Raw genomic sequence first — 72,089 nt, 5'->3', positions numbered from 1 at the left:
ATGGTACAGTAAAGATACTACTGTGATGCCAATCTGACATCTGCTGCGACTAGCTTGCTTCCCTCCTGTGTGTGTGTGTTCCTCCTGGTTAGCCCTGCCCTTCACCTGCCTGCTCTGATGGGATCTTTAGGCAGAAGCAGTACCTTCGGAGGCTTGGTGTGAACCATGTGCAGCATGAATTATCTGCTACTTTGGGTTTGTATAGCATCTACCAAGAGAACAACTCACTTTTCAACTGGCTCATAGGTGCAGCCAGAATACATATAAGCCATAATTAAACAAGCCCCAAACTGAATAAGCAAGTGAAAAGGAGTCAGGATATTTTAACACTTCTGGAAGGCAAGGCTGCACAGCAATGGCGCTCTTCCATAATTTGTCATCACCCTTAATCAAGGTGTTTCCAAAGGGCTGGCCAAACTTCATTTATTCTTTTAAGTTTAGTTAGCACAGAGGAAGATGGTAATAAGCATGCCTTGTGACTGTGACTGTTGCTTTGTGTCCTCCTGTCTTGGGGAGAAAAATCGGAAGTAGAGAAGCAGACCAAAGGGAAAACACTCTGAGATATTAGGGCTGCCCAGTGCATAAACCTAGCTGCTGTTTGTGAAATCCCATGGCTGCTATCCTAGAGATGTGGCAATCATTCTTGTTGTCCTAGCTGAGCCACAGTAACTCCCTGTCTTCCCTCAGCTCCAGACAAAGCGCCCTTGCTGAGCCTTTGCACGCAGAGGTCTGAGCATTGCTTGGTGCTCTCTGGATTGCTGCCAGTCCCGTGTGCCGTCGGGCAGCTGCTGGTGACCCTGAGCAGGCACACTCTTGCCCTGGAAAGGGGCCTTTGCTGCTCACCTCGAACAAACAGTTTGTACTTGAGATGGAGAAAAGCATAGGCTTCTGGCAGTCATTAGGAAAGCACTGAGGCATATAAGCTGTTGGGTTGTTGGTCATTTGGGCAGTCCCCAAGAGACATTCGTGTGGATGGGAGAGTGAGAAATGTGCCTTACACAACGTATGTAAATGGCAACCAATTTTTCTTGGGTTTTTTTTTCTTCTCCTGAGTGCAAAAGGCCTATAAAACAATTAGAGCTTAAAATTGGACTCCTGGCAGAGAACTAGAGAGAGAGTTTATGCCTTGTTAAGTGTAATCAGTCTGGTGATAAGGGGACAATTTCAGCTGTGTGAGATATAATTACATCATAAACTCCACATTACAAACAGGGCAAGCAGAGGTGAAAAGGTAAAGAGGGAATAAGTGATGATGCCCTTTGGGGGACGTGGCAGAGGAGACTTTTCTGGACTCTGTTTCCCAGAGAAACTTTCCCTCTGGAATGGGAGTTGTGAATGTGCAAGAATGACACACTGGCACTTCAGGAAGGCTGGATGGGGTGCCATGCCACAGCCGCACTGAGGGGTCACATCTGCCAGCTGAAGTGGAATGTTAGTTTGGGCAAGTTAAATGTTAATCACGTTTCAGAAAACAGACAAACCTTTCTCTGTGGCCTGAAGCTGGAGGAGAGGGTCTGCAGCCATGCTGCCAGCCGCAAAGACAAAGGAGGCACAAATAACCCTCCCGGGTGCTGGTGGTACACCTGGGGCTGGGGATGCACAACCTGTCTGCAGGGGCAGGGCAGCACCATGCTGCAGAAGACGTGCATGCCTGCACACATGTGGAATGCTGCTCTGGAGCTGACTGCACACGGGTCCTAAACCTCAAACAGGACCCTAAGGATGTCCCACCAAAGTGGTGGTGGTGCAGAGCTAAGCCACTCTTCCAGGCTACCTGTGGTCACAGTGAGAAAGGGTCTTCTCCCTTCATACAGGACACCCCTCCATACACGTGAATGGGGCTGGCTTGCCCCGAGGCACACTTCTAGGGACACATCTCAGAAATGCTGCTTAGAGTACATGTGGCTTCTTGGGTTTTACCAGGAAAAATGAGAAACAAATATCTGAGGAGGGGCGGTCTGTGTTTGCTACTTTAGGTAAATATTTTTAGACATGATATTTGAAATGAGGGAAACTGAGGGAAGAAAGAGAAGCAGCACACTGAGGAGCACTTTTTTTTTTTGTTTGAGAACAGTTTTTGGAAATCCAAGATTTCTCAGCTCAGGGACTTGAATTGTTGACAAAAGTTTAAAATAATCTTGGGAAATGAATTTATAGTTTTCTGTAAAAAATAGACGGGCATTTTTTAAATAGTTGTTTCAGAAATTCCAGTCCCCATTTCTGCTTTCGCTGCTAAACCCCTGCCTTACAGAACTGTGTCTGGTTCTGAGATCAAGAGTTCTAGTCTTTCCTTGTCACTGACATGCTGCATGGTATTAGATAAATCACTTAACCTTTCTGTGACATACTTCCCCATCTGTAAAATGAGTTTGATAATCATATTTGCTTACTTCACAAAAGTGTTAGAAGAATGAATTATCGCTGGTTTTATAACAATTTATATCTCTCTCTGGGGCAAAGACTGCCTTTTTTTTTTTTTTCTGTGCTCATGCAACAGCATGGAAGTTCTGCTCTGTAATGGATGTTCTGAAGTGCTGTTATGATACAGAAAGATAAAAATTAAATGTAGCCTTTGACAGTGCAGCAAACAGGGTTTGCAAGTATGGCAAATACAGTGAGTTATATTAAAAGAGTAGGGACATCATCTATTGGGGTGCTGAAGAAAGGATCAATTAAGTATAGTGATAACATCCTGAGATATAACCCTGCTCCAAAGTGGGCAGTGTAACCCTCCTTTGGCAACCACTCTTCTGTAAAGGACAGAGAAGAAAGATTAATATTTATACAGCTCCGTGAATGGATTATTAGATTAGAGTGCTTGGAGGCTTTGGACAAGATCAAGTTGCATTAAAAGCTTTACAAGCCTAAAGCTGGAGATGGACCTCTGAAGAACCTGCTGTCAAGGGAAGTAGAGATACATCTATCTAAGGACACCCAACAGGTCGCTGCCAGAGATGGGAATTCCCAGGCTGATGTTATTTCAAGTCATTCATGTCAGTCACTGCCTCCGCATGACAGTTGCTCATCTGCTGTTCTTGTACTGCAGGTCACCTTCATTCATACAGGCTTGGTGTTTTCATTAGGAACAGGCATGAAAATTCAGACTGGCCAACCTGGAGACTAGGTGACTATGCAGGCAACTGAGGAAGGAGGGAGTTGGGGAAGCTTGAAGTGGCTTGTGGAGCAGGGACCATCACCAGCAATAGTCAGTGCAACCTTGGGTGCAACCTTGATGATGCTTTCATGGGAGTGACTTCCATGCATCTCTCAGGACCAATTCAGTCATGAGTAAGGAGCTCAGCACTCGCTGACATATTACATTTTAAAGACTAATTAGTCTCTGGTGTTGCCTGCAAGGAGAGACTTAAGCTGCAAGTAGCTTAATGCAGCTTCACAGGATGGCAATGAAGCAGCCTGGATTGAACCCTGCTGTGAATAATTACTGCCACAGCTGCAGCATCATATAGGACTGATCACAAATACTCTGCATGCAGTCTGGGGCTGACATCATTAGGCATCTACTTGAGGCAACCCCCCCATGACTGACTTAGTCTTTCATATTTATGCATGTCTTTTTAGCCCAGCAGAGAGGGAAGAAGAAATGTGCATAGTTTATGGACAGAAAACTGCAGCAGGGGTAGGTTGTGGTTCTGCCTGTGCTTTGGGGTGTAGAAGTGGTTCCCAGCTCCTGCCTGTAGTTTGGGGTGAGACCCTAAATATATACACAGCCTCCCCACTGCAGTTGGTTCCCAGTGGTGGGGAGCCCTGAACAGGAAAGAAGCCGTAGGTCTCCTGACTGGATTCCCGCAGGGCCATGGCTCTAAGGAAGGGCACTCACCCCCATATCTGAATGTGACCTTGGAGGATTCCCCGAAGACTTATTAGGAACACACAGCTGTGCTACTGTGGTGTCTAGGCCACCTTTGTCACCCTCCCTTGCCTTAAGGAGGATAGGTTTTGTCATTTCCCTGAAACAGCAGGGCTGTGATTTCCAGGAGCTTTAGGGACCCTTCTCAGTATGACTTTCCAGAGTGTTTAAGGAAGATTAACACCCCGGAGAATAGGCCTCCTGCCAAAATCACCAGGGATGGTAGGGAAGGGATGGAGATGAACAGCTGAGGTTGTGAGGAGAAACACTAACCAGACAGGACCTCATGAAGCACTGGGCAAGCCTTTTCCAGTCTGAATGCTACCACCTCTGGCCTGTAAGCTGTAGTGAGACCTGAAGGAAATTCCTTGGTGCTTGTTTGACAGACAGCCAAACTCCCTCAGCCAGCCTTGCAGTAATCTGCTACCCACCATCAGCATTTCATGGCTAGAGAAATGAAAGAAGAGAGCAGGCTCAGAGGTCAATAACAAGCACCGTTAGGGCTGCCTGGTTTGGTGATCCAGCTTGGTGATCTCCATGGGACCACGCTTGCATCGGGACTGGAGACCCCTGCTGCCCTTGTCCTTTTAAACAGAAATCTGTTTGAAAAACAAAAAAGCTGGAGAATCGCCCAAAAAGTTGAAATCCACCATCACCATGGGAAAGGAACAAAGAGAAATTGTGGCATGCAGTCCTGACACGGCTGTTTCTTGGCAGGAGATGAGTGCCTGTGTGTCTCAGATAACTTCCCAGAGAAAGTAAGCACTATCAGAACTCAATGGAGAGGAGCAAGGAGGTTGGAGACAAAGGACCCCATCCTTCTGCTGATCCCTGAGGGAAAACTGATGTCTTTGTCACCCAGGCTGGCACGTCTGACCAGAATTCCAAACTTTCCCAGCAGTGGATGGAGAGCTCTATCTTTCCACCCTGCTGTCTAAGACAAAATCAGTGGCTGCAGGAAGCAATGACTCCAGGATCAGAACTGATTTTGACAGTAATGCCATCACTTTGCTCCCTGCGCTGCTATGTGATGTTGAGAATTCACAGGCCGGTATGATCAATCCCAGGAGGACTTGCAGCCCTACAGCTGGCTTTTCCTGATTTCTAAGTGCTTAGTAACATTATCTGAGCATACTTAGCGATGTGCCCAGGCCTTTTTCATCCTTGGGCAAGGAAAAAGCTGATCTATTGCTTTGACTGTAACTGTTAAAAGGAGTCTGCCTTTGGGCTGAAACAAAACCTCAGGAAATCCTTAAAAAATACTTACAGCAGTACCAGAAAAGTGGTAAGAGGCTGAAACAAGGGCTTTATAATGGAGTGACGATTCCAATCAATTGGGGTGGGTTAATTAATTAATTGCTGCAGTTGCAATGACATTCCCTCTGGCTGAGTAATCAGGAAATCAGCCACCTGAGGCTCTTAGGGAGTTAATTGCCTTAAACTTTGCTAAAAGAGTGATAATACCATTAAAAAAAAATGCTATTGATGCACATTTCTTGTCTTTTGGGATCTTGCAAACCAATTCTTCATTTTGCAGAGCAAAACCTTTAAAGTTTTACTTGAACAACTGAGTAATGGAGACAGATGAGGTGGATAAGCAGGGAGCAAACTGTGAAATACAAGTTCTGTATCATCTGAAAGAGATTTGAAATATGCCGAAGCACTCCAAACTTTGTGTCCATCCAGACTCCTGTCCTTTCTTAAGTGTTGTTTGTCCATCAGGGAGTGGAGTTTACCTACATTTGAGTTACTCTTTTATGCCTCATATGGAAACCCTTTTCTTTTGTTCAACCTGATTTTCTCTTAAAGAAGTGTTGCCTGAAATGAGAGAACTATTCTGGGAAGAGCAGAAAGCTTTCTTCCTTCCCTTTCACAGCTACCTATTTCTCAGGCTGAAGCTGAGCTTCTCTGTGCTTTAGACCTCCCTCCCAAATGAGCTCTTTGAGACCTTTGGAGGACACTTGGTCCTCAGTGGAAGTAGGTATTTTTCACTAGAGCCCCCGCAGGCATCCTTTAAAGGAGGCAAAGCAGAGGTCTTTGAAAGATGTCAAGCCATCGTGAGCAAAGCTAGCTTTGTCCCAGCAGTGGCAAAATCACTGTCAGATGAGCAAAGGCTAAATCTGTTGTGCATCTGTCTGGCTGTCTCTCACGCTGTCCATTTCTTGTGCTTTCCCTGCACACCCTTGCTTGTTTGTCTGCAGCTGCAACACCACAGTTTGCTCCAGGCAGGCACCTTCGCTTCTTCTACCCAGGGCTTCCATCTGTACCCTGCAAGGTTTTGACTCCCTGCCAAGTGACAGAGTGGTGGTGGGGGGAAAATTCCCGCTTGGACTTCAGAAGCACTCTGATGACTCCCTAGCCAGAGCTTGCTAGAAAACTTCACCTTTTCTTGACATTTTTAATTGAAACAACGTACAAAAAATAAGCTGGAATAAAGAAACCAAATGAAGGAGGGAGATTTGTACCTCCAAGGTTCATCATATGAGAGACAGTGAGTGCATATAAAGAAAAAGAAAAAAAAGAAATGGGCATTGAGGACCCGATGATATTGATTTACATCATTTTATCACAGTTGTTTTAAAGCCTTAGCCCTTTGAGTCCTGCAATTATAGCATAATCTCAGGGTTTGTTAAAAATGAAAAGAGGCTCTAGCCCTTCAGATGATGGAGGATAGCTTGCAGTTGTTAGCCCTACAGCCTCAGTTAAGAGAATAAAGCCAAAAGACTAATGTTTTAAATGAAACCTTTAAACATTCCAGAGATTTTATAGGTCCAGATTCATAATTTTCTTATTACTTGAGGGTGGCAAAACTGGTATTTCCTTTCTTTACCAGCATGAAGTGTTCCTAGACTCCAAGGGCCTTTTGGGGAGGTGACATGGGGTTGGGAGTCTCAGATCTCCCCGCTGCAACCCTGCCATGGGCTCCCACGAAGGATGCCGCAGTTCTCAGATGCAAACCGCCGTTTGTCCCTTCTATCTTATCTATCATTCACTTCGTGTGCGAGTGCATACACATATTATTAAATATAAATACAAACCCCAGGCACACATTTTTATCCTTAAGTAATAAAATCTAATGGAAGAATTTACAGTCATGGGTTATAAAGCAATAATAGTTGTAAAATCATTTAGCAGGGTTCAAATACAGGTGAAGGGAGAAGTTCAGAAGTTCAGCATTTGAATATGCTTCCTGGCAGTTTCCTATGACAAACAGCAAATCCCCTATTGACATGGTACCAGTAACAAAAGCCCAGAACTGTTCTGAGCCGCTCCATTTCTATTTTCGAGTTCATGGTTTGTTTAGTTTTATTGCTTTTTAAGAGCACTTTCTACAGGTCTGGTTATTCAGAGGGGTAGTAGTGAGGCCGGACTGAAAAAGAGCGCATAAACAACAAAAATTCAAATTTTTGTATAGTGCCCCTGCAGCCCCATGGAGAGGGAATTAACTTTCTGCTTACAGCATAACGTACAGAGTACATCATAGATGGAGACCACTGGCATTACCTGGAGGGAAATGGTTGGTGGAAGCAGGCCGTAGCAGTATTTTTTTTGGCAACTAGTGTCCTTCCAAGAAGACTTAGATGACGTTACCATGAAAATGCTTATGTGCATATTGCTTATATTGCAGTGACTTCCATTTCTAGCAAGTAGCACTTTCTAGCAAATACTGCTTACTACATGTAGCCATTCATAGCTAGGCAACAGCTTTGCTAAAAGTCTTCACCATGCCAAAGCATAAAATACCTGCTCTGTCATTAAGAGATTGAGCCTGTTTTCTTGTTCGTCTGTTGCTTATCGGCTTAAGAGTGAAAACAACTAAAATCTATCCCCCAGAAATTGTATGAGGCGTGCCAGAGGGCTAACTGTAAACTCCAGGTCCCTCTTGCCATGTGGTGCCAGCTCAAAGCGCTGGGACTGGAACCATGTAGGAACCCAACAGCTGCTGTTGGCTCTGCTTCTGCTGCTGCATTACTTAACATCCCACCTGAACTTTGTCCTAATGATGGAGGCAGATAATAAGTTATAAGGTTGCTCACTGGATAAGAACATAACTTTGCCCTATGCTTCATTTCGTAATTATATTTTTAAAAAAGAAATTATAAGAAGGTGTGTGAGAGAGTGTACTTTCAATGAAAAAAGGACTCAGTTTCTTCAGGGAACATTTCTCAGTGGGCTAGCAGAAAGGAGATAGCTATGATATGTGCAGCACAAGAACTTTAGCGTATCGTGGTGCTTGACACTTTTTTAGCTTAATTAACCTTGGCAATCTCAACGACTTGCAGAGAATCAGGGCTGTGCTCCCAACCAAGTCCCAGTTATTGGCATATCTGAAGAAATATTGCCACTTCCTCAAGACCTCAAAAACTTATGTTTTTCCAGAGAATTTAAGAAGTTCCCTGTCATTATAGTGTGCTTAAAACTTATCTAAATGGCCTATGCTGTTATTGAAACAGGCTGCCATTTTGTTATTGTGATATTTTCAAGCTCCAGGACGCCTGCTGTGCTGAAGCAGGCAGCCAAACAGCTAATCCCCCAGCAAACATCCAATTAGTCCTTCTGTGCATACAAATGCATTATCGTTTCCCATGTCGTCCTGCGTATTAATGCAGCAGTGGGGAACAAGCGGTCCAGAGCTGCTTTCTGATGGGGGCTTAGAGGAGGCCAAGCAGTGGCTCAGAAAGGTGTTGAAAACTTTCACTGGCACAAGTAAGGATGGCATCCCTGTTCTGCTTATGGGAGGTTGGGAGCAGGCGGTGGGTATCTCACATGGCCAGGCTGTCCTTCTTGGGTTTGTTTGGAAAAACATCAGAGAAAGCTTTAATTCTGGAGGCTGTTAACACATTGGCAGATTTACTTTCTTTTGCCTGCTTTGCTCCCTCTGCCTCTTCTCTTTCTTACACTCTGTGCTGTTTATTTCTTCCTTTAGTCCTAATTCCTGGTGTGAGTTGTTTTTCCTCGGCCCTTTTCTCAAGGACAGGTCATATAAAGTAAGCACAGGGTCACTGCCTGGAGGAAAAAAGCATCTCTGTGAATTTCCCCCATTCTGCACTCAACAGAGACCTCTTCTGAGAGTTTGTGAAGTCTTGCTTGCAGAGAAATAGCACTAGACACAGAGTAAGCTTGCAAGGCCAGTTCTTTGGAAGGCAGGGAGAGCCGTCATTTTGGCTGCCTGGAGAGCTTTGGTCCCTCCCTCCACATACTGTCCTCCCTTCCATGCCTATGCTGCTGGCTGCAGCACCACCAAGCCTTATTTGAAGAAGATCACCAGCTGAGAAGCACACAGGCCAAGAGTCGCTTCCTGACTGGGACAGGAGGTCAATGAGTTTGGCTTCTGGTGCAGCAAGGTAAATCTAGAGAGGACAGTTTCCAAGTTTCCAGATCCCAAGCCCAGTTTTCAGGGGTGCAAAACAATTGAACTGAGCTGGTGTTGATAGAACTGTGCCCTTGTGGAGCAATGGAGAGCTTGGTCTTGCATTCATCAGGGATCTGATGAACCCCATAATGGTTTGCTTCCTGATCCTTACCTAGTTGATGTCCCTGCTCATTGCAGGGGCGTTGGACTAGATGGCCTTTGAAGGTCCCTTCCAACCCAAGCTATTCTGTGATTCTATGATTGTCTACCTGTGGTTTTGCCCTTTTTTCCTCATATATGTCTTTACCCTCCTTTAGTAAAATCTTCCAGTTGGCTGTAAGATTTCTCAGTGCAGTCTGTACCATGGGAGGAGACAAGCACAGCCATCCACAATTTTCATCCCCTGCCCTGGGATCAACAGGTAGCCTCCTTTCCGTGGGGAAACAGCTCCACTCTCTAATCACTACTGCACGAGGCCATTGGGACAAAACAGCTCCAGCAGCTTCATAAACAGCAAAAAAAGAAGCACCACAAACACAATGGCTCATGCACTCAGGGCAAATGTTTATAGAACAAATTTAGCACTGACTCAAGCAGATTAACAATTGGTTGCAGCATTTTATCCACATCCTCAGTGTCCCCCAGGACATCATGAACCAGTGAGTGAGCTGTTGACAGCATAAGAGATCAAACCTTACCAGCTCAGCAATAGTTCTTATTGTGGTTGTCAGAATCCGCAGGTGGAGATTGGTGGTGTGCATCAGTGCTACTGACGTTGTTGTAAAGGCTTGTGGGGGCTTCGATTCCTAGCCTGGCAGGTGTCAGATACAACACATTGTCAAGGAAAAAACAGGAATGTGTTATGGGTGGGAGAGCAGAAATCTAATTTCTTCACATGCAAGACACTTAGTGGTGGATTACCAGGGAAGCAATTTGCAATGGGCCAGTTTAGCCTATAAAAATTATCTCCCCCTGCAATCAGGTAAGACTCTGTATGGGGTCGTTTAGAGCAACTAAATGGAGTCCATGTCTTTGTAAGACCTGTTAAGAGAGTCTGAAGTTGTATCTAATTCGTGAAGTTGAGTGCCAGCTACAGCTCCTCCAAGGGTCTTGGTGTCTCAATACTTAAAAAAAATAACAGGTAGATGAATACAAATAACATCATGCTTACAGAAATATTAAGAATGCAGTATACAGTGCTGCTTCTTAGGGAATTCAAAACTTTACCCTTTTCTTCATTAAGGAATCATAGAATAGTTAGGGTTGGAAAGGACCTTAAGATCATCTAGTTCCAACCCCCCTGCCGTGGGCAGGGACACCTTATGCTAAATCATATCACCCAAGGCCTTGTCCAACCTGGTCTTGAACACTGCCAGGGATGGAGCATTCACAGCCTCCCTGGGCAACCCATTCCAGTGCCTCACCACCCTAACAGGAAAGAATTTTCTTCTTATATACAATCTAAACTCCCCCTGTGTAAGTTTGAACCCGTTACCCCTTGTCCTGTCACTACAGTCTCTAATGAAGAATCCCTCTCCAGCATCCCTATAGGTCCCCTTCAGATACTGGAAGGCTGCTATGAGGTGTCCACGCAGCCTTCTCTTCTCCAGGCTGAACAGCCCCAACTTCCTCAGCCTGTCTTCATACGGGAGGTGCTCCAGTCCCCTGATCATCCTCGTGGCCCTTCTCTGGACTTGTTCCAACAGTTCCATGTCCTTTTTATGTTGAGGACACCAGAACTGCACACAGTGGTCCAGGTGAGGTCTCACAAGAGCAGAGTAGAGGGGCAGGATCACCTCCTTCGACCTGCTGGTCACACTCCTTTGATGCAGCCCAGGATATGGTTGGCTTTCTGGGCTGCAAGCGCACAGTGAAGCCAGCTCATGTTCATTTTCTCATCGACCAGCACCCCCAAGTCCTTCTCTGCAGGGCTGCTCTGAATCTCTTCTCTGCCCAACCTGTAGCTGTGCCTGGGATTGCTCCGACCCAGGTGTAGGACCTTGCACTTGCCATGGTTAAACTCCATGAGGTTGGCATTAGCCCACCTCACAAGCGTGTCAAGGTCCCTCTGGATGGCATTCCTTCCCTCCAGGGTATCAACCGAACCACACAGCTTGGTGTCATCGGCAAACTTGCTGAGGGCGCACTCAATCCCACTGTCCATGTCAGCGACGGAGATGTTGAACAAGACCGGTCCCAACACCAATCCCTGAGGGACACCACTCGTTACTGGTCTCCAGCCGGACATTGAGCCATTGACCACAACTCTTTGTGTGCGGCCATCCAGCCAGTTCTTTATCCACCAAGTGGTCCATCCATCAAATTGATGTCTCTCCAATTTAGAGACAAGGATGTCTCCCATAGCTATATTCCCTTTAACCCTGACCCACAAACTCTCTGTTAACTGCTCACCTGTTCCCAGACAGAGTTCCATACTCTCCAGCCTATCCCTAACATAAAGGGCAACTCCCCCTCCCTGCCTGCCGGACCTGTCTTTCCTAAAGAGCCTGTAACCTTCCATTCCAACACTCCAGTCATAGGAGCCATCCCACCATGTTTCTGTGATGCCTATTATATCATACCCCTGTAGACGTGCACACATCTCTAATTCCTCTTGTTTGTTCCCCATGCTACGGGCATTTGTATAGAGGCATCTGAGCCGAGCTCCAAATGAAGCTGGCTCATTGGCTGGAGCGGCTGGGATATCTCTACATTGCTCCAAGCATTTGTTATAGGTGCTGGCAACTGACTGGGTGTGTTGGAATGGAATGATGGCCCCCTACCCCAACACATCTAGTTTAAAGCCTCCTTGACCAGTCTGGCAAGCCTCCTACCAAAACTGCTCTTTCCCTTCTTTATCATCAGACCAGCTCCACCAGCCCCCACTAGACAAGATAGCTTTTATTGTATAGACACAGAAGCAGAAGTTGGAAAAGTTGGTCAGCTGCTCATGCTACATTTTTTGGTCTGGAAAGCAGGTAAATGTGGTAATGTTTCCCACCTATCACTAAAATGATATAACAGTGGTTCCCTTTGAGGCACTTGAGGATTAAATCTTTATATGGGCCACCTTATTTTTCCTTATTTAGCTCCATGATCAGCCCTGCCAACAACCCAACTGGTTTACAACCTCCCTCAAATAGTATTCTGGAACTCCAGAGCTGTTAGGAGCCATCCTACAGCTGAAAATAAGTTAAGCTTCTTGGGAGCCTATTTGCTGCTAAATGACTCAATTGCAGGTGTGAAGCCAGGTTCTAAGGCAGGGTCACAGTGGTACTGTCTCTGGAACGTAAAAGCAAGGACTGGTGGAGTGTGTATCAATCACACAAAATACTGTTCCTTTCCACCATACTTCTCCAATGGCTGGCAGTCCCCTGTAAGTGTTCTGCCTCACCAGCTGAGATATTTAGAAACAGCATCTGTCAAGAGCTAGGGTAACTCTGGGCCTGATATGTGAAGAGGCACAAATGTATTGTATACAATTTCTGAGGGGCAGATACCAGACTGAATGTCCTTTCGCATGGCAGGAAAGTCAAGAGGCAGGGGAATGCATGGTAAAATATTTATTTAGCGAAGGAAAATTTCAGCAGTCAGAAGACCATGGTTTTTTTTTAATTTCTCCATGGTATTTTCAACTGGCATGTCACAATTTTGTAACAAAGAGAAAAAAAATTGATGTAAAAGGTAATATAAAACTTTAATCTGTAATAGAATAAATGGAGCAATGCTTAGATTTAACCATATTACTGAAGCAGCGTTGATTCTAGGTGGGGATACTGCATGCAGTTGCAGAGCTCAGCAATAAGAAGGAAGCTGTGATGCCTTTGGTTAATGAACACATTCCTGCTGTCACCAGCCCAGGCCCTGCCTTTACACTACACAACTAATAAGGGAGAGCAAGGTTGCTTTGAGTTTTCAGTATAGTTCCTGCCTAATGTGTTGCTTCCATCTGAGTTCGGCTTTGAGCATCAGGTATTTTTCCAGCCTCAGAAAAAATCTCTGGGGTTTTGAAGCCATTCCTGTTTGCGGAAAAGAAGCCATTAGCAAAGTCGTGCAGGAGTTAGCATGCACACAGGGTGGTGCCGTTCTGCTCATTGTGATGCTGCGAGATGTGGCAAGATAAATCATTTTAATCACAGAGCCATCGGAGAATGTTGCTTTCTCCCCTCAGATTTCCAGATGACCCAGGTGTAACAATGAAATAAATACTCCCTGGAAAGGATGTGTAGCTGCTTCAGCAGCACGATTTAATACACCATAGGATGGAAATATATGGGAAGCATCTGTCAATGTGTCAGTGTTTTAAAACAAGGAGAGGAGAAAAAAAAAACAAAACAACCCAAAACAGCCAACAAAGAAACTCCCAGAGGACAAAATGGAATCTGGCTGAGAAACACCATCCAGAAATGACATTGCTTTGCTTTTGCTTACATATCTCAAGCCGTAAACTTGCTTTGTTGTCCCTGTGTTCTGTGTTAGCTCCTCAGTACTCCCAGGAGACTATGCCTGAAATGTCAGGGCAGTTCCAGGAGGCTTTGTAGGAAACCTTGAAAGCACTGTGGTGGGTTTCAGGTACTTGGGTTATTTTCCTAAGTGAGGCAGCTCTCCATGGAGAAAAGCTGAGCTGAAGCAGCGCAATGTAAGGAGGCACAGAGGGATGGGTAGTAGCCCATGTCTGATGTGCCCTGCGGCGGTGGGAAGTGAGATCGCCAGGAAGAGAGCCCAGCATCCAATCTGTGTACAATGATTCCAAGGTGTAGGTGGTTGACTTCCTTGGTGAATGTGGACTGCCTGTAAGTGGGAAAGAGGTGGTGGGGTGAAACCCTTCCCAGCATGCCCACAACTCCTTCCTCCTGCCTTGATCTTGGCTCTCTGGTGAAAGGCTTCCTTGAATAAGGGGTTACCTGTTAAGAAGAAGTAGAAAAACAGACCACAGTACAGCCAGTTACTTCTCCTTGGAGTACATGCAGATTAACTTGTAATGCTGTAGTATTGATATAGCAGCTACTCATCTCTTGGGCATCGTGGCTGCTGGCATTTCTGGAGAAATTTTCCTTTCCCTAAATTCATTTAGATGATTTCTTCTGAATCTTCACACATGAGCAGGATGCAGGTGACCAGGCTGGTGGCTGAGAAACAAGATCTTTCAGAGATCAGCCAAGGAAAAGGTCTTTGGCTTCTGTTCAGAAATTAGTGTGGTCTAGATACTACCAGAAGATTTGCTGTTTGTGTTGTATTTAGGCAGCAAAACTCATCATTGTCAACGGAGAAACTCTGAGGCCTGCTTGACCTACCTAGAGTTTTTTCAAGTTGAACATTATTGGTACATAGATCTCAAAGTTGATGGCCTGTGCAGGGAGGGATTTTATTCAGTTCAAGTACAGGCAAGAGGGAAGTAAGAAAGGATGTATGTGTGACACAGGGATGGACAGGCAGTGTTCAGGGAGCGGTCTGTCAGCCACCTGAGCCAAGGGGAGGACCTCTTAGCTCATATGCAGCTCCTGGGCTTGTGTGCCTAAATGGCTTGTAGGCTGACCCTTGCTGCTGTCTCACCAGTTTATTATAGAATCATAGAATCACAGAATAGTTAGGGTTGGAAAGGACCTTAAGATCATCTAGTTCGAACCCCCCTGTGGGCAGGAACACCTCACATTAAACCATGTCACCCAAGGCTCTGTCCAACCTGGCCTTAAACACCGCCAGGGATGGAGCATTCACAGCTTCCCTGGGCAGCCCATTCCACTGCCTCACCACCCTTACAGTAAAGAACTTCCTCCTTATATCCAATCTAAATTGCTCTGCATTGGCCAAAACTAAGCACACCTTGACTGTGATGCCAGCTTACTGTAAGGTGACATTTAGCACGACTGGTGCCTATGCTCTATGCTACCTAACAATGTCAGCATGCCATTTGGCTACTTCGGAGCTGGAAGAGCAGGTCCTGTCCCTAGGAGATGTAATCGATTTGATTTATTTAGCACCTGTGCTCCTGCTTTTAGTTTTCCTGACATGAGTTTAGTGAGTTAAAATCAGATTTTCAAGGGTGGCTTTTCACTGCTAGTGAAAGAGGGCAAAAAAAATTCATCAAGAGTTTCTTGTCTACTGCTAGAAAATGCTTTCCATCACCCCTAGGGAACTGTGCCTGCTGGAGACTGTGAGTGATTCTGGAAGCAGCAGGCAGGCAAATCACCTACTTTATTAGCTATATTTTGCAGTCCAGTATGTTTGTACAGTAAATAATATTTTGCATAAAGTCAATGGCTGATGCTGTGCCTTTTATCATGGACTGCTGTTTTTTACAGCTGCTCTTTTAAGTGTCAGCACTGAGCATTTGTTGGTGTCATCATCCTCACTTTATGTTGCTACGTGTGGCGATATAACCGTTGCAAAGCTTTGTACTGTGACAGGGGTGTCACAGTTATTTGGGAAAGATGCAACCACACTTTGAACATTTTTCACTCTTTGCATGGCCACGTTTATGGCGTTTGTAAAATTCTGTGAGATTTTATGGCAGCTGGGAGATGCTGTGATTTCAGTGAAAAATGGACTACACTGGTTGCAGTGGGAGAGTATTCCAGTGCCACTGAGAGACAAAAAACACACCCCAACTTTCTGAGCATAGCAGAAAACTCTTCTGAGGACAGCAGCAATTAAAGTGTTTTCTGCCTTTGGCATGTAAGTGATTACTCTTTTTGTGGTAAACAGTATTTGCTGCTTTGCACCATATGTATGAGAAAAGAGTGTTGGAAGAAAACCTCTGTAGTTACAAATTTTAATAAAGCAGAACCTCAAGGAAATTATATATTTATAGTCACATATGTAAAGGAGTAATCATGTTCAAAGGCTGCCAAGTCCCTAACGTCAATAATGGCAAAATTTAGTTTGGCGCAAAGGGACGGAGAAGGGGCTTTGGGGCTTGTCTCTGTTTAGGATCCTCCACATTAATTTGTCCCTATTTGCAGGATGTTAACACTCTTGATTGTCAGAATTAAACAGGAGCGTTGTTAAATCCTGCAGTCATTTTTATTCTTTGCAGCTGTGTAACCTTCAATAACTATGGTCTCACCTCTGCTTCTTGCAGGCTTTACTGTTAGCCATAATTGGAGAAAAATGCAGCAAGGAGCTGGGGGTGAGGTTTGCTAAGGCTGCTAATTAGCTGATGCCATCACATCAGAATTACAACCCAATTCCTTGGAGGACTCCGGAGCCTCTTCTCTCCAGCTCTGAGACGCATGCCGAATTTACCTTCAGAAAACAGGGGCAGATGGTTAGCGCTGACACCCTCCAGTTCCCTCGTGGAACGACCTGGCACAGGGTGGTTGGTTTAAGTGCCTTGGCTGGAAATAGAGTTTTCTTTCAAGTTGGTTTATGGGGGCTTTTTTGTGTGCGTTTGTTTTTTGGGTGGTTTTGGGTTTTTTAATTATTATTTTTTGTTTTTATTAACAAGATTCCCAGACTAATTCAACTGAATGTGAAATTTGATGAGGGAAATTTCCTTTCCAGAGCTTCTAATTTTGGGAGGAAAGGCAAAAGAGCAGCAGCAGACCTTCTGACGATGAAACTCAACTGCCATTGATTGTTTTGATTTCATTTGTGTCTATCTTTCAATTAAGCTATCCTCATTGATTTTTCATTTTTTAAAAAGACTTTTTTTTGTCCTCTTTCTTTACGTGTGATTCTCTGCAGGAGCGAGTGTTTCGTGAGCCTGAATGAAAAGATATAGTGCTGCATCCCTTATTTACCATGGTGGATGTTGAAGATAGCCTTCTATGAAGATAAGTATTGCTAAAATATACATGTTACATTGAGGACAATATCCAGACCATGCCTGATATAGGCATTGTGGAGCCATAGTTTAGTGGCTGTATCTGGGCTGCCTGAATTACATAGTCTCCCTATAGACTCTGTGGAGAGATTAAGGCATGCTTGAAATCCAAGAGGCACTGCCACTTACCAATTCGTCTTGGAGGTGGGAGCAGCCAACACCACTGAGGGTATGCGCCACCACCAGTGCTGAAGGTGTGATTTTGTCACTGTTGCACCTCCCACATAAAAAGCCATGGCAAGACCTCAGACCTATTGATTACAGGTTTTATTCACCAGGATGTGCTCCCTAAGTTTTCTCTGCCTTGAGGAAGATCGGATGCGCAGCTCTGGTATGGGGCAAAAGAGTAATTCCTTTACAGGCTGTGTCATTAGGAATGACAGGCAGGAATACAAATGCTGTGAGGCCAGAAGGAGAGGAAACATCAAAGTGCCCAAGCAAGACCTAGTAGTCATGGTAGTCTGGCGGGAGAAGCAGGACTGCGGTTTGTCTCCCTGATTCCATGGAAAACAAAAGCACAAGATTAGTTTTCTAGTAAATTCTTACACTAAGAACCAGTTGCTACATAACAGTGTGATAAAACATTTTCTGGGCTAGTGCCTTCCATGTGCTGCAACAGATCCTACAAGAGCTGAGAAGGCTTGGCTTCCAAGAAGAGGAGGAGCTAACTCTCACAGTTCCTTCAGCACTATCGTTCATTGTAACATGAGTACAAATTCAGCTTTATTAAAGCAGGATTTCTAAGGTGGCTCAGTTAAACACAGAAAATATGAGACACACTGTTGTTTTCATAAGAACAGCAGCTTTAATACTGGAGAACAATAAATTGCCTGGAATGATATTAAGTCCTGGAATGCTGTGCTGTGCTGGTCTGCACTCCTAGTGCAACATCAATAGGCCTCCGGCTGTAGTTTTGTTCAGTGAGTAGGTGTTAGAGGTGATTTTTTTTTCCAGTATACACCAATCTCTGGTTCTGCCAAAGATGATGGATGTTTTCCTGTTTTCCTACTAGTAACAACAGGGACTGAAACAGACTCCCACAGCCAAACTCACCATCCTTCCCAGAGCAGTCCCTAGCACCAAGTTACAAAGAGCGGAACAGTGGATTTTTAGCAGGTATAGATCAGAAGGTAGTGTTTTCCACATAGGCCCCTGCTTGTTTTGTGACTAGTCATAAAAAATTGTTTTCTGTGTAATTTAGGGGTTTTAAGAGTCAGCAGAAGCTCATGAGACATGGGGACCATTTTGGATATTTGGGGGTTGAAAATGGATCTACTTTTTTCTTAAGACACCTTGCATCCAATTCAGACTTCAGTCAGTCCTCAGCAAGTCTGGATGAAAACTGGGTGCACTGTGACTACCCAGGGAGGCAGGTGCTTGTGCAAGATGGGGAGATATTACAGGTGGGTGTTTTGTTCTGAAATAGATACAGTCAGTAGGCTGTGACTGAATGTTTTTCACAGAGGAGGAAAAGGATAGTCTTGGTCATGGAAGTTTTCTGGTGGCTGGAGAGACACCACAACTGTCTCACTTGACACAACCCTCATAACAAGATGATGTCAAGGAAAGAGAGGCTGCCTGAGAAGTGACAGCATGTTGGGTTGTTTGCTTGAGCTGGGTGAATGCACAGGAATAACCTGATGCACACAACACAACATGGAATAGCACACGCTGAGAATATCCAGTGCTGATCACCTGGGAGCTGTCTGGTACTGGGCTGGGAGTTAATTTTGGGTTTGATGTAATGTGGCTCGTTTTATGTTCTATCACTCCCAGTTTCTATAAAATAAGCAGTTTTATCAGTGGGATTCACCAGTAGACTGTAAACAGTGTCATTCGAGAAATGTACACGTACATACACACCCATGTTTAAAACACAGGTACATTCATCAGAGTGTTTATTATTCTATATGTTATTCTATCACTGCTTTTTAGTAATGAATGATATAATAGACACTAAAATACCTGCTAGTTTGGTCAATTTTTTTCCATCAGTCAACAAGAGCTTTTTGCTCTGTATGGCACAAAGGATTCTTCTCTCCTCACCATTCAGTCTCTCCAGTGATGCTCTGCACAGCACCACAGGCAAAAGCTGAATAAAGAAAAAGCTATCAAGGTAGATAAATCAGGCACTGAAAAGGGTAGGAAACCCCAAGAGGGTGAAGTGAATGTTCAGCTCTGCCCCTTTTTGTGTTTGAATTGTGTCAGAGTCCTTAATTCCTTAATTAAATGATTACACAATGTTTTGTTGTTTTTTTTTTCCTTTGGGACCAGACTTCATTGAATGCACAAGATGGAAGGATTTACTGAAAAACAGGCCTTAGGTAGGACTTGTTTTATTTTTCCTTATTATTAATAGTGAGCTTTCGTGCCTTAGCTGCTGCTCTGATGTTAGAAGTATTCCCAGCTCACTGGGTTCTCTACAGTGCTCCACTTTGGGGGTGTGAGCCCCACAAACTCACGTTCTTCAAGGGTATGCACCCCCTGTATTGCAGACAGGAACTGGGACACAGGCTGGCGAAGGCCAGGAGCACTTCTGAGCTTGGCATGCCACTGTCAGAGTTTGGGGATCTTACATCTCCAGGCAGGCAGTGCCAAATAGGGTTGTAGTGTGATGCAGCTGAGCCAGGCATATGGAAAAGGAGCCTTGCATATGTGAAACCTGCAGTTCAAGCCATTAGCTGAGCATCACATAGGAACATGTAGGGCCATACCTGCCCCTCACCCTGCCTCAGATCAGCTCTTTTTCCCTGTGTGGTCCACTGCTACCTGCCCATCCTGGCTTCATGAACCCACAGGCATCACCTCTGGTAACACATCCCCAGCAGAGACTCCTCTGCCTATGCCAGTTTTTGTCCTATATTTCCTCTCCAGCCACAGCCCCTCCTTGCCACCTCACCTTCTTTGGTATTGCACTCATGCTATTAGGCTTGAGGAGGTTGCTCCATCATTGTGGTCCTGCAATTGAGGTGATGGGGCATTTAGAAACCAGGGGAAAAAGGCTCTGGTGGCTATCATGACAGTCTGGGCCATGTGTAGGTTCACAGCAAACTAAGAACTGAGCTTGTGGGAAGTTGTGCTGAGGTACCAGAATAAGCATTGTTAGGGAGCATTAACTCCACAAGGAATGTAATTGCTATAATCCGAAGGATACAAAATAAACCTGTGCAAAATTTTACTTTTCAAAAACTGATACTTTGGCCAGATGTCAGTAGCTGGCAAATGAGCACAATTAACAGAAAAGGCCACCTCCATGCCAGATTTCAAGCTTCTGCTCTAAGTGCTGTTCTAAAAATGGGACCAGAATTTTGTCATCATGAGCAAAAGAATGCACTTTCCCCAGCCTCAAGGATGGAATTGATTAGATTTAAGACATTAGCATGAGGCAGACAGATAATGCACAAAAATGTTAAATTTTAAAAGTTAAAATTTAGTAAAATTCAAAGTGTCAGAAAATAGAGGAATTGCACTGAGGAGCACTGTGAAAAGCCATCAGTAAAAGATTAAGTAAACACCTGTGATGCAGGCTGAGATTTAAGACCCCTGGGTGGGGACGTGCTTTTCCTTAATTGTAAGGGTAACCCTGGGAATCATATGGTAGACCCTGAACACTGGATCCTTATCTATTTCTCCTCCACGCAAGAAAGGGAGAAAGCCTCTCCTGAATAGCTCCCTACACCAGCAACTGCTTCACGGCAGTGAGGAAGTCTTTTGCCCTAACTGGTGCCTCTGAAAGTGTGCGCACCTATTGCTGCTGGGAAATCCTGGTAGCATTGTCCAGGACAGCCCTAAGTTCAGAGCAGCAAAAAGAGATTAGCCAAGGGAATAAAGCAAAAGCAGCAATAGCATTTGTTCTGTTAATATGTGGGGGAGACAAAAGAATAGAGCTCGGGAATAGCAAGGCTTCAGAGAGTAGAAAATTATTGCCAGGCAGGGTTGATATTGCTGAGAGCTCTAAACATATTCCTAGCTTCAGCAGTCACAAACAAAGCAAAGGGTGCCATCATAGAGTCAGGAACACGCTTCCTGCAGGGAAAGAAAGAAAAGTGTTAAATTGGCTTTTCCTACTGTTGAGTAGCAGATGAAATGGCTCTTTTCTGCTATTGGAAGTTTTCTAAACATTAAAAGCTTGACAAGGCCTGGGGTCGGTAAGGCTGTAAATAGCAGCATCTATCTTTAATTGAAGATGCTGAAGGATTCAGTGAATTTCTGTCCTGTAAGCTCTACATCATCTGTGTGACAAAGATGAGGAACGCAAAGGCAAAGAATGCAACTATGAGAGTTTTGAAATGCAGAAGAAGGGGCAGCTTCTATGAATTCCTGGCACACAGTTTCTGGCTGGTAGTCTTTAATTCTATAACAGGCTGCAGATCATTCAGGTGGCCAACACATATTGCTTGATAACGCTGGTCCCAGAAACTGTCACAGTGCCAATGCAAGCTACCCCATAAGGGGACATCCTCTCCTTGGACGCCTCTGAAAATGGCTGTCAGAGTAATGAATCATTTGCTACTTTGAAACACAGATTTTTTGTTTTCTTTGAGCTTATTAGAAAAAAAATAAATATCTGTTTGGGTTTCCTTTTAAAGCATTTAATCTAAACCCCCTTTGTGGCTTTGACAGCAGGTTCACTTTGATCAAACTCAACAGTCCTTTCAGAAGCTCTGAAGAGCTGGAGTGAAAGGCATTTTCCCTTCCCATCCTCCTCATTCTGCTGGGCTTCAGGAGGCCAGGGGGTGAGTTTTTATTGCTAACCACTTGAAAATAAAATTAGTCTGTGCAGGTATCTTTGGATAGACACTGTAAATGATGGATTTCAGCAAAAGCAAGAACATGTCATGGAAATGGAGTAAAAACTGGCTCAGGAACAGAGCAGGTTTTCATAAAGATTCAAGAAAGGAAAAAGTGCCACAAGAGGCATTCTTGAAATAATCATGCTTTCCCGGTTGGATAAAAGCCCCACTGAATTATTGCACTAACCAGTATTTTTTGAATTAAACCCTTATTTACACCCAGTCTTTTTGGTTGATATCCCTGAGATACTCAGATGTGGGCTAGAAGTGATAGCATTTTCTCATAACACAAAAATGCACGAAGCTACCAAGGGGCAAAAAGGGAGCAGAACAAGGAAACAGAAGTAGACACTTTAGTGAAACCTAAGGCTAAGGGGTGACACGAGGTAACAGAGGAAAGACACTTACAGTCACTTAGCAGAGTTAGATCAGAGCAGGAAAAGGACAGAGAGCTTGATCAACAAGCATGAAGAACCAGATTTTTGGCTGCTTTAAATAATAGCCTTTTTTGACCAAAGGTGTAGTGTGTACCTGTTTGGAGTTGCAGAGCAGGCAGCACCCTCTCTGCATGCTTGGTTTCTGACTGTGATCAGAGCATGTGGTAATCACAGGGGCAAAGAAACAAATAAACAAAGTAAAAAAGAAGAAACTTCTAAAAGTAAGCAACCCTCCCCAAGCCCCAGCTCTCTTTTCTGGCCACCCCCACAAACCAACAGCAGCAACAATAACACAAAAGCTTTCTAGAGGCCCCTGGGCTCTCTCACTGTCATACAGTTAAAAGCCAGCCCATCTGAAAATTCCAGTTAAGAGTAAAAAAGAACCCCAAAATGAGTTTTTGATCAGAAGAGCAACCATTGCATATGTGTTTTCTTGCTTGCCCACTGATGTACCTTTCAGTCTGATATGCAGCAAGTTTTCCATATTAAATTGTCTAAGTAAGAATCAGGTAGCCTCATCATCCATTTTTCATGTGTGGTCCTTTTCAAGCCCAGTTTTCCTTCTGTACAGTCATGCCCTCTTCCCCTTCAGTAACACAGGGCCCCTTCTCCCTGGTAGCTGATACGTGGGCAAAGCTGGTCCCAACCCTGCCAACTTGTTGTGCTCCCCATCCCCTTCTCTCCAATGCATATTTACCACCCCTTCGGACTTTGTCCCAATCTCCGCCCTCTTGATTGGTGCTAATTAACGTTGGTTCTCGAACCTTGGTCGTCCATCTAATTGTTTTCAATCCAATTGAGAATTTTGCCCTCAATATCTATGTCCCAGAGGGATTTACAAGGAAAGATTAAGGACGACAGATAGCTAGGTGAGCTAAAGAACAAGCTAAGGAAGTCTGAGGGCTCAGAGGTGTCTGTGGTGTGCAAACAGCATCAGCAGGATCATGTCTTCCTTGTACTGAAGAGGACTAATTGCCCTGAAATCGGTGTCCTGGCTTACTGAGGAAAGTCAGTGTAAAAATGGAAATCAAGGCTATAAGCCGGAAGGAGGAATTGTTCAGGTTACAAGGGGTTTTGTGGGGGATTGAAGGATGAAACTGTCACATGAATAATGGAAGCAAAATGTCATGGAGAGCTGTGACACTGCAGCAGGGTCTCCCCCGAGGGGGCTGTAAGCCCTGTCTCTTGAGTCACTTGAAATCAGGTGAGGCAAAACCTCTAAGCATCTACCAGAAATAATGGCCCTTCATTTTTGCCGGGGACTAGGATAAGATGGGTCTCTCCTGTCACTCGTTTCTGAGATGCTATTAGGTTAATGTGACCTGAACCAGCAGACTGTGGCAACAACCTTCCAGGATGGCCATCAATGAAGAGCGCATAGCTCCACGTTGTCATCTCTCATTGCCAATGCCTTGGAGAATTGATTGTCATCTGCTGAGGGAACAAAATGTTATCACAACTGGATTTGAGCCCAAGCTCTATGCCAGGCCCTTTGGATAGAGATGACAGCCACACATTTTTGTTTGAGAAGTAGGATGCGTCTGTTGCGAGATGGTCAAAGTGTTTCTGGCTGGGACAAGGCTGGGACATGTTCTGGGAGATCAGATGGACTGTCTCACTCTGAGACAGTACAGACAGACCCATACACCAGTGGTGAGAAATCTGATGATTGCTTTTTTTTCCACTCACATGCTCAGGGAATGCCACAAACTATTACTCTTAAGTTAGGATGAAACTACGACTGCATTGCTATATGCAGGTCTTGCTATTGTGTGACCAGCTTCCTTGAATGACTTGCGCTAGCAACCCTTTGGCAGGTTTAAGATACATTTATGCCCAAAGCAGTCCTATATGTGTGAAGGACAACGGAGTTTAGGGTGTCACAAAGACTGGTGTGCTCAACCTGGCATTTTCTGGAAACATCAAAGCAAAAAGAAGTGCAAAAAGCAACAGTGCAAAAATAGCATCCTGAAAACCATCAAAACTGTGAAATAAGTGGACTTTCTTGCATGGAAGATAGGTAGAGGGTGCAGAGGGATGGTGTCGTGGTTTAAGCCCAGCCGTAACTCAGACCCATGCAGTCTCTCTCTCACTCCCCCCCTTCCTCCACCCTGCTCCTAGAGGGATGGGGAGGAGCATGGAAAGAATGTAACTCCCACAGGTTGAGATAAGAACAGTCCAGTAACTAAGGTATAACACAAATCACTACTGCTACCACCAATAATAATAATGATAAGGGAAATAACAAGGGAAGAGAATACAGCCACTCACCACCTGCCAACCGATACCCAGCCTGACTGAGCAGTGATCCAGTCCTTCTGGGTAACTGCCCCCAGTTTATATAGTGGGCATGATGTGCTGTGGTATGGAATACCTCTTTGGCTAGTTTGGGTCAGGTGTCCTGTCTCTGCTTCCTCCCAGCTTCCCCTCCTCCCTGGCAGAGCATGAAACTCAGAAAGGACTTGGTCAGACTAAACATTGCTTAGCAACAACTAAAAACATTGGTGTTATCAGCGCTGTTCCCAGGCTGAAAGTCAAAACCACAGCACTGTACCAGCTGCTAAGAAGGAGAAAAATGACTGCTACTGCTGAACCCAGGACAGAGGGAAATCTGCCACTATTAGGTGAGAGGGGATGAAAGCTGGAAGACTAGGAGGTGTTGGGTTTTAACAAGATGCCAGTGCCAGAAACTGCCCCACTCTGTGTCCATTTGTTCTGGTTGCATCCCAAAATAAAATAATGAAATTGGTGAAAAAGAAGTAATAATATGAATTATTATGGCATTTTAACAGCTGCATGTGGATGGAGATGCTACACATATCTGGAAAAATAGATTTTCAGTGGGAAATTCTGAAACTTCATAAATACACAAGAAAGCCCAAGCAAAATTGTTATATGTCAAAACAAACTCCCCAAGTACTGAACTTGCTAGCAAAACAGGAATTCTAAGGCTTTGGTTTTTCAAAATGAAGTTGATGGTATTTGCTCATGACATGAAGCAGTTTCCAGATTCTGGTCAGGCATCATGGCCATGCAGTTATCAGACAGACACATCAAGAGGACAGAAAGTAAGCAATAACCCTAGAAAGCAGTTTGGTTTCTATTAAAAGACTGGTGAAATTAAACCACTCCATATACTGACGAAGAAAAACTGTCACATTATGATAATCCCAGAATCCTCCTCTATGCTACACAAATATTCCCACAGAATGATAAGTTGTCCCAGTGTGGGTGCTGGCTTGCAGCCCTTGTCTACTTGGGCTAAGAATCATGGCCCCTTAGCATTAGATGATTACAATGCCAGTGTTTATATTCCAGCTAATCATTGCACAGGGACAATTCACTCCCTGGAAACTGCACTAATGCACAGACTTTGTCTAACCCGGAAACCTTAGCATGAAGACTTTTACTTCTTTAAAGTGAGCCCAGGATTCTTAATCCAGGTGTGTGTGGCTGCAGTTCAGTCACCTAAAGTTGTATGAGGTGAGCACCATTGATAATCCCTGTTGACTTTAATCAGTTAGGTGCTTAAATCCCTTTGTTGGAGCTGAAGTTTAGTCCTGTATCTAACTGGACTGCCCTTTAGTTGACATAAAATGATAGGGATGAAGAGGATATAAAGATCCAAGCAGGGGTGGGAAAAGTCTTGTTTAATATCTGTAAGAGGAGGGACACAGTATATCTGACTTCTGCTGAATAGTTGTGGCCTGGAGAAATGAACCTGTATAGGGTAGGATTTATCTTTTCTTTCTTTTCCTTGAAACAATCACCTACTGCATAGCATACAAGACTCCCAAACCTGAAGTACCAGCCAGACAAGAAAGCTATTGACTCACTGTGATCCACTATGTAACTAACAATTAGCAGCTAGAAGAAGGCTGAAGACCTGGCAGCTGCGGTCTGGCTGGAGGGATTTCTGAAGTAAGCAACCTATTCAGAGTCATTAACCTACCTGCACTCCCATGTGCACAGGACAGCCTCCCCAGCAAGCCTTTGGGTCACGATTTGCACTGCTTTTGGACTCTGTCATGAATGGCCACCCTTACAAGTGGTATGTCTGGGAGGGAGACCACATTTTAATGGCTTTGCTCAGTAGCTTGCCCTATGTGTATGCAATATGTGCTGTGACTGCAAGACAAAAGATTGTTCAACCCTTTAAACAATGCTTTCCAACAGTGCTTCTCATGAAAGTCAGTGCAGAAATTAGTGGTAGGATTGGACTCTGAATAAGCAGGGGGAAAAAAAGCACCATATGTTGGAAGGAGATTAATATTATGTAAATAATAACCCATAGAGTCATCTTGTAAGTGGGCAGGCTGATCTCATTATTGATGTACAATTAAACCAAACTGTGGGGTCAAACCATCCTATTATGTCTAGCAGATTAAGACTGTCTCTTTTCGTTATTGTTTCTGAGAGAGTTTTGGAGCTTTCTTAATTTGGGTCAAAAATGAGAGGCTTCCTAATAAGCATTTTAATTAACCAGCTGAAGAATTCTATTGCCCCCAGAGACTTAAAGTACCAAATCCAGAGCTCAGCACTGCTACGCCTCTCAGACTGTTGTATTTCAGCTCAAACTGTGTTCGTGCCCCTTTATTCAAGTCACCAACACAGCATATCAAACCCACCTCCCTCACACATTGACTACTTTGGGGAAGAAAAGTATCTTCAAAGTCTGATTTTTGACCTAAGCATGTTCTTTGCTCTCCCCAGCGCATGAGGACCAGCATACATGAGGAAAGCAGCATAAACCTGAGGAGGAAAGCCCCTTTGGCTGGACTGTGGGGCTATGCACACCTTGGCAGGCATCTTGCCTGCTTCAATCCACCAATACAATTGGGTCATCCAGCATTGTCTCAGGGCTGAGTAAAACCCCAGTTCTTTTGCAGGGCTGCTCCATGCACCATTCCCTCAGGAAGAGGCTATCATTTGAGTGGGTGGGTTTCTGCAGAGCATGCTGCTCCTCTAGCAGATGGGGAATTCCTTCTTGGTCCATGGTGGCTCTTGCCTGTGCTTGCTAGGCTGCTGTTGCTCATGGTGGCACTCCTGCAGCAAGCTGTCTTTGCATCACAGGCCACCCATCGTCCCAGCAGTCTTGTTCAAGGAGAGGAACCGCACACTCCCAAATTAGTCATGGGTGAGAAAAACATGCCCCAGACTTCCCCTGCTCCCCGTATTCTTCTCTATGTGGAACTGGTGCAGGCACTGCTCCTTTCCAACTTGTGGGGTAGCGGCACACCGTAAGCGGGGAGGACATTGAAGAGCAAGTATGGTTTTGGGAAGGGCAGGAGCTCTAAGTGGTGAGGGATGAAGGAGAGCGTGCTGGGCAGCCAGGCAGTAGTCAGCTGCCCTTGCAGCGGTGAGTAGTATCCCACGGCAGGGATGGTAGCAGCGAGCTTTCTTGGCATCAAGCTTGGAGCCTTTCAAGAGTAAAAATGAAGTCTCAGGTGAATCAATGCAGACTTTTAGTTAAATACAATTTACAATCAGCCTTATCTGTTTCCCTGGTGCTCAGTAATTAAGAAGAGAAGTTTAAGAAGGATAGACTCCCTAAACCCAGTGGTGTGCTGTCACTCAAGTATCAAGGCAAAATACCCTTTTTCTAGCCATAGAAAAACTCCTGAGAGGGAAAGCGCATGTGCCAGCCTAGATCATATTAACTGTCCTGGACTTGCAAGGATGTAGGTCAGAGGCAAAAATTGCTGGTCAACTTAACAAGGCTGGACGTTGTAAAGAGACACTCTATAAGGAAACATGGCTTTGTCCCTGAAAAAGTCATATTACTTCCTCTTTAGGAAATTTCTGATGGTAAAGATATTTTCAATCAAAATATAATTTAGGGAAGTGATTCAGAAGTAAAAGCGGAAGGACCATCCTGCAAGAGGCACCTCACATCATATTTACAAAACAGAATTAATTTAATGAAGAAATGTGTTATTTAACCATATTTGGCAGTATTTCTCTAAATCATATTTCCATGTTTGTCTTTTCCAGTCCTTCTTCACTGGTATACTCCCATGTGAAGAGATGACCTGGTGAATGATAGCTATCTCTCCCTTAGTGGCTTTTTATGTAGCCTCTGGTACTCACTGTGATACACGACTTGGGAGCAGGGATGAAATCAACTTCTGTCAGATGCTGAAGGCCACCAAAGTTGCCAAATTTTTCATGTTTCCTCCACTTGGCTCGCTGGTTCTGGAACCAGATCTGAATACAGGAAAGAAAGAACGGGTACAGAAATGAACAGGAGATGAAGGAGGAACTGCTCACATCCAACTAATTTTCCTATTCTCTAAGTGAATATCAAAAAAACGTTAACCTCCAGCTCAGCAGAACCAGTGACTGAATCTAAAGGAAAACATCGGGCTTGACACAGCAGCTTTCACAGTTCACATGGGATGACATGGGGGATGTGGGATGACATCCATTTTTCTCTTGCAACTCACAGAAGAGCTAAGATCTACCTATGAAAGAGCTAGGATCTACTGGAAAGACAGAGTCACAGGAAGGAGTATGCCTTACAGGGCTCTCCTGGGGAAGCAGATTCTTTTGCGGTGAAAGCTTTGCGGCAATCAAGGCAAATGGCATTCTGTTTTCCCTAGGAGGTGTGATTTGTCGCGTGACATGGCTTTTTCGCCCTGTTCCCAATTCCCAAATGAATAGACTGGGAAAAGACACACTTAGATGTTTTGCTGGGCTGCAATAAAAATGTGTCGCCAGTGAAGATGTAGTAGCAGGGCTCTTTCTATATTTAACTGGTAACATTTTGAAGTTCACAGAAGAGAACTAAGCACAGACCCAAGGGGATCACTCAGCAGTCTTGAGTGTGTTATCTGACATCTCTTTTTCACTTGAAAGCAGACAGCTAATATTCTGAGGGGAAGTTTCTTTCATCTGACCAGTCTGGTTTCTGGTGCGGGTACGCAAGTAGTGACTGTGCAGCCACCGTAATGCATCTTGCTGCATTGCTGTGAAAAGTTGAATCCCCCTTTCACAGTAGTTTCTAGCTGGCTCAGGAACTTGCTGCTTGGATGTGCTGCTGCAAGTGTTTCACACAAACACAAGGTGTTAGTGATCAGAACCAGATGCTACTGGATGTAAATATATATGTATTTTAAATCAAATAATGAGCAGCTCAATAATTTCTGCATCTGTTGCCCAGGAAGCAATGCGAATGTCAGGAGCCCTCTGCTATATTGCTGATAGTTAGCAGTATCTGAGGTTACTGAAAGGACAGTTTTGTTTATCTGGGTTTGCATGTGTTTGAGAACTGCTTAGTCTGTATAAACTGCTACATTCCCTTTCTACCATGCAGGAATTATATGGTGAAACAGCACCATAAAAATGGCTCCTCTTTAACAGCAACAAAGTGATTGAGGGCAGATGGGGGACTGAAGCCAAAATTCAACCTTTGAAGTGCTCCTTCCGAAGTCTGCACATGGGATAAAGTCCTCACTTCAGGATTTTTTTTTAATTATTATTTTTTATTTCATAAAGGCAAAACAGTATTCACAGACCAAGTGCCTCCTTGTTTTTGCCCATCCAGCTCTCCAATACTCTTACCCGTAAAATGGTTCTTTGTTTTCTTGTGTTTCAGGTCTATTAAGTATCAACATTGATGACCCGAAGTGCTTCTCAAGCAACTTTTTAAGAACTACTGGAGGTAAGTCACCTAGATGTCTGGATTTAAAAATATCTGTCTGTAGCAGCTGCTGTTCAACATTGTCCTTATGGATAAGTGTTTCATCATCGTGTGATACTGTCACCTTACCTGACATTTCCAAGGATAGAGCAGAAATTATGACTGAATATCTATGCCATTTCTGCATTATCCCTGGCAGCCCCACAGTTTCTAGAAAGTAGCAGATCAATATAATTGTTGACTTGATTGTTTGTTTTTTTTATTTTTAATGGACTTTTATTGAGTTTCTAACAATCCTTAATTTTCCCGACCAAAGCTTTGGCCTGTATCCTTCTGCTTTGCTTATTAATTTTTTATAATTTCTTTTTTCTAATATTTACTCATACAGCATTCTTCACTTTGTGTTGCATGTAGGCATGCACACATGCAGGAATATAATTCCATCTATCCACTTAAACTGTTTCACATCAATGATACCTTTGTTTCTTGATTGGAGGACAGAGGCTTTTTCACAGTTATGAAATGCTTCACTTGGTTACCCAATAGTTGCTCACTTGTTTTTTTTGTTTCCAGTTAAATTATCTTTCTGAGGTGATTTGGCTTATTCTGCTTTTAAGTTTGTCAAAACTATTATTTCAAAGTACAAGAGCATGTACAAACTCTTTGCATGCTGTTTTGTTTATATGTGACAAATACAATCAATCAAAATTATAGAATCATAGAATCGTTAGGGTTGGAAAGGACCTTAAGATCATCTAGTTCCAACCCCCCTGCCGTGGGCAGGGACACCTTACGCTAAACCGTATCACCCAAGGCCTCATCCAACCTGGTCTTGAACATTGCCAGGGATGGAGCATTCACAACCTCCCTGGGCAACCCATTCCACTGCCTCACCACCCTAACAGGAAAGAATTTCCTCCTTATGTCCAATCTAAACTTCCCCTGTTTAAGTTTTAACCCGTTACCCCTTGTCCTATCACTACAGTCCCTAATGAAGAGTCCCTCCCCAGCGTCCCTATAGGCCCCCTTCAGATACTGGAAGGCTGCTATGAGGTCTCCATGCAGCCTTCTCTTCTCCAGGCTGAACAGCCCCAACTTCCTCAGCCTGTCTTCATACTGGAAGTGCTCCAGTCCCCTGATCATCCTCGTGGCCCTCCTCTGGACTTGTTCCAACAGTTCCATGTCCTTTTTATGTTGAGGACACCAGAACTGCACACAATACTCCAGGTGAGGTCTCACAAGAGCAGAGTAGAGGGGCAGGATCACCTCCTTCGGCCTGCTGGTCACGCTCCTTTTGATGCAGCCCAGGATACGGTTGGCTTTCTGGGCTGCAAGCGCACACTGCCAGCTCATGTTCATTTTCTCATCAACCAACACCCCCAATTATAACAACTTGTAACTTGTGCTAAGATACTGCTTATTTTGAGTCCTGTAGCTGGTTTTCCCTTGATCCCTTGGTTGACCTTGATTCCCAAGATGAGGTCAAACACAGAATTTCCCATGTCATGTATAACACTGTAAACTGGGAATTCGCCATCTGCCGTTCATACATGAGGGGCTTTTTCTTCTTTTGTCTACATCTCAGGTTGATGTTTCCCACGATAACTCTTCTTTATTTTTCAGCCTACAGATTATAAATATTTTCTAAACAGAAGATTGCCCTGTTCTTTCATGTGATTTGCTGTTCTGTTGGGAACACTGACTAGTAGCCCGGCTTGTGCTTTATACCGTTGGAAATGCATTGTGGGTACAATGATATTGTTAATGGGCATATTATGGCTATGCTGTTCTAATTCTCCCTGTCACCTAACTATAAAGTAATGTCATCATGGTTAGTCAATAGTCCCAGACATGTCATAATCAATAAACTGCTTGGTGTTGAAATTTAATTGTTACAGTGGAATATGTGCATGGAAGTACACTGATGATTCTAGCCTTATGGCAAATACAGAAACTGACTCACGCAAAAATCATCACAACAGTGCCTGGTAAACAACACCAAATTCCAATACACAGTGGAATGTATATTTTAATGTAGCAGATTTCATATGCAGTAAACATTTGGGGTCAATTTTAAGCACAGTCAGCAAGACTACATTACAGCTGGGGGGAACTGAATTAGTTTTCATGCACTGAAATTACAGCCAGGGCATTTATAGCCTGTGATATCAAAACACAGAACATTAAGAAAGCATTTTCATTTGGGCAGTTATTTTTATTTTCTTGAAACCCTGTAGAAGATGGATGTGAATGACAGTTTGTACTGGATGTACATTAGTCTATAAAAGGTTGAAAAATGATTAATAATTATTTTCATAAATGGCTCTTCTGTCAGTACAGAGTCCAACAGGTTGCTCATAACCATCTGTAACTCCTATTTGCTATGCATTTAGTATGCTTAGAGCTCCTGTTAACCCTTTGATTAATCCCATTTGGTTAGTACCAGCTGAGTGACAAATACTTTTTTCCCTATTTGTAAAAGCAGAGCAGTGATACTGGCCTCTTCTGTAAGGTAACAGAGAGGTCACGTATTTCATTAGTGTTGTCAGCCAGGCATAAACTATTAAGAATGTACTCTGAATAAAGAATTGCTGCAGTGAGCATAGCCTTTTGGAGACAAATGTACCTGAACTCTGGCTTCTGGGAGGTTTATCTTTGCTGCCAGTTGATTGCGAATATGGACATCTGGGTAGTGAGTCACTTGGAAAATCTTCTCCAGTTCCTGGAGCTGCTCGGCTGTGAATGTTGTCCGGATTCTCCGCTTGCCTTTCCTCTCAACTGTGTAAACAAGAAAAGGTGTATTGCATTTTATAGGAAAGCGCCAGAGGCCCACAAGAAGATTCAGAAATCCAGCAATCTCTGTAAATTGCTATGCAGGTGGGATGGCACCTCCAGCACCTTCTAGAGATCCGCTTACAATAGGTGACTGTCTCCTGACCCAGCAGTGAATGTGAATGAATTACTTTGTCATTCAAGTCAAAGGAGCCCATTTGCAGTGCTAATTCCATGGATCCACTGCACGTAAAAGGCTAGAAACCCCTATGTATTTTAACCACACTAGCCCTGGATTTGTCATGAAATTCCATTAGTATTGGACCAAACTTTGAACCCTTTTTGTTCCTGTCACATGCACACATCTGTTGCTAATATGCAATCCTGTATTAACTATTTGTGAAGAAACCCTTAATGTAAAGAGAATGGAAGAGTAGATACTGTATTTTGTCTTGGCACTGTTCTCATGCCTGTAAGAAATCACCATCTTTCAGCTCATAAATTTTCCATTCCTATCTTTTCCCATCATGCTGGTCTGTCTTACTTTCCTCAAGCTGTGAGGTATTATTTTATTCCATTGTCACTCTACTCATTTTGATGAATTTTCTCATCCTGCAATATCAAAGAGTACTCAAAATGCATGAATGCTGTAGAGAGAAGTCAAGCATTCCAAACTGACTGATGTTTTCTTCCCATACCGTTCCTCTGGCAGTATTTAGGCATAGCCAGCATTTTCACTTCAGTGTGACAGTGTCATTAAAAATGTTACCTTACAAAGAAAATTCATGGTATACTCCTCATTGCACTATTGTGGTGCGGGGACTTTCTGAACAAGCTTATCCTTAAGAACTGCAAGGCCTTAAAAAACATGGAGCAGCCTACCGGGAACTTTGGCTGCTGTGAATTCCTAAGGGGACTCCCAGGCTGCTCTATTGCTTCACCTGCAGTAGTGGGACCACACTAAACACTTCTCTCAGCACTCCTACACATGTGCTCATACACCAGAGTACGTTATTCAAATTATGAACTCAGTATGCCACATGGTGTAAATTTGAATATAGTCTAGGTTGCTCTGAAATGATGCTTGAAGGCCTGATATCTCGCAAGGATGAGGAGAAAGGAGCAACAGAAGTGAGCTCTAAGGCAGATGATCTGCAGAACGTGGAGTTCCGCCTCATCCCAAAGCTGGAATCCTCTCTGATGCACAAATGGCACTGGAAGTATCTTCCAGCCGATATTGAATGACCAGTGTAGAAAACTATCCCCTAAGTGTTGTGAGTCACAGGATTTTTTTCTGCTGAGGTTGGAAAACTGCAGCCTGATAGGAGCATAAAAATTCTAATATCACTTGTAACTATGATAAGCTTGCTACTCAACGACCTGAAGTAATTGGCAATGACACCACATTGCTTGAGAAAATTACCTTTTTGAATAACTGCTTTGGTCGTATATGGTCTCATGACAACTACCAATTTATACTATGTAACTAGATGCAATACACTTCCTAAAGGGAATGGTTAACCAGAGAAGATTACGTTAGTCCCTCAAAGAGACTTTGCTTTATGTGCCCCTTTTGCTCAACCATTGGCATAAACTTTTCCTTTCGGAGGCTAAAACGGTGAAAAAAGGTAACTAAATACCTTGGCCAATATAACCTGGGCACTGTGCCAATCAGAAAATGACATTTTTCGTTCTGTAATTGAAACCTCATTGTAACTCTGTTGAGACAGAAAATAAGGGATTAAAAAAATCTGTCCACTGACTTAGTACGAAGGTGCCTAGGACACAGTACCTGGGGACCAGTAAAGAGAATACATTCCATTGTATTTCATCTTCACTAAAACCTCTTGGGTACTTTGAAAGGAAATCAGACATGTAAGAATAACAGAGGAGCATCATTTATCATAAATAACTGTCAATACTCATGTATCCCAGAAGCAGCCTAATAAAGATGATGTCCAACACAGTTAAATCTGTATCATTAGACTTTTCACTGGGCTGTGAAGTACTACACATTAGACTGCAGTGCTGGCTTCAGCCTCAAGAGAAAAATGTTATTTACATTGAATCTTGCTGGCACTACTGTGACAGACATCTGAAATGAGAAATAATTTTGTGCGTTTATGCTGAAGTTAGCAATGGGCACCCTCTCCTAAGAAGCCCTGATTACAAAGCTGCATCTACTTGAACCTTCCCAAAAAAAGGCTGTAAGGGGATTTATTGCTATATAGATTAAAAGGGAAATATCAGTGTTGATAATATAAATCTCAGGGCACTATATGTCCCCTGTAAATATGAAAGAGCTAACAGTTCATAAAGGTGTGTCTTGTCAGGAAGACTTTCACCTCATACCTCTCTGGTGTGAGGCTGGCCTCCATATCATTCTGGGAGATACTGCGGAGAGGTAAGTTGGAGTACCAAACTTATATTTTGTCAAGCACGTCATGTTCTGTGATATGGTAATAAATCTCTCAGCTGTATGTGCATCATGACAACATATGGTATTTAGATTTCTCTAGCACAAGGCATTTCATATAGCAGATCTTGCAGCAAGTGAAATTTGCCCCAACCTTGTCATGGTCTCAGAAATTTGAGGCCTCCCTGAGATGCCCTTTATGTATCCCTGAACACTGAGCTGAGCTCCTGCTTCAATGCAAGATAGAAGAGTGGCTCCACAAACCTGGGAGAAGCTGCAGTCTACCTCCATCCCTTCAAGAGTGGAGCAAGAGATCCAAGCTCAAACTGTGATCACCTCCTTGCTCCTGTGGTCTCCACTGTACATAAACATCTGGGATGCTGGCAGGGTTCTTGTCCTGACAGGTTTTGTACACCCTGGCATTCTATTCAAGCACTCAGAAAGCCTTCACGAGAATGAGAACAAACCTGCCCAGCTCCTGGAAGATTTCTGAACTAGCAAAAAATCCCAATGCTCCTTTTAAAAAAAAGTATTAATGAACTGAAATACAATTTCATGACTAAGCAAATTAAGAACCAACTGTCTACATTTTAAAACCTAAGATGTCACATCAAATAATAAGTAAAAAAGGTAGATTTTAGTATTCCATCAGAATGTATCAGCCAACTGTATGAGCCCTCATTGTAGCAGACACCATACAAACAGCATTTATTAGTTCTTGCCTGTAAGCACATATGATGACAGCTATCGTCTCCTCTTCCTAATGGGGAATCAAAGCTAAGGCAAGACTTTTAGTGCCCAAACCAGAAACTACTACCTGAACTAGAAAGGAATGGTCTACTCTATTAGACCATGCTAGCTGGAGGACTTCTCCATAGAGAGTATGTTCATACACACCAGAGACAATTATGCCACTATCTATCCTTGGTTACCACCATAAGAACTTGTGGGTGCTGGCAGGGCACTTGGTACAGAGCTTATTGGATTAATCAACCTAGATGATCTCAAGAAATCAGCTGCTACAAGCAATGCAATACCATCTCCACAGGGCCAAGGTGTGGAACAAACTCAGTACTGAAGATCATGAATTTAGAAGGAGCTACAAAGTCTACCCTACAATGAAAATACAAGAATGAGATAACAAAGTCTGTGCACAGCTAGTGTAGGTTTGAGAAGAAACTTTTAGTTGAGCTGGAACATCTTATGGTACCTAGGAGGCAGATCTATTGCCTTGAACCCCACAGTATTTTAAACTCTGCTGGAGATGGGATGGGAAATTGATCTGTGAGATAATTGCTTACAGTATTCTGTCCCACCTGTAGCTAAGAAGTGTCCAGAACTAGAGAGCATAGCTTCAGAGAGAACAGGTTTGTGAGTTTCTGGTGTCTCATAACACCTTTTTTTGGTATGAAAATGACCCAGATAACTTGGTGATGAGCAAAAGAAACTCCCTGTCAGTTCACTCTTACATCCTCCACATCTTTCCCTCTTGAAAGGCGAACTTTTTTACAGATGAGACTCTTACATAAGGAAAAGGTCTACACAGTGCTCAGAAGTGTCAACCCTTCTGAAATCAGATTTTTCAAAGCTGAAACTCATCATATTAAACAAAATACAATAACATGACATCAGCTATGGGCCAGTAGAGACTGAAAGACAGGATTTGATTTCAACTGGAAATTAAATTGCTAACTCCTGTGAACTAATCAAGGCTTTTGACAGGAGGAAATCTAGAAAAGTGCATTTTTTTCTGTCATTCTATTTTTGTTTATTATAAAACAACCCCTATAAAAATACAAAAAATCCGGAGCTATCCATTAACATTTTTTCTTGCAAGATAAAACTTTTTCTGACTGTAGTGTTGATACTTCTCTTTGCCTTTGGACCTTAGCTTAGAGATCCCATAGCAAACAACTGCATTCAGAATTACAGTCTAATAAAGAATGTGGGTGGAAGATATAAGGCTAGAAAGTGTTGGAAGTGTAACACTTGCTTTACAAACGTGGCTCTAGAGTCTCTGGGGAAATAAGATTCTGTCTGAGTTTCCTGAGCTATTTTCTTTGTAAAAGCGGGAGATATTCAAGTGTGTTTTTGTGCTCTCTTGAAAGTCACTTGCAGGTTAGCTGAAACCAAGCCTGAAAATATCAGGCAGCTAAATATGTCAGCATTTGCAGACACTTAGAGATACAGCTGTCTATACATTGCCTTGGCAATTGGAAAATTGGCATTGGAAGGACCAAGATTCTCTACAACAGTAGAGCAGTATAGATCCTTTAAATTCAGTCACAGGCTCCATTTGACCCTGCAGATCCTGCTTTATTACTAGGTCAGACTTGGAGCAAGTTGAAACATCTGATCTTCATAGAAATACAGATTCTTCTTGAAGGTGCATGGTGAAAGGATGAGATCAATGGGTAAAAATTGCAGCAAATAAAATTCTGGTTGCACAACAGGATGGTTTCCACCATGAAGGTGGCCTGACATGGGCCTGGAGAGTCTGAGAAGTCTCAGTCCTTGGAGATATTCTAAACTTGACTGGACAAAGATCTAAGTAACCTGATTTAAGCTGGCTGTGCTTCGAGCTGGGGTTGGGCAAGATGGTCTCCAGAGGTCCCTCCCAACTTACTTCATTATCTGATCTCTGATCTCCAAATATCCACATGGAATGAAGCCTTACCCCTCATCATTCCTTTCCGAATGAGTAAGGGAATTTAAGGCTCTGATACTATGCATAGCTCAAGGAGTCTTATTTGCAATTGCTTGTTTACACAGTTTTAGCTTAGTGTATTACAACTTATTTCCACTGCCTAGTATAACATAGTCACAAGATATTAGAGGTATGAACAAACCAGTACTGAAGACTACTGCTTGTACCTGAGTTTGCTAAGTAAAAGATGTGCAGCTGCAGCAATGCCATGCCTGGGCAAATTCATCCTGGACTATAGTCTATAGTTGGCATATAGCCTATGGTACACCTTGTACTTCTGTTTCTCAGCTTCTCAGTGTTCCTGAACCAGACAGATAAATGCTACTTCAGGGAGATCTTTGCAATTGCATCTCCCATTTGCACTTAGCCCATTAGCAGTCTAAGACTACCATATCAAGACTACTTGGTCTTGTTATAAGGGTACATACTTATCGCCTGTAGGGATAAGAAATTAAAAACCCAAGAGGAAGGCTGGAGGTCAGTGGTGGCACATATCTGCTTTGGAGTATGTAATGTAGGTAGATGAAAGATGGTGGGATCAGTTTATCTTGCTGCAATACTCTTTGTCATTTCTGGACAGATACCCTCTCATGGTATGCAATAACCAGATCCAAAGATTTTGCTGCTTCTTTGACAAGAAGAGAGAATGTAGTCACATAAGCAAGAAAGTGGCTTTAGTTACATATTCTCAGAAATATATTTTTCTTTATGTCATAAAGTTGTATCATTTGTTTCTCAAAAAAAAACTCAAAAGCACTGAAAAAGGGCTTCATTATACCTGTTTAAGTTCTATTTTTTTCCTTTTTAGACCCTTTAAAAGGTGTTTCTCTGTCTCTTTAATTCATCCAATTACACGTATGTGGGTTTCCCAGCCGATTCCTTCATGTGTCTTTTCTGAATGTTGCCTCTTGTGGTGACACTGCCACCAAGCCCATAGCAAAAAAAAACCCCAATTGCTATTCTATCAGAGTTATTACAGGGTGCTGATGGCATCAGGACAAAATGTGCTTGCCTGTGTACAGAGATGTGCCCATTGTAGTTCCTCTCCTAGTTAAGGAGGTGGCTTGTGGCTTTCAAAAGAGCTTGCACTGCAATATTTAAGTGGGAGTATGGCAGCATGGTAATCTTTATTAAAGTGGCTTTTCTGCCTTTGCTAGGAAGGACTGGCATAGCCAGTGATACTGCTCCTAATTGGATAGGTACAATGTGCTCTGGATAGAGCCTCCTGCTAGCAAAATGCAGCGTTTAGGATCCAGCTGCTGGCTATTTAGGCACTGCCAAAGATAAGACAGAGCAGCACAACTTGAACTTGCAAAAGCCTGACTTCTTACCTTCAATCCACAACTCTTTGATGGAGAGTTGCTTCCACCCTGGCACTAAGTTCAGTGCCTAATCACCCGGCAGCATGGCTGGAATGCAGACAGGTACAGACTTTAGGTGGAATGAGCAGGGATTCTAAAAATATCAGGCTAATGGTGACCACGTGAACTTCTCAGTCTGATTGTCAGAATAGATGCTATGTATGAAACCATTCACTTGGAAGTTGGTGGTGGAGGATGGTGCTTGCCATCAGCTTGAGCCCCTGGTGAGTTTAACCCTTCCCATCTGCCTGCAAAATTACGACAGTGTCTACAAATGCTGCTGCCCTGAAATGGTGCTGTGTGTAACTCTGGCACAGCCAGCAGTCAGTGATGTATCTGGGGGAAGAAGCATGCAGGCCATGGTATGAGGGACCCCAACTGACAGGAGTGTGTGTTCAAATCTGTACTTAGGCTAAATGACCTGCATCTTCATGAACTTCTTCAGATCCAAATGGATTTGGGGTAGGTATATATGTAGTTTCTCCATTCAGCTGAATATCAAGCTTGAAATGTACTTTCTGTGAAGGTTCAGCAGTTGTCAAACTTCACCTTAGAAGCAGTGCCCAGCCTCATCTGATAATGGTTCTCACTGGGTTCCCCACTACTCTCCCCACACTGTTTGATCAATTGCCTTTGCTAGAAAACAGTCATCTGCCCATGGAGAAAGCTGAGCTTATTGCAGGCTGCAGGCAGCCTGTTTTCGACTGTTCTTCGTGGTTATTTGTACCTGCAAACCTCTAGACATCAATCAGACATGCTTGTTTACATCCCTGCCTCAGAGTCTGCACTCCCTAGTTTCCCATTTCGGCATAAAACACTTGCTAATACAGTAGGTAAAGGCTTGCCCTCAATTTCAAAGAACAGTAATTAAAAGTACTAAATCCTGGGGATGTAATGAAAAATTCTCAGCCAAATCTCAGGAGTGGTGCATCCCAGCAAAGAGAAAGTCAGGCAAAGATGCCAGGAGGCCTGCATGGATGAACCACAAGCTCCCAGAGAAATTCCAACACAAAAAGAAAACCTACAGAGGGTAGAAGCAGGGAGAGGATTACAGAGAAATTGCCTAAACAGCCAGGGATCAGGTTCGGAAACCTAAAGTCCTGGTAAAAATAAATCTGGTCAGGGACATCAAGAGCAACAAGGAAAGCTTCTATACGTATGTCAATGGTGAAAGGAAGACTGGAAAAATGTGATCCTTCTCTGGAAGGAAACAGGAGACCTGGTTACCTGGGATATGGAGAAGGCTGAGATATTCAGGAACATTTTTGTCTCAGTCTTCACTGGCAAGTGCTCCAGCCACACTGCCCAAGTTGCAGAAGGCAAAGGCAGGGACTGGGAGAATGAAGAATCACCCACTGTCAGAGGAGATCAGGACCATCTAAGGAACCTGAAGGTGCACAAGTCCCTGTGACCTCCTGAGATGTGTCTGCAGGTCCTGAGGGAGCTGGTGGATGAAGTGGATTAGCCACTATCCATCATATTTGAGATGCTGTGGCAATCTGGTGAAGTTCCCACTGACTGGAACAAGGGAAACATAACCCCTCTTTTTAAAAAGGGAAAAAAGGAAGACCCAGGGAACTACAGGCCAGACAGTGTCACCTCAATGCCTGTCAAGTTCATGGAGCAAATCCTCCAGGAAATTATGCTGGAGTGCATGGAAAATAAGGAGGAGATTGGTGACAGCTAGCATGGCTTCACAATCACGTCTGACAAATTTGGTGGCCTTCCATGATGGGGTTACAGCGTTGGTGTATGTGAGTTAGGACAATCCCAAGCACAGATAGAGGCTGGGCAGAGAATGCATTGAGAGCAGCCGTGAGGAGAAGGACTTGGGGGCGTTGACTGATGAGAATCTCAACATGAGCCACTTCAGTGTGTGCTTGAGCCCAGAGACCAGACATATCCTGGGCTCCATCAAGAGGAGCGTGACCAGCAGGTTGAGGGAGATTTTGCCCCTCTGCTCCACTCTGGTGGGACCTGGTAACTGCAGTAATGCATCCCGCTCTGGGACCCCCAACATAAGAAGGAAGTGGACCTGTTGGAGTGAGTCCAGAGGAGGTCCATGAAGATGATCAAAGGGCTGGAGCACCTCTCCTATGGAGACAGGCTGACAGAGTTGGACTTGCTCAGCCTGGAGAAGAGAAGGCTCCAGGGAGTCCTTATTGCACCCTTTCAATACCTAAAGGGGCCTACAAGAAAGCTGGAGAGGACATGTAGTGACAGGACAAGTTGGAATGGCTTCAAGCTGAAAGAGGGTAGATTTATATTGGCTATTAGGATGAAATTCTTCACTATGATGGTGGTGAGGCGCTGGCACAGGTTGCCCAGAGAAGCTGTGGCTGCTCCATCCCTGACAGTGTTCAAGGCCAGGTTTGACAGGGCTCGGAGCAACCTGGTCTAGTGGAAAGTGTCCATGCTTTCCACTAGAAGGGGTGGCAGGAGGTTGGAACTGGATGAGCTTTAAGGTCCCTTCCAATGCAAACCATTCAATGATTCTATGATACTAATTTAGGAGAAGCTAAATAAGTACTCATAAGACCTTTGAAATAAGCTTATCAAGGTGTGCAATTAGTTTTACAAATGGTCACATTACACAGATTTGACTAGCAGGAACAAATTAATCTCCGGGTCCTGTGTAATATACCCTTCGGATCCAGAGTTCCTGGGAAAGCAGAGGCTGATAGAGGAAAGCATTGAATGCTAACACTTGCTCTAAGTAAAAAAAAAACAAACAAATACAAAACAACCCAAAACCACAAATCCACAAAGAAACAATACAAGCAGTATTTATTGTAGTCCCCCCAACTGCTGACAGCTTTGCTTTCTTCAGTGCTCACTTGTATCAGTGAGACTTCTATGTGAACAGAATCTGAAGGGTGGGAGTAAAGGATTCAGGTGTCATGACTTTCTTTTAATATCCAGGGTGTGATTATAAACAGTCAGTCTTCAAAGAGGGAGAAAAGCAAAGAACCAGCCTTCAACAGTGCCTCAGGTAAACGCACCAAAACAAGGTCAATGGTCTGCTGCATTTCTAAATGTATATAGGAATACAGCACTTCAGAGACACATGGCTGCAGGGTCTATTCATGCTGATAAACAGAAGACTGCTAAGACAGCTAATGGTAGCCAAATTATATATATAGGCATGTATTTTTTCCTTCTGCTTTTCCTTTTCATTTAGAATTGCTTCCTTTTGTTCTGCAGGATAATGGGATGCTTATGCCCTTTCTTGCAGTCCCTTTGGCATGTTCTGGACAGCTGATATTTATCTGGGATTGTGATTACACAGTGCTTCATAGTCTCTTGGCTGCTTTATAAATGCATTAAGATAAGTCAGCATATTGGGGAAAAGACTGTTCTGCAAGAGATAAACCATGCTGTTTCACAGGGGTACATGGATTTAACCATATTGTCCACAAGTGAACAGTACAAATTAATTTATGGAGTTAAAGAGAACATTAACAGTAAGCTAAAGATGCATGCAACTGACATCAGTACAGAGGGGACATGACTGACTTACACTGGAAGTTCTCCAGAACTGAGATCATCTCTAAATTTCCCATTGTCTTTATAATTGCCACCAGAATTTGTCAGTATGCTTTGGGATCAAAGATACTATCATAATAATAAAATAATTTGATTAATAAAAAGATCCCTGGGCTTCCAGTCAGCAATGTGCAGAGGATATCTGCTATGGAAATATTTGGGTGACATTGACTCATTATGGCATCCTCCTCTACAGTGAATAAAGGAGACATGAGCTGAAGGAAACAACATATTCCAGTTTTTCCGATGACCTGAAAACCTCAATTTCTGCTGGAATTAGGAGTCAGCTCCATTTATTGAAGCCTGTTCTACCTTGTACTTGAATTATTTCTCAGAGAAGAAATCTAACAAGACTGTGCGTCTGCCAGTGTCTTAAGGTGATGCTGCTATCTGTCTGGCTTCTCCAAGGCATGGACTGCTCCCTTGCTGGAATAAAGGACTGCATCTATTGCCTATGTGCAGTGCTGGGCACACTCATTTGGATGTAAATAGTTACAGCACACACACATGGATGTATGCAACCAGACCCAGCATGTGTAGAACACATTGCAAAAGAATTGCCCATAAGGATGTGAACTAGGCTGGGATTTTGTACGTGGCAGTCTCCAGCAGGTCACACAGGCATGGGGGCAGGTAATCCTCCCAGGCTCCAGCGCTTGGCTGCAAGTCTCAGGGGTGTCATGTAGGGTAGAGAGAAGGAATTAAATGGAAAGTGGGAGCTCACAACTTGGGATGTGTTGTTGTGATGCTGACTGACAGCCCCAAGAGCTTGTCCTCCTTGTTCATAAGTTCTGAAGACCCTAGCAATGATGGTTGTACACAGCAAACCAGCAGCACTTAATCATTTCACAGGGAGCTGACCCAAGCACAGCCTGTACCCAGCTCCAAAGTAAAGGCATCTCTCAGAGTGGTCTCCTAAACCAGATTTTATAAGCACTGCTCCCAGGAATGAGTTTTTCTGAACAGGTTCTGCTATTTTTCATGCAGAAGGCTACAGGTGAGAGCACCCAACATTCAGAACAAAGGCTTCAAAATTCAAATGGGAGCTTAACAAAACTAAATGTCACTGTCAGCATGTCTCCTGCATGTGAGGGCTTTTATCTTTCTTTTGCTTATGATGCAGCCTCTAAGTTCAAAGTGCAAGAGGCATTGCTTCCTGTAAATGGTTTGTGATAAGGGCATAAATCTGTTAAGTTTAGAAGACACTGCATTTCTAAACCACTTTGCCACAGAAGGCATTTTTTGGGAGAAAAAAATTTTTAGGAACACTACAGAGTTACAGAGTTTGCTGGAAATACCATCCAAATTCACACTCACAACACAGTTGGGGTGCTCTTGCTATCTCAGACTACCTGCCCATGAAGGGCATAATGTAACAGCCTCCTCCCCATCTTTCTCTTCCTATCCAAGAAAGCACTAAACAAACCCCAGTTCTCCTGCCACCTAGGTGATTTCATAGCCCTTTTGATTTCTTCTGCTCCATGACAGCTGTACAGACGTGTGTTCTTAGCCAGAGCCTAGTGCCCTTCCTCACAAATTATGCAGGTATTTTATAGAGATAGAGGTGGGCTATGAGAAAGAGGGAAGGGAATGCCCAGCCAAGGACTTCTGGTGTCTTTCACATCAGAAAGTTCTCCTGGTGCAGAGGGTTGGTGCCATTGCCCTGGCCACTTGTTGGCATCCTCAATGAAGATGTGAGGGAGGTCCTGGGGACACCTCCATGGCACATGCTATGGGCATTTGGCACTGCCCTTGTGCCTTGTTAGATGACCGATAATCAGACTATAGTTACCATGCCGAGAGTGTGTCTGAAGCGCCACAGAGTTGATAGGCATTGAAACGGAAGTTAATTTGCTATCAGCACAAAATGTAAGGATTAGAGACTGTTTTCAAGGGTGGTGCAGTCTACCTCTCCTGCAGGGAATGCTACTGACCTTGTCTGGCAAAGATGACTCATGCCACAGCCAGCGGCAGGAGAAAAAGAGCTGCTGGCTCTTCTTCCCTAATGTAAAGTAGAGAAAGGAGGCTGAAGCTTATGATGCTGGAAAGGATTTTAAGCCCAGGCCTCCAGCTCTCTACTAAGAATAACACAGTGCATGAATGGGATATGAAACATCACTGTGCACTGCAGGGAAAATGCAAACCCAGTGCTTCAGGATCTTCCTCCCTCCTTGAGCCAGTTTCTATCAAAGGCTCAGCAACTGCAGGAACCATTAGCCTAGAAAATGGCAGATCATTAAACCTCTGCTTGGTTTCAAAACCCCACTGCCACCAGGAAACAGATGGATTTTGTTTAAATGTCTTTAAAACATGTTTCCATTGAAAGGACCTGCTCAGATTGGCTTGGCTTTGTGCAGATAATTACATCCTCTCCAGCCTGCTTTGCTGATGAGGCTGGTACCAACCACTGTGCTGGTCAATGAGGCTAAGTGCTGAGTCAGGATAGCTGCCACCCTCCCCTATCACCCTGGGAAAGCCACCAGCCAGCTCCGGTGTGATCCCTGTGGCTGGGGACTCCCTCCTGCATGAAATATACTCCTTTTTAGTACTCATGGGCAACTCCAAAAGCCAGATACTTACAGCCCTAGCTGGTCTGTGAGGAACTTGATTTTGTCCTGATGCCATCAGCTGCATGCAGCTTACAGGTCAGAGATAGGCTAAAATATCCAGTTATCTTACAAGACTTCTGTCTGTGTCAAGACAGATGCTGTCTCATGCAGGAGAAGGAGGTGACAGCAGCTCATCACAAGACTCGTATGTACCATACCAGCAGCAGCAGGAACAAGGCTTTTCTTTCAAATGTATTTCACAGAGAGAAATGTTTCCTTTGGCACCTTGCAGAGTATGGGCTGAGGAAGATGTGTGAATCTCAGTGAAGCCAGCTGAACAAGTGCATCTGTGGTCACATGAGCTCCATTAGGAGTCTTCCATGGCCTTAATTGGAATTGTCTTTTTTTTCTTTCTTTCAGAAAGGAGTGAATAATAACAGACTATGAAGGAACCACCTTATTGCTGCTACTGAGTTGTTTTCTCAGTTAGTATGATAATCTGTATTAACCTTTCCTAAAACCCAAAGAACTTAAAGCAGTTTTTGCCACAAGCTCCAAATAAGCTGCAGTCTGTCTGTTAGGAACTTGTCTTGTCCAGGTACCATGCACCCTGCTTCGTTTAAAGCCTCTGTGCAACATATTGGAAAAATATATTTGTATTGCCCTTTTCTTTGGATAAGAGATATACTGCTCTTCACCAGTGCTCACAACTAATGAAATTACCAGACCTGCCAACATAGCCAGGCTTGAAAATTGTGCCTGGCCCATCCTGCATGCCAGACCGACTGCACATGGACAGTTTGCCTATGTGCATGCTGATGACCTCATCACCTACACAGTGGGTCCAAGGTGTATGGAACACATGGAGCTGATTTGTCATGTTCAGTAGCCTTGTTCCCCACGTTGTGCAATGCCTATTTGTCGGGAAACGGGCGTTGCACAACCCGGGAAGAGACGCCGCTGAACATGGTAACTGTAGATTGCCACCCCAACTAGAAGGGCAATAACCACCCCAAGCAGTCCCTATCACTAAAATTGGTAGGGTTGGCAGGCCAGATCTAGATCTTTAGCTCAAAGGGTGAGTCTCCATGTTTTCGATGGCAGCACTGAAGAATCATCCCTGTGACTCAGCCATATTTGTGACGTCTGTTACTAGGTATTGCCATGTACATCACTGTAAGATAGCATCTGTGGTTTTGGGTACTCTGGGAGAAAGTTTGGATGTAGAAGCACTCACCATGAAGTGGATGGTCCACAGGAAAATCACATATCTGATCTTCCTCTTCCTCGTGTTTTCTTTTGCCTTCCAGGTGTTGATGTCGTTCATCCTCACCCAGGAGGGAAGCTGGGCTGCCAGTAGGTCTTCTGCAGTGAGCTGCCTGCATATTCTTTGCCCTGGCTATGTGTGTAGCACACATGGCAGGGAGAAGCATTTTGGCTGAATATAAGTCACAGTCTAACTGACTCCTGCTGCTGGAATCTGTGAAGGACATAGCACAAAATAGCTTTGAATAAACCAGCCATTGTTCAGTGCATCTTCTAGTTTGTGTGAAAAAATAGAATCATGGATGTGTGCTAAATACTGTAGCATTCAAACCTGATAATATTTAAAATGGCCTTGATCGTTCTGTACTGTGCATCAATGCCAAGATGAACCCATGCTGCAGAGGCATGATCCTGGTGAATTTGACCCCAAAATCCAGCCTGTTCTCTGCTTCCTTCCACCTTAAAACTTTCAATGGTCCTTGTGGAATATTTTCAAGAAGGGACTGTAGAAGTAAGGAGGCACACCCAATGTCAAGAAAGCTCAGCTGCCATGTCGGTACCCAAATCAGTGGCTGCCTTTTCTAACAACTCGGAAGTGCAGTAGATGTGGAGTGTTTTGAAAATCTGTCAGCAAGATCACTATGGAATTTGCTGTATGTCAAATGCTTTTAAAAATTGTTCCTTTCTTAAATGTCCCTGTAAGTACATCTACCCTACAGGAAAATGAGCCAGAATAAGCTAAAGGTCATTGTCTTCCCTGATTTAGGTCCATTTGTTCTTTCTTCTACATCTGTGCTGCCTGCCTCTCAGATTTAGGCATTGGATAATTCTAAAAGCAGCCTTTGCCCATGTTGTCAACATTATCCATCTGCCTTTGTGACAGGTGACACTGGTGATATCTAGGAAAGTACTGACAGCCAACTCATCTTCATGAAATCCCCTGCATGCTCTTGGACAGGACAAACATAAGAGAAGTGCATATTGGCCCATTTTCAGGAAGTGCAGCCATATGGTTATCTTAGATTTGAACATGGGCACTACAAACAGTCGCCGTGGGAGCTGAAGGTAACCTCAGTAGCAGCCAGTGGTGACATGTGCTAGGATTCCTGTCACTGATTGGTGATGAAATTGATCACAGAAGCCATAATCTTTCTTCTGCCTCATTACAAACACTGTCAGCTCTGTGTGTACAGAGGTACTGCAAATATCTTTCAGATTAATTTTCTGCTCTTGTAGACGTAGTGAGTCCTTACTCTTCTTTAAGAGTAAGTGGAGCTTAAAAAGACATACACTGAAGTATAACATGCTGGGAAGCTTCACTGTTCAGGCTGGGGTCTGTTAGTGGCTGTTAGTATCCCAAGAGAGGATGCTAGACCAAATACTCCCACTCACTTACCTCCTCTCTTCTACACTAAAGCCTCACCAAAATCCCTGGTTCCTAGTGCTTTATGTGCTGCCCCTGATAGATGCAATCAAGGCTTGACTCTTCAGAGACAAGATAACTGGGTGTGTGCTGTTTTAATGGCAAACCTAGAATTTGATCTAGTTTTCCTCCATGCCTGGATTTCTTTGCTGGGAAAGGCAGAAGAAGAGGCAACACATAAACATAATGGACTCATTAGGCTCCATGTTTAACGTAACACTGAAGTGAATGTGGCAGCACAGTTTTGGCTGCTGTTACCACCAAAGAACTTTAAAATCTTAATGCATTAATGGACTGCAAGCATCTTTTTATAGAGGAGTTACCCATACCTAGGTTCTGGGGTTTGCAGCACCTGTGGCTGTTCCCCTCTTATATCTAAATAGCAGCATGCATGAACCCCAACAGGTTATACTGGAAGAAACTCCATTATTTTAATACATATTTTACTTCTGGTGCATTGAAAAACATCTAACTTTTTAGACTTGTCAAGAGCTTATTTTCTGAACAAATAACAGTTCTATTTGTAACCAGCCTTGGAGCAATGATATTTATAACATCCGGAGACAAAGTGCCCCTTTTTGCCCTTAGTGAAAGCCCACACAAGAGGAATTTTACAGAGGGCTGACAGTGACATGAAGAAAATGCAGTTACAAGAGCACTGGAAATTAGCCAAAGCCTCATGTCAATAAAGAATGACTGTTCAAATATTATCTTTTCAAATTATCACCAATCTTTGGGTAAACTTCTAAACACAATTGCCTGTGAACCTTAAAAACCTGGTATGAGGTCCACCTCTGTGTTTGAGGCGTATTGTGCAAAACAAGGTTAATTTAATTCCTTTTGGATCAACTAGGTTTGAATTTTCTGGTAAGAAAACAGGTGAGGTTTTGAACAATATTTGCGGAATGAAGGAGAGGGATAGACCTGGCAGTGGTCACCGGCTCGTGGCTGGTGTTAAATGATTTATTCATTATTCATCAGAGAATATTAGTGTTGGCATAGGTTTTTATATCTCAATCCCCCATCCTTATATTAAGGACTAGGTGCACTCCTTTGCTAGATGCGATGCTGAGAAAATGGGTATGCTACAGAATCAGTGGTGCTTATATCCTACAGTAATGAAGAACGTAACAGTACCTGAGCAAGGTGCTCTTATGAGCAGTGATTAAAGCTTCCTGAGAATGACACTGGCATTTTCTAAATTATAGAAGACTTTTCACATATCTTCATCCTTCATACACAGCTTTCCTCCCTCTGACTTTTTTTCTGAGATGCTTACATACTCCAGTGATGAGCACAACTTTTGTGTGTGCATGGATAGAATAATTATAGACTGAAGAGGAGAAAACAGGGAGGGAATGGAAGACTGCCCTTGGCAGATGGGAAAATACCAATGTTGATGTGAACTGGTGAAAAGGAGTGGGAGGATCGGTTGTTTGAGATAGAAGCAGTAATTAGAATGCTATGAACCCTAAAGAGAGTCAGAAAAGATCAAGAAGTTTTCTGGAGAATAAGATTGAAGGTAGATGATATTGAGTTTAAAGCACATATCTGAGACTTAGGAACCCTAAAGTCTAGTCCTGTTTGCACTGCAACCTTCTCTGGTGTTTGTTGTCCTGAACAAGCAAGGAGACTGTCTGAAGTGATAACTCTTTAGGACAGACAGTATTTTTTAGTGCATATTCATGTGACTCCAGCAGAGAGCTATGAAAAATACCTACAAATTGGCATGGGGTGAAATTTCCTCCAATTAATTTTCTTTTCTCCTTTTCTTTTCTTTTCTTTTCTTTCCTTTTCTTTTTCTATTTTTTTTTCTTTTTTTCAGGGATGGCTATGACATTTCAGCCTGGCACAACATGAGACACTTTTTACTGTCATGCACAGAAATTACTTTGACTTATGGCTCAAAATGGTCTTTTTAGTTTAACTTTCAATTGCATAGAAAAGGATGGGAAATTTCTTGCAAGATAGTAAGATTTCCTTTTGGAAGTGGGAGGTTATTTCAGATAGCCTAAGTTCCATTTAAGCCTTTCTGTGTAATCACTGAAGAGAAAGACCTGTTGGAGGCATAGGGCTTATGACTTTAGGATCTTACTACAGCTCTGAACAGAGAAGGCTGTCACTGAGATATGCAAGCATCTTTTTATTGTGTTGTTTTTCTCTTGCTTCTTTGCCTTTTTTTTTAAGGTGCATTGTTTTGCCTTGTAAAAGGTGGGATGAACTGGTGATATTGGCCAGGTGGTATCTGTTCAGTTTTATTCCTTCAGCTTGTTTCCTCTTTTGCAATAAAGCTGGGTGGGGTGTTGCTAAGGGTGAAGTAAACAATCACCATATTGACTGTGTGTGAAGCAGCAGTTGTATTCCTATTAATTTGCATGTCCTTAACATAATGGGGCATAACAGGCAGAATGACAAAACTGCTGTATCTGTTACTGCTTTTACTATTAATTTCCCAGGTGTAATGTACTCATCCCAAACTCTCCTTGACTAGATAAAGAACCTCCTGCTGGTGGAACTTCAGTGGTGGTGGAGTAATGAACAATTATTTCAGATGTACTTTCAAGCACATTGAAATCAAGTTCCTAGGGATTTCAGAAGAAGGATTTCTTCTGAAATAAACCTCCTAGTCTTCTTTGTTTAAAATGAAAGATTTGGCACTAGGGAGGAGATCAGCACTTGGTGGATGCTCATTTGTGTCACTTGCAAAGGACATGGTTACCCTCCTGAGGCATTGTGACAAAAAGAAGAGATGGAAAGCATAGACTGAATACTAAAATGTCTTCTTGTTCACTGTTCCTTTTTTAACTTAGTAAGAGTCTTTCAGTAGATGTCAGATCAACAGATGCAGTTTCAGGCCACCTAGTAGTTGTGTTTGTATGCAGTAAACTCACTAAAACTGGAAAGTCACACACTCCTGGGAAGACTGCACACTCCTTATTCCAAGTCCCACAGGAATTACACTCAGAAAAACCTGCAAACTTCAAAGTCAGGCCCAGAGATCTCATACATCATCAAATCCTGCCCCAGCTTTCCATAAGAGGCTGCAACTGTACATCACAACATCCTTTTTGTTAAAGAATCACAGAATAATTTAGGTTAGGAGCAACCTCTAGAAGCCATCTGATCTAGCACTCCCAGGTTTTCCTGGGAAATTACTCCAGGGCAAACTTTGTGTCCCTAATTTCTGACATTCTGCATCTTCTGGTTCTCTGGTATTACCCATCTCCTCAGCTCTGAATTCTAGATTTAGACAAGTGTGATCTCAGTACCTAGGCTGCCTAGATTAGCAGATGAGGTGGATGATAATTTCTGGCCCTGGTATTTACCTTTTGGTAGCCATGAGTATGTGTGTGGTGCCAGTTCGCTTTCATATGGATCATGGCTTGGTTCAGATACATACCATATGGGATATGGGAAATGTTCTTAAAATCCATCGTAAGGTATAACTCAGGTCTGACCTGTAATACTTCCTTCTTTGCTGAAAAGTGCTGAACTGTTCTGGGAAAGGAGCTGGATGTGTGTCCCCTCCTGGAATTTCCAACAAGTTTCCTTGCGCATTTCAGTGCCCTGACCTTGGCCAGCACTGAGGCAAATTAGATATAGCTGACTATTTACACAACTTGTTTAATGGCAGTTATATGGCATGAAGTTGAATGACTGATGAAATACAGCAATTATCCCAAGATGTACAGCATAGGGTATTGCACTTCTGAACTAAATAAACCTTATCTGCAAAAATCGGCAGTTCTGCTGGGAAAGCAAAGGGTAATAAGCCTAAGTATCAATTTGGTGTTAGTGAGAAGCCAACAGTGAAAAAGATTCATTTTCAGGCTTTTTTTTTTAAACACCCTTGGTCAATAGCAAAAGCAACGTACAACAACAGTTTGGAATATCTCTACAGCTTTCCTGTTTGCTCAGATACAGTGACAGCTAAATGAATCTACTATTTTCATAAGTTAACATTTTACACTGCTTTAAGTGTATTAATCCAACCTGGCTTTCTAGCAGGGGAGAAAAGAGTTAGTATACTCTCTTGCTACAGCTACAGTCTGTCTCTTGGCTAGGTGATGAAGCGAAGTCAATGGCAAGGCCTGGCTTTTCTGCCTGCATTGCTTTCAAGGTGAAAAACTGACTGTACTCTCAGGTGGAGCAATTTGGGATGAGACAGTACTGGCAGTGCAGTAATGCAGTCCTAGGAACCCATTATGTCCTGCATACAGATTTGTCAGACCTTGCGCTTGGAGCAGCACGCTTAGCTGAAGCATACAACGAAACAGGGCTTCAACATATTGATCACAAAACAGACATAATATAAAAAGGTCCTGTCTCTGCACGCTTCTCTGTTCTCAGAGAAGAGTTTCATGCTGTTAAAATGCAGTTCTATGGTCCATGTTATGAACAGCACTGACTTCATTTTTAGTGGTGTTATCTGTCTCACTTTGGATCCAGTGGCACAGAAACTGCCCTCTGGAAAGGACTTTGAGTTCACAAAATCTCACTCCCATGGAGCTCACACCAACATTTCCCCCCCTTCACAATGTAGCACCTGGGCTCCTTCAGCACTCAAGCTCTATTATGCTTGCACCAGCAAGCGTAATATCCAGGACACTGGATGAATCACCAGCAAGCATAATATGTTGCCCACCCCTACAAACTGCCAAGCTCTTACTTGTTTCAGGGCCATATTTAAAACATGACCTGGCCCTGCTGTTGTTCCAGTCCAATCTGCACTGGCAGCCTTAGGAGGCCTCTAAATGCTGCAGTCCTCCAACAGTACCAGTAGTGAAACAGCCAAGCAGTGCTCACCGTGGCAGCTTCAAAGATAGACAACCTTGTCTGTCTTCAAAGCTGTCCTTTCTTTGAGCAGCAAGCTGGAGTTCCACATGATCTCAATAGCTCCCATCCAACCTCAGCTAGCCTATGTTCTGGGAAAATTCAGCAGCATGCTATCCTTCTTCCCCACACATGGGTTTCTGTGGAAAGCGGCAGATACCGGCGCAAAGGCAGCAGTCACATACTCAGCCCCATGCTTGAGGCTTCCACAGCTGTGAGGTGTTTTGTGGGCTGGCTCTGCCCCATGGTTAGGAAACAAGTTCTGTACAGAGTGAATGAAATTGCCCTGTGTCAGAGCTGAACAAGAAAGGGCAAATCTCTTGCGCAAAGAATGGCTGAGAGGCAGCGTTAGTGGGTCTGGTGACTAATGTTACAGTAGTAAGTGAGGTGCTCACTTTATTGTAGTTTCCTTCCCGATTTAGGTCTTGTTTTCTTTCTAGTCCAGGTCAGTATCAACTTACAGACATAAAAAGAGCTGAAGCTATGCAAATAAACAATGATTACTTGGACTGCCAGAGTTTTGGAAAAAGTCTCTCCCTTACTGCTGGGTGATTCATCCAGTGTCCTGGGAAATGGGGTCCTGAACCATGAAAGAATGCTTGCGTGTTACAAAAATTGAAGTGGAGCCTTAAGCTTTGTTAAAAGCAGTTGAGCGAGAGGTGAGTGAAACTTTTCTCTCAAAACTACAGGTCATTTTCCAGTTAAGTGGATGTGTTTGTATGCTTAAAAAATCTCCATTTCATGGACGATGTAAATTAAAAAAGAAGGAATACTAAAAGGAATACTAAATCCTGAAAGTTCTGGCCATTGGTCTTTGTTTAAGGAAAATAAAAGAGAGAATTTCTGTGGGGTAAAGGTTCACTCAAGGCCAAAGTAACTAAACTGTGGAAACTGACGTTAAATAGGCTAATGCATTGCTGGTTTGCTAAGATTGAAGTCATGCTAGTTTTCTACTAGCTGGTTTTCTTTAGTTCATGAAAAAACCTAGTGTCCCTGATGATAAGGAGAAATGATTAAACACAAATGTTTTCTCTTTTCTTGTTCCAGCAATTGAGTTCTAACACTCCTTAGCTACCATTACCTTTGCAGACCATTTCTCCTCCTTGAGGATGAGTAGTCGAATTTATCAGAGAACGTACTAATGTGAGATTTGGCTGTAATTCCAGACAACACTCAGCTCTTGATTTAAGTGAAACTGCAACAACTTCAGTATGTTTCAGCAATTTTAGGTAACTTCCTGAATTTGAATGGCTGTCCTTCTTTATGACAGGGGATTTTTTTCTTTTAATAACAAGAATATTTTTTTTTAAAGGGAAAGACACTGGGATGATATTGTATTTGTTTACTATAAGCAATTCTCACTGCTATTGAAGAGAGCTACCTGCAGTAACTGTTCAGGTTGCATACCCACCTCTCCAACGACACTGGGACTTCATAATGTATGAAATCCCACCAAAGCCTGGGAACAGAGCCCAGTCTACTGCAAGGTTGAAAGCAAATTATTTTTTAAGGATCATTTCTGTATATACAATTAATGATTTGTACCTGATTCAGGAAATCCTAGACTCCTACAAAAGCTAAAGAATAAAAATTCTACATAATCATAGAATCACAAAATGGTTTGAGTTGGACAGGACCTTAAGATCACCTAGTTCCGCCCCCCTGCATCAAATGTGATAGCTCTAGGGGTTAAAAAGAAAGGAGCATTTTCATTAAGTATTATAATTGGTACTTACCAAAGGCCAGTGGTGACACTGCTTTTAGGGCTTGTGGCCTCTCTGCGTAGCTACTTCTGTTCCTGGTTTCCCTGCTTAGGGCAGTGCTGGCAGAAGGTTTCTTTAAGATCTCCTCTATGGAAAAGGACAGGCTGGGCTTCCCCTGGCCAGCACACCCCTGGGGGTCTGTCATCTTCTTGCCAAAGTGGCTACAGGGCAGAGAGTGCTCTCCTGCTCTCCTGGCTCCCGGTGTGCCCCAAGACGCATGTGCCCGTCTCTCTTCACCCGTGCCCAGCCGACCTGCAGCAGTACTCAGAGGGAAAACAAAGGCCACTCAGAGTGAGCACATGCGCCTGCTCCTCTCTGCTGATCAGCTTGGGATCAAGACATACGCTCCTGTGTCTGGGGAAGACAGCATTACAAGTGGGGGTGTAAAGTCTTGCCCATCCTACCCACTGCCCAGCATCCCCCAGCCAGTGCAGATTACAGAGCTACGAACCTCTTGGGAAGATGTGTGCTCCTCACAGACCCAGGGGGAAAATGCTCCGGGAAGGATTGCTTCTTGTTGGTAAATCCTGTTGGTGGGGCAGTTATCCTCTTCTGCTTTCAGGCTGAAATCTTCGGCAAGCCCATTGGATTTGTACTATTAGAGAGTTAACCAGCAGGACGAATACTTGACCCTTGCTTGTTTTACTAGTAAGAAAGGAACCTTGTGAACTTCTCTTGCATACAAGAGAGAAACCTCCCTCACTAGGAATTCCCAGGTTATCCTTCAGCTACGTCCCCCACCCATAAGCTTCAGTTCAGATTCTCTTTTCTTCTACTTTGGAAACCCTTTGAACTTTCCAAACAGGTGCTTTTCAACATCATCCCATCTTATCAGTCACAAGAGAAAAAGCGATGGCTTCTGCAACATGCTTAGGAATAGGAATTAGTGCCCTCTGCTCCCCACCTATAATCCTAAAGATAAAACCTGTTTTTCTTCCCCTTCTGAGCTATGAGGGAAGCTAGTTTGGTAATTATCCCACCAGTTGCTTGTGTCTCCCAGTCTGGCATCCACTGAAGGAGAGATTTCCTGGATAATGAGAATGAATGCCAATGATTCCTTTCCTGAGCCTTTTCCGTCTTGTTAATTCTTATTTGGGGAGAATGTGTGGTTAGATACATTCCCGTTCCTTCCCTTTCCCTGCCCCCACTGGCATTTCTTGCCTTCTTCTGGGATTGCCCCTCACCTTTTAAATTGCTATGGTTGAGTCTCCCTCTCCTGCTGGTTCTTCTCTGTGTCTTCCTTATCGGGCTCTTATAATTGTATTGGCAGGCCCTGCCTTATTTGTCCAGTGAACTGACAATTCTTGTGCTGATATCCCATCATATGACCTCTCCAAGGAGTGGAGACCAAAATTACTGTGTAACCAGGGGGCAATAAACCACACCTGATAAGATGAAAGGCTTTCGGCTTATTCCAGATTCAAGATACTGGTAAAGCAGTGGGGTCGGTGGGGAAAAGAACAATGAAAGAGGTAAAAAATGGTGCAGCCAGTGGTGATGAAGAATATTAATTGTCTGATTTTATTAGTCAAGCTTCTTCCCAGACGAGAGGGTAGACAAGAGAGTGTCTTTCACACTGATGAAATGCATGGGATAGAGAGTGGGAAGTGCTTTTCTTTGTTCCCTTTTCATCCCTCTGCCCGGTGGCTCAGTGGAGCTCTCTGTGTAAAGGAGGATCTCATGCCTCCCTGGTTCTGTGATGAGGTGGCAGCTGTTCTGTGGGTGCAAAAGGGCTTGTGGCCCTCTCTGTAAGCAGAGGACACCTTGCCATTTAAATTGATACACATAGGAGGAATGCTGTTCTAGGTAAGCCATCCTCTGCTGCTTTTCTGCCAGTGCCTGTAACTCTGGCTGGGGACACAAAGAGGGACGTCTTCCTCTAGAGTGGGTAATTTTATGGGCTGAGGTGAGCGTGTCATCTGTACGGAGAGGGAATGGAAAGAAAGATGCTCTGAATATACACCCTTCATGAAAGCTGTTTATTTAACGACAGAGTTGCCCTTTTTCCTCGTGATTTCTGATTCAAGACCCATGAAAAAGCACAAGGAAAAACCTGGTGCATTCTTTTACAGACACCTTACTTTCCCTACTCAGCTTGCCTAAAGCACTAAAAACTGGCCACTCTTCTTTCTTTTACCAGCTTTCCACAGAGCATGGCTTTAAACCGTACTTCCCAGATGTCATGAGTTGTATGTCCAGCCTTCAGTATATTAATTCAGCACACATGAAAGTGTCTGAACTCTCTGATTTTACTGTGCTACCATTTATTTAAAGGAAGCTTTCAAGCACAAGGCAACCACCTCTAGGGACTTGGAGCCTCTGTTTTTTAAGCCTCCCCTGATGTTCATTTTTCCAAAGGCTCTGTGTAGGTGAAGGAGTGAAGACTATGGATTTGTCTGTTCCAGTTGCCAAGTGAAGGCCAAGAAAGGATACGCTTTCCATTGCTGCGGAAATGTTTGGCTTTGATTTGTTATTAAAGTCTCTTTGTGTTCAAGGAGCTAATTTTTTGCTGTACGGGGAGGAGGATTTCACAGGAAAGTCTGACAGGTCCCATACTCTTTATGAGAGGCCTCATATCTTTGGAGGTCACTGACTGGGTAAATTATCCTAAAGCATCTCAGGGGAAAAACCATACTTCCTGTCTTTCCTCTTTGCTCCAGCTCTGTTTTAGCCGAGTTAAATACACACTGTTTTGAAAGGAAGAAATGTAGCCTTTTGGCAGTTATGTCTCTATGAACGCTCACACCAGCTGCCAACAAAATACATGAGCCTCTGTGTTAGAAAATTTCTGAAGAAGAGAGAGGTGAGGCAGGCACACTCCAAGTTTTCATCTCAGTGAAATACCTTTATTCAATGATCACGCTGACATCATGTACCAAGTGAAACCGGAGTATCTCTGTATTCAGAGTATGCGCTGCCTGTCTTCACTGCCACCAACTCGCTCTGGGTAGGTACCTGCTGAGATAACACTGTAGTCCAATGTCACAAAATCAAATTGTGCCTGTTTGTATAACTATTCTCTCTTAGTCTGCAACTTTAAACTCCCTGCTGCTCGCAGGGACAAGTTGATTTTCTATGTGTGCTTAAATGAGATGCTCTCATGCAAATTTACAACTTGAAAGCTTCCTTATGAAGGCTTTATTTTTGTTCTGTCTTATTGTATTGTTCTTTTTATTGCAACTGGAAGCAATGCCAACTTAGAAATATATTTTTGTTCTATATAGAAAAACCAGCAAGCACCAGAGTAGGAAACTGGGTGAATAAGTGACAGCTCTTGAAAGGGGATTAGAAAGCAGCAGTGTAATGGTGTATAAATCCCATGTTTTGTGTATAAAAGTTTCTTCAGAAAAAAATGTAGATTTGATATCAAAATGTTTAAGTAATACTAAAAGATTTGAACATTTTAATATTTTTAAATAAAAAAAGGAAAAATAGTGATAAATACTATTTCATTAAACTAGAATAAAACCCCAACTTTATTGGGATAACTGAATTCCTTTGCTTTGTATTAGGTTAAAATAAAGATGACTGGCAAAAAATAGAACTTGAAATGCATTTTTGCCAATTAAAATAGTTAAGTTGACCCCCTTTTTCAAATGATAGAGTTGCTGAAATGTAATAAATCATTTATGTTCAAACCAAGAAATAATATACTTTAAAATTGCCAAAGAATGAAGAAATTATTGTTGAGCCAAGTTCTAATGTGATGGATTTTGAAGGCTATTTTGGGGATATTTTTGCATTTATGCTTGACCTAGAAATGCGCATGACTTTCATTCATGACAATTATTGCGCTACCTGTCTAATTTAGTCTATAAATTCCTTGAGGCAGGAAACATCTTCTTTTAGAGTTGCTGAGCTCTGAAAGCAACTCTTTACACCAGAAGACAGCTGTCTAGGACAAAATCATGCTGTGTTGATTTTCTCAACCCGCCCTGCCTGTGCCAGGCAAATCTAAAGGCCCACAAAGACTTTAAAAATATGGTTTTTAAAATACTATGTGCTTTCAGAAAGTGAATAATCCTGGATGTACGGACTGGAAATCAACTGGGGATCAATACTTGGTAGTTTTCTGTCCTATATTGCCTGTCTCAAAGAGGAAGAAGTATTGTATTTATGCTGTTAGTAGGGAAGCACAACCGTTCCAGCCCTGCTGGTCTTTTCCTCTGGATAAAGACGATAGAGATGATAACAGGACAACACCCCACACAACACCTCTGAAACATCTTAAACCCTTAAGTTTTCAGGTGTTTAAGGAAATCACACTTCTTTATGTGACACAGTGTCAGAGCTGTCCAATGTTTATGCACAGCATGAACTGCAGCTCACAACACTTCTCGTCTATGGGCTTGTGCTCAATCGGCTGTACAGAGCAAGTCTACAAGCTCAGGCAGTCAGAGGCACTGGTGCATAGGTGCACTGGCAGGTGCCAGGGACGATGCAGCTGCAAATTGCCCACATTACCTCTGGAGCCTCATATCCTTGTATGTTTGTCCTCCATCCTTTACGCCTTACTGGACTCTGACAACTTCCCCAGTGACAGCCAAGCTGCTCTGCTCTTCTCAAAGTTCAACAGCTGCCTATGATCTAGCAGAAAGCCTATGCATGCTACCTTCTGGAGTCCTTTTAGCCTCAGATTTATTAGTCCTGCTGTCTCCATAGATTTCTCAACAAGCTTATATATTACAAATATTAATAAAAGGGACACCATAGGTTTAAACTAATAAGTTTTTTTTTTTTAATGGCACAATTATTATCAATTGACATTTAAAATGGCATCATAATCCATCAAGGTGAAATGGACTCAGAAAGATATTTCTCCCAGGCAAAAAATAATAACAGCAGCAGCAGGAGAACTGCAAGAGAGGAAGCACAAAACCAGTTTGAGTCAGGTCACTGATTACATAGTCTGGAGGTGATTTTTAGCAACCTCACCCTCAGTTTAATCCATTCCTGTATTTCATAATGATTATTCTTTCCTGCCAGGCCCCTTGAGCCCTTCGTAGAGTTATTTCTAGCAAAAATCTTTAGTTAATCCATGATGGGGAGCTCTTTGCTTCAAACAGAGCAGGAGTTGTTATATGTGGGAAGGGCTGGAGAGATCAAAGGTTGTCCTTTTCACAGCAATTCAGGCCTCTGAGCAGCAATTGCCATGGAGTACTGTCCGGCATGGCTATAAACTGGCTTTGATCTGTCTGCTCTTTAGCTGACTGAAAGTTAAAAATAAAGAAGGAATGTGCTTAACATAGCCCACCCTTGCAAACATGGGAAGAACAATTCTCTCTCCAACTGCTGAAGAAGGCTACAGAGGCTGCATGTAAAGAAATAACAACATTTCTCCAGGAAAAAATAAAATGCTCCAGGAATTGATAACAGAGTAAAACAGAAAGTCCATGACCTCTAGATCATCATTTCAAATAGGATGCAGTTTGGTGGTGAATAAATGTCCATAGTGATGCATGAAAATGAACTTCCCGTGTTCCAGAATGGTTCTTCATCACCAGATGTGGAGAAGGCACTGAATCCTTTCATGAATCACTAGTGCTATGCTGGACTGCTGTTGTTTTGTAAAGGTATCTGCAATTACAGAATTAGGCCTTCCCAATTCCCATTGTGGAGATGTCCAGCAGAAGATAATCTTTTAAACAGTGCCATGGCAAGCTGTCTCAATCACCAGTGGGGAGGAAAACGGCACTTCCAAATCATAGAATCATGGGCAACTCAAGCTATCCCCAGGTCAGTGTCTGAAAGGTGTTCCTAACCTCCCTCAGGAGGCACTTTTTCTCTACATTTTCAACAGAGAAAGTCTCAAGAAGTAGTTTAGATTCATTATCTAGAAGTTAGGTGTCTAGAGTGTGGTTAAACACACACACACATACACACCCCCACCCCCCATCAAATAGGTCATGCAATACTGATGGGGAGTGTAAGATTGACCTTCTTTGTCCTGTGCTCTTAACGATGTGTGCACTGGATTGTTTTGTTTTGGTAGACAGCTTTTTCAATGTGCTTCTATGAGAAAAAGTACACACAAACAGTAGCAGTAGGCAGAAGTCAATGAGATTGAGCTGACTATCAGTGTCTGTATGGGAAATGTTTATGCTGCTCTAATGGGGTGGAGCTGCTAGATATTGTCTCATCCTTGAGAAGACTGGTCTAGAGTTATTTACCTCCTAGGTACAGTTTCATGAGAAGTAGCCTTCTCATGCTGGGAGTATTTTGAGATTCCAAGAGATGCACCTATTCCAAATCAGAACAAAAAGTCAAACTCTCAAGGACTCAAAAAAACTTCCAGCTCATGAGTCTCAGCTCAAAAAAACCCACTTCATTTTGATCATAATAAAACGCTTTGTGTTGCTTCTGAACTTTCAATTATTTATTTTCACCATAATTAATTTATTTTTAAACAAAGAAGTAATCTCAAACACAGAAAAACAACCTTTTAAAAAACTATTGGAACAAGTTTAAACAATTTGAAGTATTTTAATAATACTTTTTTATTTAATTAAAAGTGAATCCAAACACCACCAGCCTGGTGGTGTAGTGCTCTGTGTCTGCAGAACAAATGTGTTTGCCACTGACCTAGTGCACTGACCTAGCTCTCCTAGATGTAATGGGAAAATCAGCTGTTTGTCAGAAACCATTCAGAAGTATATTATTTATGCTTTTCCTAAGGTTGGTACCTGTCTTGATTAAGATGTGATGCAGTTAATTATCAACCCCCTTTCTTAAAAGGCTTTTCCTCTAGTTCCATAGATATTTTTCTCAAATCCAGCAGCGCAGTCTGTGAGGCATCCTAGAAAGCAGCTGTTGCAGAGATAGTTTATGTTGGGAATAAATAAATTCTATATTGCATGAATAACAGGGCATTTATCTGTCTGGAATAGTCATAGATTTCAGTGTATAAAGGTTTGCCACCCTTACCTTTCTCTAAAAATGTTCTGATTTCCACAAGAAAAGAGCAATACTGTGTCATAAAGATCCCAACTGGCTCTGACACCCTGCATGGGTTTTAATCAGTCAACATCCTCCGCGTGATAGGCTTTGCAAACACTATTTTACAACAGTGCTCTAGTTACAGTGATTAGTTCAATGTTCTGGCTGAGCCAGTATCAGGTGATAACTGCTTGAACTATTTCTGCTTCTCAAAGCCAAGCAGGAGAGGGCAGCATGTCCCGTGGGACAGCACACTGGGATTGCAACAGCCCAGGAAGGGAAGTGAAAATTGTCCTACATCCTTGTTTTCCGCTTTGAGTCACTTCCGTGGTGAAAAGATGTCACAGAATGCAAAGGATGTCACAGAATGCAAAGAAGTGATACTCTTATCCACCTTATTTCCATGCAAAGATTCTCCTGCAATTACTTGACATAGTAAACCCCAAGCCAAGAACAGCCTTGACTTTTTGTATGTATGGCTTCTGCAGCTTTGCAGGGTAGGAAAGAATTACAGACATGATTGGAACAGAACAGAGCAGAGCAGAACAGAACAGGACTGTTTCAGCTGGAAGGGATCTACAACAATCATGTAGCACAACTGTCTGACCAACACAGGGCTTACCAAGTAAAGCATGTTATTAATGGCATCGTCCAAATGCCTCTTAAACACTGACAGGCATGGGGCATCAACCAGGAAGCCCGTTGCAGTGTTCAACCACCCTCTCAGTAAACCAATGCTTCCTAATGTCCAGCCTAAACCTCCCTTCAGGAGGTGCATCCTTGAACCATTCCCACATGCCTTATCACTGGATGGATACCAGCTGGAAAAAATCAGCGCCTCCCTTTTCACTTCCCCTCCTCAGGAAGCTGCAGAGAGCACACTATCTATAAAGACAGCTAGTAAATTAAAAATCGATAAAGGCTAGTCACTAAAGCCAATTTTTTTTCTAGAGAGCACAAGGGAAGCTGCGAGTTGTCCTGTCTTTTTTAAACTTCAGAATTCCCAGCACTTAGACATGCAGTTTTAAAGAAATTAATAATGGGAAATGTTGTCACTCATTTTTTTTTTGTCAAATACCCCAAACTCTTTTTATCCAAGAAAGAATAGGGAGTGAATTGATCCTGATCCAGGCCTGCTGGGCCAAACAGCCATTTGCCTGATGAGACTTTAACTATTATCTCAGGATAAGCTGGGAGCTAGAATGGTTTGTATTATCAAATTTCTCTTAGGTCTAGAACAGGAATGGCAGGAGGTCAGGAAGATGTATTCTCAGAGCCATACAAAGGGGGTCCTGAGAAGAGAATAAACTCTTTGCTGATGGAGGAGTGAGAGCACTAAACAAAAAAGTACTGATAGCAGGATAAGATACTGAGCAGGAGCAAGATACCTCAGCAGAGCAGACTGGGAAATATCCTTGCAACCTGTCCTGTCAACACATAATTTTCATCAGTGCTAAATTCAGGTCAATTCCATGAAGCAAGAGTGAAAGAGATTGCACTGCACTGATTCATTAGTTCTGCTTACAAAACCTGGGGAAAATGTCACTTCCAAATTTAGACAATACATTGAGATTTCAACTTCCGCCAGGGACAGCCGTGTTAGGCTGGCCAGATGGCAGAATGGCAAAACAAGCAAGAAGTCCACTGAGGCCCTGCAAAATCTTGGGAGAGCACAAGATATCTGTGTACAGACTAGAGAAGGAAAAGTATCACCTGCAGGCACAAAAAAGGAGACGTTCATCCACTTACTGAGGAGACATGAGCCTCTCTCATCTTGCACTGCTCTCCCTTCCTAAGCCAGTCCTCTCCCAGGCTCCTTCACTTTGGTAGCATTGCAGCTTTCACTGCCCTCTCCCTGGGGATACTGGAAAAATGATAAAGTGCACAATATTCCTAGGCTTTCAGTATTTTGTTTTGTTTAATAGGCTCCAGTGGGAGATCCTATTAATCCACTCTAGAGAGAAGACCTTTTTTGCTGTCGCTGCTGCTGTTGTTGTTTGTCCCCTTCTGCCTGAGGCAGGTCATGAATGATGTGCCTGGTGTTCTTCCTCACTCCTGGACTTCTCTGTGATATCCCACAGGGGCCCATTAAAAGCTTCCTTGCTGCATCCCTCCAGAGAAAGGCCAGGTGCTGAAGTGGCATAGGAAGGGGTAGAGAGAGGCTCTTGTGGCTCTGGGAATTACAGGATTTTTGGAGGGAAGCAGCAAGCCCACTTCAGCCTTTGGATAAAGGCATGACATCTCTAAAGCTACATGAGCACATAGGGGTCTGCTGGGGGGGTTGAGTTGCATACTGGAATAAGTAGTCCGATTACAGGGCAAAAGTATGTTTTGGGTGTTTTTCCTTCTAAGTTGCTCTCTGAGCCATGGTGTTTCCACTCATGTAGTGGCACAAGAACTTCAGCTTCAGGGAAATACACACTTCTTGCCTGCTGACTGCAAGTTCTTCTACGGTCTGGCCCACAAACAGCGAACACTCGAGCCAAAGGTTAGCTCCAGCTGCTAAAGCTGCCTATTCCTTTGGGTCAGAAAAGCCCTAGTTTGATTCTCCTGGGAGGCACCTAATGTAGCATGCGCTTCAAATAAATTTCCTGCAAGAAGCCATCCTGTGTTTTCATAGCCGTGGATATTTCAAACATGCTTCTGTATTTTGTGATGTGCTGCTGTCACAGGCTGTGAAAATTGTCTGGGCTATATAGTTGTCTCTTTTTCTTTTTTTCCCCTTGCAGTTTTTAGCAAGAAAACAACTTTTCTGTAGTTGTGTGCCAACCTGGCCTCTCTTCAAGTGCACTCTCTGCTTTTTATCCCTAAAATCACACTCCAAAAAGTCCATCTAAAGAGCACTATTAGCTGAGGCTGCAGAATCAAGTACTGGAAAGTTAAGGCAATGCCAGACTTGAGAGTGCTTCTGCTCATATATTAAGAGACAGATGCGTCAGGACATCCTAAAAGCTCTTTTATATGGTCAGACTCCTGCAGATGGTGGGAGGATCTGTCTCACAGGCAGGACTGATGAATTACTTGAAAAGAGACTCATTTGCATGAACTTTTTGTTCCTCAGCCCTGGCCCCCAAGCCCTTTCCCTCTGCTCATTTTGGTCTGCTGTTCGTGTCCTCCACAACTCCAAATAGATACTAAAACTAGGGGGGCTGTAAGAACTTCACTGCAGACCAGGAAAGACGAGAAGAAGGCAGAAGGTGAAGACTGCTTGGTTCAAACATCCTCTGAGGGATGAAAGGGCATTTTTTAGCCCTGAAGGTAACAGACAGGAGCTGCTGGGTAGATTAAACCCTTTCTGTGGTTTATTCCTGGCTCATTCAGCCTCCTTTGGTGAGGTCATTGCTGCCAGTCATTGGTGAGGCACTGAAAAGGGCTACAAAAGTAGTGCTATTTTCTGATCCACTAAATGTTTCCATTGCCCATTCTGGGGAGAAAATGAAAATTTATCCCCACCACATGTCAACAGAGTGTAGCTGGGCTGTACACGGGCAAAACAAAGCACCAAGAAGCCCCCTTGCATAGCCAAAGCGAAACTTAGTCAAGGATGGGTGAGCGCTGTTAGGGGCAGCTAGGGCAGGTTCTCTGCCTCTGACTACATTAGTGGTAATGTAAGAGGGCAGTGAGTTTCCTTCCTGAATGATTACTGAAGCTTATTCACAATTTCGGTTGCCAAAAATAAAACTAATTGGCTGAAATGTTCTATTTAGTTGTATTGCTATGGCAGTAAGGTTTGAAAAATTAAAACATATTCAGATTGTCAGTGCTCTTTTGCAAAATTTATAAAAAGAGCATTTTTAAAAATGAAAATCTCTTCTGTCCTCTTTATTTACTTAGGGGGGAAAAAAAGTCCTTGTAATTTTCCTTTAGCTTTAGGTACAGCCCTTCCCTCTGCTGGACACTGGCAGCAGATTTAAGTGCATGTTGCTGTATCCGTGACATGCAGGTTGCCATTTCCAGGTTTTCTTCATGTGCAGGAGGGCTAAAAGCATTTCTCAATAATGCAAACAGAGATGTTGTTGTCATCAAAGCAGAGCTGGAGCCCCAGGCACATGCCTGTGCATTAATCTGTCCCAGGCATCACGTAGATTTGTTCCTCAGGCTCTGCAAAGGCAGGTACAGCCTTGTACGTGCTTTATATACAGGAACTTCCCTGCAGACACCACATACTAATTGCCATCCCTATGCTGTTGACATGACTAGGTGAATACACAAGACAGTCACTGTCAGCTTTGACAAGTTTTTTGTAAACACTTTTCTAAGTTTTGTTTACATGCTAGTACACTAATAGTAGAGGTGAGATGAGGTTAAGAATCAGTTCATAATTACATATCACTTCCTATTTTAAATAATAAGGATGGTGGGCTGGTTTTTTTTCACTCCTTTGAAGAACTACGAAGAATGTGGAGTGCAAACTCACATTATTTTTACATATCCAAATCTGTCACCTTTAAACCAGTGCTCAGTTAATAATACTTGGCTAACAATAGTGACACAAGCAGTAAGCCTAGATCCCATTTCATATTCTAGCACTGGTTATTTAGAAACTGCATTAAATAAACAAAGCTGTACTGCCAAGGTCTTTGAATGCTGCATTCAGGCATTCTCCTGCTTATACCTGAAGATCTATAGTTTCACTAAAACATTTAAAACAAAATTTGAAACACTGTATTTTCAGGGCCCAACTTAGCTCTCATAAAAGTCAGATAAATAGTTCCTTTGATTGAAATGGTGGCTGGATCAAGCTTGCAGCATGTCGGTGCATTTTCATTAATACCCAAGTGTTAGAACTAACAAATGCATCTGAAATATTAATTTTCTGAGACTGCATGTATTTTGAATTCAAGAATTCTGAAGATGCACATTTTGGACTTTGGGGCTTGTAGTTTATTATAGAAATATCGCATTCCAGTAAAAATCCACCTCAGGCATAACAAGCTAAACGGCTAAATATTCATTTGGCTCCACCTTAATACATCACAGAGCTACAGAGCACAAAAAAATTGCACACACACATAAACAGAGAGTCATACGCAGCCAAGGACTTTTTTATCTTGATAATGCAAGGTAATAGTGATACAGATGGCATAACACAATCCAGAAAAAGCAGTAAGACAGCTTCACGGAATGCATTTGAAATAGGGTAGAGATGCAATAGAGAAGAGAATGCAGTTAAGGGACCATGTCAGTGCAGACATCGTCAAGGCAATGTCCAGCAGAGACAATGTCTGACTTTGGACCACGCCAATGTCCTCTGTGGATATGGAAATGGCATATCTGTTCAAGTGGAGCATCCACAGGTGACTGAACAGTTAATATCCAACCTGCATAATGGGCATACAGAGAATCAAGGAGAGTCTTTCTATCTCCTGTTTCACCCTCAATAAAGATAGTCTTTGCTTTCCACAAAAATATTTCCATTAAGAACTTTTCACCATATGTAACTGAGCTAATCAAATTCAGGATACTTCAGTCCAAAGAGAGTGCAATGTCCTTAGGCCATGAACACCTCCAGAATCCACTTTTTTATAACAATGATTAGTCCAGCTTGCATATCTCTTCTATTTGCAGCTGGAGGAGGGAGAAAGACAGGGAAACATTTTTAACCTCATGTACAAGCTGGTTGCTTAACATGACTCGTGCCATCCTAGTTTGAAGTTGCTCTTTAGTGCTAATGGTCAGCTTCATCTTCAGCTTTTGTCTCCACAGTGAATTGTTGACGAATTTTCCCAATGATTTTTTAGAAGACCAAATGCATAAAGTGTTTTAAAGACATGGAGAGAGACAAAGAATTTTCACAGGCATGTGTCTGTGATGAGGAAGCTGTGATGAATATAGCTTGAGATCATTTTTCTTTGCTTCCTGAGAGAAAAAGAGAACAACACGCATTTGCTTAGCTACCTTCTGCTTGACAAAACATGACCAGCAAGTGATCTGTGTACTCTTTATAACCATGCAGTCAAGATTCCTGCCCGGGGTTCTGGCTGAGTATCCCTGGACCACAGCTCACATACTGGACTTCCAGTGCACTAGGACCTTCATAAGCGAAGGAAATAAGGTTTATGCATGTTCTGCATTGCTCATATAGACTTAGTTCATGGCTGAGAAAAGCACTAGGGTTTGGCTCACACTAGCATAATGCAGTGGGAGCATTTGGAGGAACATAGACAAAAGGAGTGAAGCCATTAGCAGTTTGTGCAGTGTACCTGATTCACGTGTTGGCTGGCCTGAAATATTGATCAGGTTTTTGGCTTAGTCACAACTGTTACAAAGCTTTCTGACTGAGGATGATTTAATGCCTCATTTGGCACCTGAAGTTTCACCCAGGCCAAACAGAATACATACTAGGCCAGAGGAAAACAGAATGGCTCTGTGTGTTCGCGGATGCTCCTGGACATCGTGGCTGCATTCAGCTTTCCAGTGTACCCTCTTCACGAAGAGTCCAAGCATGTAGCCTTCAGACCAATACCCTGAGGTCACAAACAGAGATTGGAAGCTATCAGCTTGGAAATATGCTCCAAACTGTTTCAGTTTTCTATTAATGTGGCGAATGTGGTCATATTCACTGAGTTTGCATTCTGTGTTTGTTTAATTATCTGAAATGCAACTTCCACCTGGACTTCTCAAGGCACTAGACTGAGTTTAGAGCTCACATTTAGTACCTAAGAATCTCTTTGTAGTAGGTGCTGTAAAAGGAGACACTTAGGTGTGTAAGTTGAGAGGTGCCAAAATAATGCAGTGATCTTATCAAAACAAGAATGTTACAAAAATCTTGTATCTTCATGCTGCCCTTGGTGGAGTGGGCTGTAACTGAGCTAAACCGTGGACGTAGTTTAAGCATTTGTATCTGAACTTCCATCCAGGTGCATCAGGGCATGTCAGCACCATGCAATGCAGAGATTCTATGTATGGGCCAGTTTCAAACCTGCTGGCTCCTCCAGGGGAGATTGTGCTGAACTTTGGTGTACTGAGATGCTGCTTCTAAGACCAGTGCAACTATCTCAGTTAATAGAGTTCTAAACATGCTACTTAGTCCCATTCCTTGTTGTGAGCCTGACGAAGTAATTACCTTTTACAGCACTGTCTTTTATATCAACACACAGTGTTGCCCAAAGTGATGGAGATGAACCCTCCACTCCCAGTGCCCTCTCTGTGAGCAAGTGAAGAATTAACTAGAAATTTACTTCTTTCTCAGCTTCTCTCACTCTGCACTGTACAGCACAGACAGGTAGTCTGCCAGCAGTTAGCAGTATGCTAACAAAAGCACTGAGCTCTGAGTTATGGCAGGTAAGTTCCCAGGCAAGAACTACTCTGGCAGGGTCCTTGGCTTCCTGTTCATCAGCTATTCCTCTTCAGAATCTTCAGTTTAATTTTCTTCTCCCATCTCCCTTTGGGGAAGATATGAACAGAACAGCAAAGAGGATTTGTATTTTTCCTCCCTGTAAAAACATTCAACTCCCATTGTTGCTGAGATCCACAAAAATTCTAAAGCGCTGTGACAGTGCCATGGCTTGGGAACAACTATGGCAGGGAATGACTGACACTGCTAGTGGGGATCTGGGACCATACCAGCAACAACCTTTCTCCAAAAGCTTCAAACGTCAAGCTCCGAGGTGCTTCCTGCACTGCCCATGCGATCTCGGAGATCAGTCATGGAGGCTGGCTGCTTCCCTACCCCTCCCTGCAGAGCAGCCCGTTTCCAGCTCGCTCTGTCGTGTAGCGCTGAGGTGCCGCGGGGGTGCCTACCATCCTGACCCAGCTGAGGGTGCAGCCGGGGAGCCATGCCGGTCGCGGCCGCCAGAGGGAGCCATGCGCCCGCCCGGGCCGGTGCTCCGCCGATGGGCTGGTCCGGCCAAGCCGCGACGGCGAGGGGCACCGCAGGCTTGGAGGTAGCGGCGGGGTGCTTCCGCGCCGAAAGGGGTTTCTTAGGGGGACCTGGGAGGGAAGTAAACTATAACTGTGCTCCTCCCTGGGCTGGGACTAGGAGGCCTGGCTCTGGGAGTGGGCAAAGGGAGTTTTAGTACGGGGAGACGTTGTGGATGAGGGTGAGTATCTAGAAGGAGAAGGGAAAAGCCACATTGCCTGGGTACCTCAAGATAGAGGACAGTTTGAAGTGTGTCAGTTTGGAGACCTTAGAAAGTAGGGGCAGTTTCACAGAAGAGGGAGGTTTTTGGTGTGGACCCATAGTATTTAGAGGCGAATAGTAAATTGGCATAGCCAGCTGCTGACATCAAGTTATCTACAGCAGTCAGAGCTAAAACTGTTTGTGAAGGCTTGCAGAAGGAGTTCGAGAAACTGAGTGATTGGGTAATAAAATAGCAGCTGAAATTCAGTGTCAATAAATGCAAAGTAATGCACACAGAAGAAAACAGCCTTAACTGTACACTCACAGTGATGGACTCTAAATGAGCTATTACCACTCAGAAGACAGATTTGGGAATCATTACACATAATTCTTCAAAAGCGTCATCTCAAAGGTAGCAGTGGTCAAAAAGACAAATGGAATATTAGAAGAAAGAAATAAGAAACATGATAAAACCATACGTTTTGTTACCGTGCAAACCTATGCTGTGCTCACATCTTGAATGCTACTGCAGTTCTGATCTCCTGGTAGAATAAAAAAAAAAAGCGTGAGGTAGGTATGGAAATACAGAACTAGAAATTTCATTAAGAAAATGACAAGGTTCACTGGAGGGAGGGAACAATTTATTAGGCAGCAGGTTTAAAAGAAGCACTGTAAGAATTCAAGAGCCCATTCAAGTATTCAGGTATTCCACACCACTGTGGAACTCATTGCCACAGGATATTCTGAAACCCCAAATGTATAGAAATTAAGCCACCAACAATTAAACAAAGGTCAAACAAAGGTTGTATTGTGTAGACACAACTACAAGCTCAGGAAACAACATTGTTTCTAGCTGCTGGAAAGTCATATGGGAATAAGGAACAATCACTCTATTCCAGCCTTGCTTCTAACACTTTTGTTTATCTTTTGGGCTGCACAGACCTTTGCTTTTAACCAGCAAGGCCATACTTATATCATTATGCTAAAGATAAAGAAATATTTTAGTCCTAAGGAAAATCAATGGCAAAATTCATTGATTTAAAGAACAGGGAAATCAGTTCTGCCTCTAGCTGGGTCATGTCTCACTGTTTGAGGTGTTGCATTGATTGAAGCGAGTGCTGGCACAGCATGAGCAGCTTATAGCAGGTAGCTTTGAGCTACCCAGAAAGTAGCAGTGACTATGAGTGGAATTCATTTCAGCTAACTTTAGCTGGTGTTGAGAACTAGGTGAGAACTAGGTGCTTATTCTTTAGGCAACTGAGGTATGTGTTCCTGTCACAGTGTGTCTACAGTGGTACCAAGTTTGCCAGAGGAAACAAGGACAAAATACATATCATGTTCCCAGATTAAAAAAAGAACAACTAAAGCATAAGTCACCTTGCCTGTTCTCTGGCACCTGAAATAGGAAATGAAGATGATGGTGTTTGGGTACCTTGGGGTAAAGACATGAGTGGAGAAATTAATTTTCCCGAGGAGAATAAATGTGATAGTGTTTGCCTTTGGGATGTAACGTAGTACCCATTTTTTTCAGTGTCTCAGTGACAGAACGAGTGAGCAAAAACCCAGAAACAGTATTTACATTAGAAGCGTAAATATTTCTTTTTGGTGCAGGATTATGGAATAGGGATCCCACTTTAGGTTATTAGTGAATTGTTGCAGAGCTGTAATTGCTTTGTCTAGCCAGGATTTCATCGTCTTCTAGGTAAGAAAGGCCTTCTGACAGTGAGGAAGTAGCATTCCTCAGAATTAGGTTAGGTTAGCAAGAGTTAGCAAGTTAACTTGAGCAAAAGTGTTTTAGATTAATAACGGGCAGAACCAAAGCAGAATATTGCAGAAGGTAATGCAAATGCAAGAATACTTTAACCTGTATGTTCTAGGAAGGCAGGAAGGAGGGGACTAGCTTTATGTGAATCTGTTCCAGGGACACAGATTATTTCTCTCATTTTCTTCTTCTTTTTTTCTTTTCTTTTTAATTGCTTCTGTAGCAGCTGATCTCCTTCCCTTTGCACTGAGTCTTTTTCTGTTTTCAACAGAAAAGCTTAATGGATCAGAGACTTGAGCAGTAATGAATACTGAGTATGTTTGTTCCAGAAATAATTAAAGAAATGGAAGACACCATTTCAACATCCTGAAAATGTCATGGTTTAAGAACATTCCTTTCATTCTCTCCAGATCTGAAGCCTTATATACGTTATATACCTTTTTAAATGGTCAATCACTATTTTTTTTCCTGTGGAAAAGAAATGCGTATATACACTTATGTATATATTTATAAGCAGAGAGAAAAACAAAGGGCTAATCATCTTTTCAGAAGTCAGTACATGGGGCCTGCTAGTCAGCTGGTTTCTTTGGTATACACAATTAATTCATATTAATTATCATGTATTGCAGTGGTGCTTAACAGCTGCTGCTGAAATTGAAGCTTCCTTATGCTGTATCTGCAAAACACTAAGGAAGAGTCCTAGCCTTGAAGCCGTCAAAGCCTAACTAGACAAGAGAAGACATGGCAAGAAAGAGCAGACATCTCCCCTGTTTAA

The 72,089-nt window shown here is 43.1% G+C and overlaps 1 protein-coding gene across 1 annotated transcript; it reads right to left on the bottom strand.

The window, feature by feature from the left end:
• Positions 1-26,145: 26,145 nt before the first annotated feature.
• ISX (intestine specific homeobox) lies at positions 26,146-54,800 on the bottom strand. Its single transcript, XM_057420682.1, has 5 exons — positions 54,528-54,800; positions 46,507-46,749; positions 32,545-32,696; positions 28,367-28,483; positions 26,146-27,696 (listed from the first exon to the last, which is right to left on the bottom strand). Exons 1-5 carry the CDS (start codon positions 54,697-54,699, stop codon positions 27,460-27,462), a joined length of 921 nt encoding a protein of 306 aa, XP_057276665.1. The 5' UTR covers positions 54,700-54,800; the 3' UTR covers positions 26,146-27,459.
• Between the last annotated feature and the right edge of the window lie 17,289 nt (positions 54,801-72,089).

The sequence above is a fragment of the Pezoporus wallicus genome, unplaced genomic scaffold (genome assembly GCF_028554395.1).
Source record: "Pezoporus wallicus isolate ANWC-B61680 ecotype Strahan unplaced genomic scaffold, APGP_CSIRO_Pwel_v1 contig_2871, whole genome shotgun sequence".
Classification (NCBI taxonomy): Eukaryota; Metazoa; Chordata; class Aves; order Psittaciformes; family Psittacidae; genus Pezoporus; species Pezoporus wallicus.
The sequence above is the reverse complement of the archived record's forward strand: the minus strand, read 5'-3'. Positions and strand labels throughout refer to the sequence as shown.

What these genes read in the sequence shown, in the direction of transcription:
- ISX (XM_057420682.1), bottom strand. Translation starts at nt 54,699, where the DNA reads ATGACAGACCCCCAGGGGTGTGCTGGCCAGGGGAAGCCCAGCCTGTCC. An exon ending in TCCCAGAAGCCAGAGTTCAG is followed by an intron (nt 28,484 to 32,544) that starts GTACATTTGTCT and finishes TCCTGTATTCAG; the next exon opens with ATCTGGTTCCAGAACCAGCG. An exon ending in CTCCCAAGTCGTGTATCACA is followed by an intron (nt 27,697 to 28,366) that starts GTGAGTACCAGA and finishes TACTCTTGAAAG; the next exon opens with GCTCCAAGCTTGATGCCAAG.